Source organism: Rattus norvegicus, chromosome 9, assembly GCF_021556685.1.
Source record: "Rattus norvegicus strain SHRSP/BbbUtx chromosome 9, alternate assembly SHRSP_T2T, whole genome shotgun sequence".
Lineage (NCBI taxonomy): Eukaryota > Metazoa > Chordata > Mammalia > Rodentia > Muridae > Rattus > Rattus norvegicus.
The window spans coordinates 32,686,144-32,758,232 of record NC_141542.1 but is presented as its reverse complement, the minus strand read 5'-3'; the positions used below and the strand labels follow the sequence as shown (position 1 = coordinate 32,758,232).

Below are 72,089 nucleotides of genomic sequence, written 5' to 3'. Positions count from 1 at the left end.
GATTCTGTTAACCTCCCAGCTGCCTTTGAAGGCTTAGAATAACATCCTCTCCTCTGAAGTCTTTCTCGGTCATTGAATTTTCTTTGATAGGGCCTATCAGTGACACATTCTATGCTCTGTCTTTTTCTACATGCATCTCACTTTGCATGGTTTACTGGACTCTCCACTGGGTGAAAAGGCCAGACCTCTAAGGACGAAGTACATTCAACAGGAAGAGGAAGGGGAGATACAAGTGTGAACACAGGTATCCAGGGCTGGGGCTGCAGGATGTGTTGAAGGCCACACACGGGGTTCAGGCTTTGAGAAAATGAAGAATCAAATTCAGAGGAGAATAGTATGTTAGAAGATATTGTGTGAGAAATGCCACTGTCATCTGAATTAGGTTTCTTTCATCTGGTAATTAAAGAATTTAAAGACAGACGGACACACATACACGCACACACACACACACACACACACACACACACACACACACACTCAGTAAGGCCAATCTAGAGAAAGGAGGGTCTCAGGAGCCTAAAACCAGGTGATCTCTCCTCATTGGCTGGAGTCTAAGGGTCTTTGAGGGGTTTTCCTTCCCCAGTTTGAATAAAGACAGTTTTAGGTTTCAACTGTGGGACCTGTGTTTCAGCACCAAGATAATAGCTTTTCTCGGCTGACCTGATAAGCAGATTCAAGCCAAATTAAAAGTCTAAAGGTAGATTTATTTGGGAACAGCTCCCAGGTGGGTTCCCCTGTCTCAGGAGACAAGGATAGAGAAATTGACACACAGACAGGGAGGCAGAGAGAAAAAGCAGAGGAGAGTTAGAGGGAGGGAAGGAAGGAGAGAGGGTGGAGGGGTTGGAGGAAGGGAGGGAGAGAAAGAGGTCAACTGTGTGCAGAGAGCAGAGAGGAGGAAGAGAGAGGAGGGGACAAGGGACAGAAGGACAGATAGACAGAGGGACAGAGGGAGAGATCTGGAGTGGTGCTAGGTCCTTTTAACCATAGCACACATCTGGCTGAGGCACATGATGACACAAGCAGTTGCTAGGTCCCTGAGATCAGGCTGGTGAAATTGCCTATAAACTATCAGAGTTAGGGTTATAGGTCCTGTGTTTGAAACTAACAGGCAGGGAGGCTGATAGGCCTACAATATTGGTGTGAACGTGTCCTGCTTGATCCAGCCCTAACTTGTTGGGCTGGTTCACTGATGGGGGTGGGCAAGGCGATGTACGAGTGAGAGGAAAAAGCACCCTAAGTCTTTGTTTCGAGATACCAGACTTATGTCTCATGTCAGGAGGGCGAGGAACAAGCTGGAAGTTTGCTATCTTCATTATCTCTTCTTGGGCCCTCTCCCTATCTGTCTGCTTATCAGCAATCTGTCTAACCTCTGGTCCTTCCACGACACACACCATGCTAAGAGCATTTGACTTTACTCGGTACCCATAGCAAGAATTTAAAGGTGAAAGGAAATTAGATGATCAGAGCTGAAGTTTAGAAACCTAAACTTTCACTGGACATCATGATTGACTACTTGTCCTTGAAGCTCAGGAGGAAGAAGCAGGAAAATCACAAATTGAAGGCCAGCTTGGATTACACCGCGAATTCAAAACAAGCTTGCGCTATAGAGTAAGACCCTCTCTCAAAACCCAAACCAAGTCAGCTCCAAAAAGAAAATGATACTCCCAGGTAGCATAATGAGTAAGTTGAAGAAAGAATTAATTCAGAATTGAAGTTCCAAAGTTCCCACACAGTAGGGTCTGAGGAGGGGTTAGGGGTCAAGTAGAGGTGGTAGGGGGTGACCTTCCATTTTGGAGACAGCCATGCCTCAGGAGTGTAACTCAAAGAGGGTTTTCACAAGTGAGTGGGAGTACAATGTGAGGAAGTTTGGGTAATTAAAGTGGCCTTTAAGCGTTTTAATTTGGGTTCCAGCCAATAACACTGACAGGAAACACTGGATGTGCAAATTCTGTCTGGGGAAAAATAAAGAAGTCGCACGTGTTGAGTTTGAGGTGCCGGAGATGTCAAATCAAACGCTTGGGAATTTGCCTCAAAAGTTTCCAGCCAGGTCATTCCTCTTAGGGCAGTGAGGGAAGTCATCCAACCCTAGTTCATAGCAGGAGCCTCGTGATGTTGCCAAGGGAGTGAAGAAAAGAGGAGCAATAGTGGGCGAGGGTGGGGTGAACCTGTTTAGTCAGGGATAACACCAGGAGCAACATAGGCATTTAAAAAGGATGCTCAGGAGAGGGCCTTCGAAAGGAAGCCCAGGAGGATGAAGACAGGAAAGAAGGAAGGACCAGAGGGAGGCTTATGCAATTACAGTTGAAAGAAAATGGCTGGCAGTAGAGACAAAATAAAGAGAAGCCCAAGTTGTAGGAAAAAAGAGAAGGTTCCTGTTGGCCTTAAGGAAACATTTTTGACAACATAGAGGGTGACAAGGTCAGTTTTAAAGATTTGATGAAAAGGGGGAGTGGGAAACCACAGGTATCGAATGCAGATGCATCATGAGATGGGGCAGGGCTAGAGCGGTTTTTCATAGGAACAGACTAAGATTTGACCGGTATAGAAGGGCAACATTCTACCCCTCTACAGTCAGTCAGCCTTGTAGGATCCTTAGTACAGATGTGGCTTTCTCATGAAATCTAGATTTAGGAAAGGATGAACAAAGGGCAGGCTTTAAAGAGAAGTGATTTTTGTCAAAGTGAAAGAGTAGCAATGAGTGGAGTGGCTTGAATAGACACTTGGGGAAGAAAGCTGGTTGGGCTAGCTACTTTTCTGTGGTTGTGATCAAATACCCTGGCAAAAGGACAAGCTAGAGAACCAGGGTTTATTTTGACTTATAGTTCCAAAACAGACATAGTTCACCACGAGGGAGAAGGCCTCGCAGTCAACAAGTAGAGTGATAACATTTTATCCACACACAGAAATCAGAGAGAACAGGAAGTGGACCAGGCTCTAAAACTGTAAAGCCCACCCACAGTGATGTACTTCCTTCAGCAAATTCCCACCCCCTAAAGGTTCTGTTACCTTCCCAAAGAGCAACGTGAACTGGGGAGGAAGTGTTGAAACACGTGAGCCTATGAGGGGTATTCCTCATTCAAACCACAACATTGGCCATATGTCAATCAAAATAATAAAGGCACCTGCCTTCGAGTCACTATCGCTGTGGTAAAACACCATGACCAAAAGCAACCTGAGGAGGAAAGGGCTATTTCACTCAAGTTCCATATAATATCATCATCAAAACATAACAACAGTTCACCATCAAAAGTAGTGAGAGCAGGAACTCATGTAGGCCCTGGGACCTGGAGGCAGTAGCTGATGCAGAGGCCATGGGTTGTGCTGCTTACTGGCTTGCTCCTCATGACTTGCTCAGCCTGCTTTCTGAAGAACATAGGACTACCAGCCCAGGGGTGGCACCACCCACAATGGGATGGGTGCTCCCCCATTGATCACTAATTAAGAACATGCTTTACAACTGGGTCTTATGTTGGTATTTTCTCAATTGAGGTTCCGTTCTCTCTGATGACTCTACCTTGTGTCCAGTTGTGATAAAAACAAGCCAGTAAAGCATTATTGATCAGCTAAAGTTGAAAGAATGCATTTATTTCGACCCTAATCCACCAGCCTATTCTGCGTCTTTCACTTTGGGCTGGTGTAAGTGTTGGTAGAGGGTCTGACAACCGCAGTAGCAGGTAAAGTTGGGCGAAGAAGAAAATGGAGACCAGAGTAGGAGAAAAAAATCACACACAGGGTTATGTGAGAACCCTAGGTAAAGATGGTTTGGAGGATGGGTTGTTTCTGGGACTGGAAACATTGATCTGGGAAATGTAAAGGTGTCAGCAACTAAAAAAGCATGAAGCTGAAGTTTCCACTGAAAAGCTTGCTACTAATTCAGAGTCAGGCAGTCATGTTTTTGAGGTTTTTGTCTTTTGCTATGTGTTATAATGCTAAATACTGACCCCCAAGATCCAGTAGCCCCCAGGGATGAAGAATTGACATGTAGACCCAAGTGACCTCCTCCCGCCCAAGTTATCCCTGGTTGGTTAGCTGGGCAGAAGAGAGATAGACAGAGAGGGGAGAACTTGGTTCCTGGGCTTGGGGTCAGAGGCAAGAGACCACAAGGAAGAAGGAGCAGAAGGAAAGAGAAAGATGCCACGGGGTAAGAGGTCATAAGAACTGTCCAATGTGGAGTGGCCAATTGGAGTAAGAGTTGCCAACTCAAAACATGGCGTCCTGACTGCAGGGTATGTTAGTGGAATGGTGGCATGAAACTTGTGGGAATAACCAACCAATATCTGACTAGACTGAAGTCCCTCTTTGTGAGATGAGACACATTCCTGATGCTACTTGGGTGACCTGATGCTACTCCAGGGACTTAGAGAAAAACCAAATACAGTTCTACTAAAAGAACATAGCAATAAAGCTGACTCTTAATGACATTCTATTATATCCATAACTCCCAAGTCATAATTCTGTATTAATGATAAGGAGGTAAAAGCTAATAGCTAAGAGGGTATTTGCCCGGTTCTAGTGCTGATTAAAGCTCATTATAAGTATAAAAGTTATGTGTCTTTTATCTGGGAACTGAATGATCAAAGGTGGGGTAGAAACCCCTGTTTGACATTAAACATTCACTACAACACACGATGCGGAAAATTTGTTTATATCATTGCAGGGACCCCAGAAACAGACCTAGAGTCTAGCTGCAGCACTTATACACTCAAGGCAGATGGAACCCAGTGTCCCAGTGGTTCTTCTGGAACAACAGTCATCTACACATGTGAGTTCGTCAGCGTCTACGGAGCCAAAGGCAGTAAGAACATAGCCGTGACCTTCACCTCTGTAGGTAAGAACTCTGGCTGTAGACTCTTTAGACAAATGCATGTTACACTTGCCAACTGGCTGGGATCATCGCATCAGTGGGCAGAGTAAAGCCGAGCTTTCCCTGGGAGTGGGATGGTGGTCAGATGTCCCGCTATGCCATTTCAATGCAGATGGAATCACCTTAAATTGGTTTGGGTCAGAAAGACTGGAGAGAAACTAATCATGTTGTTCAGATAAAGGAAGCTGTTGGGCTAAGAAAGTGGTATCATGACCAGGCTGTTGTCATTGAATTCATATGATTGCTAAACCCCCCTTTCACCATAATTTGGTTTCCCTTAAATTCCAACAGTCTCAGTTACTTCCCCACTTGTTTCTTCTCTCTCAATCTCTCCATTCTAGAAATAATCCCACATAAAGCTAGAATTACCTGATCGCTTGGTATTGTCTTATGGTTCATTTGAGTCTTTCAGTTTCTGAAAGGAACATTTTTTTATTTTATCTACACACAGGAAGGAGAGAGAGAGAGAGAGAGAGAGAGAGAGAGAGAGAGAGAGAGAGAGAGAGAGAGAGGAATGAGAACAGGAAGTGTGGCCAGCTTGTAAAACCAACTAGGAACTAAGTGTTTAAACACATAAGCCTGGAGGGGCAACACTGGCCCTATGCTGACTAAAATAATAAAGGCATCATTAATCAACTGGCATTCTAGAGTCACCACAGCTACAGACATTTCTTTCCATCTCTGAAAATGAACCATTTACAGTCTTTTTGAGAAATGTCATGAGAAGCAGGATTCTAGCAATACCTGTTTGCCTTCTGCACGTGTTCTGCTATTGGGACTTAGTTCTGAATATTCAACAGACATAGCTCTGATAGGAACATGTTATAGAGGCATGGTTAGTGCTTGGTGAAAGTTCCTGGTCTGACCATGTGGCCTATCCTGGAAATGAGAGGAACAGACTTCTGGGTCCATGATGCTTTGCTTTCTGCTCAGAAATGGCTAACCTCCTCAGGGAGCCGTTTCCAGGTCCCTTCCTCCAGTCAGGCAGGGCACACTGTGAGGGACACACTGTGTCTTGTGTATGTTTTGGCGCTGGGCCTCAGCATGTGGACCCTGACTCAGACACTGTGGAAAGCACTCACTCCTGATGATCACTAAGAACAAGGTTGATAAATGACTGGAGAAAAGGGCCTGTGGTAATAGGCTCAGGTAATGAGGCAGTTCGCCTCCATAGACGACTAAAGCAAGTACCATCTTAAGATGTCAATCACGGGAAAGATCTGCTCCCAGAGTAAAGGAAAGATGGGACAAGAGAAAAATAAGTAATGGGTTTTCATCTCAGTATCCGTATCACGATAATCTCAACGCTGTCAACAATGTCTTACAGGATCTGTTATAGAATTCTAAAAATAGCAGTAAACATGAGATCAACTATACTACTAACCTCAGTTTATAGCATTGTATATAGTTAAAATGAAATAGCCATAAATAACATAGAGGTGCTCATACATCCAATCTTCCTGAGATGACCTAAGCATGATTATTTGGAGAGTGAACTTTATGATCCCTCTGCTGATAAAGTAGATCAAGAATCCACTCATTGGTTTATGAAGCACCACCTGTATACTAGACCATCAGTAAATGCTAAAGAACTATGAACAGAGGCAAAAGGCTGCCTTCTTATGGGGACAGATATAGGAAGGAGCAAGGCTACATCACAGTGGTCTGACATTGGTGATCCAGTGGAGAGCACAGCGGCCTTCCAAGATACAACACTGTACTGTGGGGAAAGTGCTTAAAGAGTCAATATGAAGTTGTTGCAAGAACCCTGTCCTCTATTTTTCCATTGAGGGGGTCACAGAGGAGGTTGGAGGGGAGCCCGGATTAAGCCAACATCCCTAAGTTTGCAACCTTTTACCCTGCTAATCATCAGGAGATAATTCCAGCTACAAAGGGGAAGTGCCCGAGGCCCCAAGGCATGTGATGGAAGTGAGTACAGTTCAGAGCACCACCGGGAACAGACTAGAAACAAGTAAAACCCAGGAGCAGCAAGGTACCAATCCCGCGTGGACACGGGTAGAGTCAGGACGGTCTGTGTTGCTGTCTTTGTCTTAAATGTCACTCCCATGTTGATGTCATCCGAAAAACTAGACATTGGATCTGTTGTCAGTTTTTGTCTTGTCTGTTCTGTTTGCACTCTTTCAGCCAACCTAACAATAACCCCGGACCCAATTTCTGTTTCTGAGGGACAAAGCTTTTCTATAACTTGCCTCAGCGATGTGAGTAGCTTTGATGAGGTGTACTGGAACACTTCCGCTGGTATTAAAATCCATCCAAGGTTTTATACCATGAGGAGGTATCGGGATGGAGCAGAGTCGGTGCTGACGGTGAAGACCTCCACCAGAGAGTGGAACGGTGAGTTAAGTGGTCAGACCCTGCAGCAGGCTGTCTAGACCTCTGGAAATACACAGTGGTAGGCAGGTGCCTATGAAGGATCAGTCTTAGGACATGTCTATAATGATTACTTTAATTAGTCTTTGTGGATGACAGGACAGTGGTGGGGGACAGATTAGCATTATCCTATTTATTTATTTATTTATTTATTTATTTATTTATTTATTTATCTATCTTCAAGACAGTCTTTCTCTGTGTAGCCTTTGCTGTCCTTGAACTCTGTAGACCAGCTTGGCCTCAAACTCACAAAGACCCACCTGCCTATGCCTCCCAAGTGCTGGGTTAAAGGCATGTACCACCACTGCCTGGCCCACACTATCCCATCTTATGGATGTGGGAAATGATGCTCACAAGTAATAATAAGTGTGGTAGTACACGTTAAGTTGTGCAGCCTGGATCTAACTCCACAGCCAGCACTCCCGTCGTCATGACAATAGGAGTTTTTTTTTTTTTTTCAAAATAGCTTTAGTAGGGCCTGAGAAGTGACTCAGTCAGTAAAGCACTTACCTTGCAAGCACGAGAACCAGTGTTTGATCTACAGAAACCACATAAAAAGCCCTGCAACCTGAGCAGTGGTGGTAGGGGCAGCTGGAGACAGGTAGATTCCTGGAGACTTGCTAGCCAGCTAGTCAAGCCTGCATGGCAAAGCTCTAGGTAAGTGAGAGACTCTGTCTCAGAAAATGGAGGGTATCTAGGAAACAACACTGGAGGTTGTTCTCTGGTCTTCACACATGTGTGTATACATATGTATATCCATGCCTGTACATACATGCATCTGTATATACTTGTGTGCACAAAATGATGATGATGATAAAATAGATTTACTACAATGGGCACTAGGCTACCCAGCTGCACCATGAAAACTCTAGTGTTTATATATTTAGTTTTAAATAAAGGAGCGTTTTTTTTTCTGTTTATATCTCTACATTGTTCATGTTGCCAGGAGACACAAGTCACTGAAGGAATAAAGATTCAGTAGAACTGTGTGGTAACAGCTGGCATCCACAGAGCCTTTATGATAGAGCAGGTCACTGGGCTAAGTACTTAAACATCCAGGGCAGCTGCTTAAACGGTGTTTTGACCTCTAGTGCCATAGTGTCCTACGGTCAAAGGGACCACTCATTTAGAGACAAACAAGTGGCTGGCATAACACCAAAGTGCTCTATGATGTCCCAGCTCTTCAAAAGCTTTCTCTTTTCTGCACACCACCAACTCCCCATTCTTCCCTCGGTTGTGGGAGAAGCTAGGAGTAGAGAGTTTGGAGCCCAGTTTCATTCTTGACCTTGGATAAAGCCACGTAATTTGATTGGAGTGAGTGCATACCTGAAGGGTTAGTGGCTAGTTCTTCAGACCTGTCAGGTATGTAGGAGGGAAGTCAGTCCAGCTCTCCACTGTCCAGGAAGGTGGAACAGGTCCATACACAACTTTGGGGAGAAAAACTTAGTCTCTTCTTGCCACTGATCTATTTAGGAGCAATGACGTCATCGCAATGATGCCTTTTAAGAGCAATGATTTCACTCTGTGTCACTGTTGCTCCTTCTTCCTCAGGAACCTACCACTGCATATTTAGATATAAGAATTCATACAGCATAGCCACCAAAGATGTCACTGTTCACCCTCTGCCTCTGGAGTCAGACATCATGATGGATCCTTTGGAAGCCAGTGGTCTGTGCACCAGTTCCCATCAGTTCAAGTGCTGCATAGAAGAGAACGATGGGGAAGAGTACATTGTGACTTTCCACGTGGATTCCTCATCCTTTCCTGCTGGTAAGAGGCAGACCATGCCATCGCTAGGTCACATTAGCTCACAGGTGTGGATTTTTAATCTTCACAGTACATGTTAATAAAGTCACAGGGACAGAGGAGCCACACTTGTAGGTACAGGGATGTATGTAATCGTAGTTACTCGGGAAGCTGACAGGTGGACCCATGTGCTAGGCCTGCCTAAGCTATCACAGAGAATTCAAGGGCAAGCGTGGCAAATGGTGAAACCCTGTCTCAAAATAAAAAATGAAAAGAGGTTAAGGATGTAGTTGTGTTGCAGAACACTGGGCAGACCCATGGGAGGCTCATGGGATACATCCTCAGTACCGGGAGAGGAGGCTAGACTTCTAACCATGACTGATGGGGTTTGTTTCCCAGGCTTCTACTGAGCATGTCACCCTTTGAAGATCCTGTCATTGTGTGATTGGTGAATGTAGTAGGGATTGGCTCAGGGACCACTGAAAGCACAAAAGCTGGGGCTGGAGAGGTGGCTTGGTGGTTAAGAGCACTAACTGCTCTGAGATTAAAAAAAAAAATCCAGGGTAGTGTATCAGGGAGAACTCTGCCCGTCTTTTTTATCTTGTTTTGGTATATGGCTGATGACTCACTGGTTTGAACCAGAAGTCTTGGGTGGAGCCCGCAAGTTTCCCTTTATCTCCACACTCTCAGAGCGTCCAACCAGACACTCTGATGGGGCATCCTTCTTTTTCATAACTTGATAGAGAATGACCCAATCACCCTTACATGAATGATTGCAGCCAGCAAGATGATAAGAGAGGAAGAACCAAGCAGCACAGAGGGAAAGTAGCAAGGATGATGCTTCCTGAAGGCATTTGCCGTTATCAGCATCCCAGAACCTCTGGTTGATGGCTCCAGGGTCAGGAAGACCTTGTTCTTTTAAAGTTTTTCATTCGGTTTATTTTATTTTATGTATCTAAGTATTTTGCCTGCGTGTCTGTGTGTGTTTCACATTCACACACAGAGCCTGTGGAAGTCAGAAGACTATGTTGAGCACCCTGGAACTGGAGGTATAAAAGAATATGAGCCACCATGTGGGTTCTGATAACCAAACCAAAGTTGTCTACAAGAGTAGCCAATGCTCTTAACCACTGAGCCATCTCTTCAGCCCCAGTCTTTGTATTTTAAATGGTACCCTAGCCATTCCCCACCATATCCCACCCTTGGCACAATGACAGGATCTTCAAAGGGTGACATGTTCGGTAGAAGGCTAGGTCAGAAAAACAATAATTCTTCAGTCATGGTTGGAAAGAAAATAGGCATGGAATGGAGAGATAGCTTAGAAGTTGAATGTGGGGGGTGTCCACAACCAGCATGGCCAACAGAGTAATGGGTCAACGGAGGAAAGAAGCCAGCTCGGGTTAACATGTCTAAACAGCTAGTGTTGGTTCAAACTTCACAAACCTGACCATAAGTAATTTATTTTAGGCCTAGTTAAGCAGAGCGAAGTTCAATGAAAGTTTTCTTGGTAATAATTGACTCAACCCAGTACGCACATTAAAGCAAATACACATAAATCCCCTTGAGGAACAAAGTAAGCTATCTAAAGATCAAATGTGACTGCATCTTCATTAAGTACACATGGCACCTTCCACAACTATAGCCTCTATAGAATGACTGAGAAAAACAAGCTCATGATAAGGGTTTGGGGAAGGATCCTGTGTAGTCTTGGTCACACAGATAGAGCAAAGGTCACCAGGCCATGAACCTTGGCTCCCAGTCTTCTGGGCAGATAACAGGTTATGCATCCCATCCTTTGAAGGGACATCTATGTTGCCACTAGTGCTTTTCTGTGAGCACCAGGACCTCCAAGTCTCCTACAGTTGAACGCACTTGGAGAGGCTCTTGCAGAGGACCTGGGTTTGGCTTTAAGCATCCTCACTGGATACCTTACAGCCACCTATAACTCCAATTATAGTGTATCCCACACACTCTTCTAGCATCTGTGAGATCCTGCAACACACGTACATACTGTCAGACAAACACAAATTAGAAGTAAATTAATAATAATCATAAATCATTTAGGCATGCATTTTATCGTCTATAACGATCTATGCTTATCAAAAGCAATGTGTCTAACAGTAAATATCCTAAGAAGGGAGTAGCATATACTGAAAAAGCAGTGGAAGTTCAGAAATCAAGACTCCAGTTAGATGTATGGGTACATAACTTTTTAAAAAATTTTATATTAATCTTTAAAATATAGAACTGTCTATAAAGATATAAATCACTGTGAGGCAGGTTGCAGTCAAAGTTCAGAGCAGAATGTAGCCTCAGTCTTGAAACCATGAATGGTCAAGGTGACATTTTGGCTAGCACACATTCAAAGATGAATTTACCTACTCAGACAACCAGAGGTTATTTTCACATAAATATGTGAAACCACATTAAAACTAAATGTCACAAATTCCCAGGAGATTTTGGGACAAGCTTGTTCATATCAGAACGTCTTGACAACTTTATTTATGCCTTGTCTATCCATATTGTGAATTCATATTCTCAATAATGCTGTCTTTAGAAAGAGAAGTTATTGGCAAGCAGGCATGCTACACATACAGTCTCCCAGGAAAGTTACCATCACGGTGTCCCAAAGACATTGACGTGTTCTGCCACTTTACCAATGCAGCCAACAGCTCAGTCCGGAGCCCATCTATGAAGCTTACCCTTGTTCCAGGTGAGTGCATTTCAATGACTTTCGAGTCATATAATCATGAGCAGAGACTTATTTATTCATTGACGTCTTCATTTGCATACAATGGCTTTGGGTGAACCACCGGGAATTAAAAAAGAAACGGAGGCGATGTTCTCTGGCCTCTAGCCTAGGGGAGTGAGATGCAACGGAAGATGCTGTCACAGATGCTAGAGTGACCACAAAGATAGAACTATGGTGCGAGGCCAGAAAGGCTGCCTGGTTTAATTAACTCTACTGCTGATAGTGGGGAGGAAACCTGGCAAATGAAATCCCTCTTGGGCCAAGCTCTGACGGCAAGGGGGTGGCAAGGCAGACTGCCATGGGTGGTATTTGTGTCCTCCTGAGATTCTTTATAGAAATAACATCAAGAGAACGCGTCCTTAGCAGTGCTCTTCCTGAGTAGAACCATTTGAAAAGACATGGTGGGAAGATCAGGTGCTAGCCCTCCTATCCTCTGTCACCACTGAGCCAGTGTGGCCTGGCCTATTCTCAAGATGAGAAACCGTGATCTGTGTGACTGTTTCTATGAGAATTCATGTGGAAGAACCCTCCCCAGTCACCAGAAGACCAGGTGATATACATGGCTCCCTTGTCACTGGAGCCCCCAATACACAAAGGTTCCATAGTTGTTCTAACAAGTTAATTTGAATGCTGTGTGTACAGTCTTGTACATATTGGTAACTTGGGCCTGTCCATTAAGGTAGGAAGGTATTATCTCTGACCTTAAATCCTTGGTAAACAGGGTTATCTCCAGTTATACCCATTTCCCTACAGATGACACAACTTCATTCTTATTTATGGCTCAAAGAAATTCCTAATTGTCTCTTTTATTTCCATGTTTCTGACGCAGGGAAGAATATCACATGCCAGGATCCCATCATAGGTATTGGGGAACCTGGGAAAGTCATCCAGAAGCTGTGCCAGTTTGCAGGTGTTTCTAGAAGCCCTGGACAGACCATTGGTGGAACCGTCACTTATAAATGTGTAGGCTCCCAGTGGAAGGAGGAGACAAGGGCCTGCATATCAGCCCCAATCAATGGTTTGCTCCAGTTGGCCAAGGTAAATCTGAAACCCTGGACTGTAAATCCTTGGGGATGGGTATCTCCCTGGCTCAGTAGAATTCTCAGCACTTGGAAAAATTGGGCATGTATCACTCTGAAATGTATGGCCACATATTGTACTGGTTACTTTTCTAATTGCTGTGACAAAAATCTACAGCAAAAGAAACTTAGAGGAAGAAAGATTTTGTTCTAGCTCACAGTTAAAGAGTGAAGACCATCAAGGTGAAGAGGGAAGAGGGAGGAGCAGAAGGAGGCTGATCACATTGCATCTATAGTCAGGAAGCTGAGGGAGATGACGCTGATGCTCACATTGACTTCATCTTTTCAATCCCAGAACCCCAGTCTGTGGAATGACACCAGCCACATTTAGAGTAGGTCTCCCCACCTCAGTGAACTCAGCCTAGAAACTCTCTATTAGATATGCCCTAAGATTGTTTCAGTGATGACTCTAAATCCCAGCATGTTAACAATCAGGACTAATCATTTCAAAAATGAAACCTAGAATTGCTTTAAAAACACTTACATTTGACCATGAAGTCAACAACAGGTATGTCATTCTCTAGGCTCGCCTGGATGTCTAACCTAAAATACGCAGCACCTCACGTCTGAGACCTGCAAGTGCTGGTGTATTATACTTTTCTTACTAAGTTCTTTCAAGTGTTTCTGATGACAAATACCTGTAATATTTTCATAAAGAGATACTACAGAAACGAGATTCAGTAACAAATGATCAGGAAAGTATTGAAAGTGCCCTAGTATAAAGAATTTAAATAAAACAAATATCTGCATGTTCACAAGTGGGTACTCATCAAAGGTTTTCTATAGAAAAATTGTTTTTCAACTCACACTTCTTAAGGAGTTGAAAAGGTAGATAGAGTCAGATGGTTGTGATGCAAGCTTTTATTCCCAGCACTCAGGAGGCAGAGGCAGGCGGATCTCTGAGTTCATAGCCATCCTGGTCTACAGAGTGAGTACCAGGACAGCCAGGGCTATACAGAAAAATCCTGTCTTAAAAAAAAAAGATAGTTAGAAAGCTGATGTGTACAAATAGATGATATAGTTTGTCATCTGAATCAAGATACTCTGAGAATAAAAACGGGACAATTCTTTTTTATTTTATAATAATGTTTTTATTATTAAAATATAATCACTTAATGTTGCCCCATTCCATTTCTCTCTTCCAAATCTCCCCTTGTTTCTGTTTTTCTTTAGTTTATATATTTATTCACACACACACACACACACACACACACACACACACACACGTCTTCTCATTTAATGTTGCTTGTATGGAATATGATTTCAGGGTTGACCACTTGAGATTGGATAGCCAATTAGGAAATTCATCCCTGGATGAGGCTACTTCCTCTGCTCTCAGTGTCCCTTAGCTGCCTGTAGTTCTTCATCTAGGCATGGGACCCTGTGAAGTTTCCGCCTTACCTGTTAGCATGTCTGCTATTGTTGTCCCTGTGCAGGTCTTGTTGAGGCACCCATGTTACTGAGGCATCATGGATGAAGCCTTCTTGGTTATTTTTAGGCGACACAATCTCACAGATGATTTCCAAGTCCTCTGGCTCTTACAATCTTTCCATCGCTCCTTCCTCAGTTCTTCTCTGAGCCTTGGATACATATGTTGGGTTATAGATTCAGCCACTGGACTGGACACCCCACGAGTAGTCATTTTCTGCATTTTGGCTAATAATGGGCTTCTGTAATGGTTTCTGTCTATTGAAAAGAGATTTGTTCATGAGGGTCGGATGCCTCATTTATCTGTGTGAATATGTGTAAGTATTTAAGATGCAGCTAGGAATTACATTTCAGTGAAGTGGTGATATGAGGTCGTCCTCTAAGATGCATGACCTTGTTAGCCCCGAGTTGTTGGCTAGATTTCTAGGAGTCACATGATTTCCCTGCTGTTGAATGGACCTTAAATCCAATTAGACAGCAGTTGGTTACTACCAAGATATGAGTGCCACTGATGCACTCATCTACGTATCTAGGGATACCTTACCATATTGGCCGCTTTACAGATTCATAGGCTTCACAGCTTTGTAGAACTACAGTTCACTTCACTCCCTTGGCAGCTTGCATAGCACTTTTGGGAACTATGAAAGTAAAGGAGGACACTCTTAATAATTATACTGATATAGCAGATATAGAATGATAAAATATGGATGGACAATCATACTCATAATCAGAAGTATAAGTAGTGTAAGAAAATAAGAGTGTGAGATGTGTACAAGTGACTAGTTTATTTTACTTTAACTCTCTAGCAACATACCTCCCATTCCTTTCTTTCTAGTTAGTTTCCAGGTTGGACTATGTTTAACTCTGCTTTCTGCATGAGGTCTTAAGCTTTCTCCATTCTGAGGGCTATGCACAGAGTTTAAGGGGAGAAGGCTTTAATTTACAGTATATACTATTGAAATGGGTACCGAGAAAAAAAGGAAACCACAGCTTCCAGATTATTGGATCAAAATAATTTCATTTGCTTTTTTTTAAAAACTAGGCTTTGATCAAGAGCCCCTCCCAGGATCAGAAGCTCCCTAAATACCTGCGGGACCTTTCTGTTAGCACTGGGAAGGAAGAACAGGATATACGCTCGTCGCCCGGGAGCCTGGGAGCCATCATCAGCATCCTTGATTTGCTTTCAACAGTTCCCACTCAAGTGAATTCAGAAATGATGAGGGTAAGTGTACTTAAGGCTTGTGGAAGTTGGGGGTCTTGCCTTCTGGCACCTCTGGATTTGTGTGCAGAAAGCATCACCCCTTCCCACACAGCCTCTCTCAGAGCGCTGACTTGGATACAAGAATAGAACAGTGTGCTCTGTAGGCTATGGCTTCCAGGAGAGCAGAGGGCTTTAGGATATCTTTAAAGAATCCCTGCTTTCATTTATTTGTTCAGACCGAATGAATTCCTGCTAGTTTTCTCAAAAACTGGTAATTTAGAGGTTACAAGATATGTGCAAAGTGGGTATGATGGTGTCACTTTGGCACCTAGGAGTCAAGCCTCTTGGTACACTTGTAAAATACTGGCTTGATTAAAGTCAGATTCTGAGAAGGTCTGTCAAAGACTGTCTTTGTTGAATTAATTGATTTAGGAAGACCTATCTGAATTGTGGGTGGCACCATTCCCTAGGCTGGGAATCCTGAATTGGGTACGAGTATAGGACATGAGCTGAGCACTTGCATGCATGCCTTTATTTGCTGCTCTCTGCTCTTGACTGTGGCTGTAATATGACCAGATCTCTTGAGACCCTGCCACTGTCAGCTGCCCTGTCATGACAGGCTGTGATCTGAAAATTACAGGCCCTTAAATTGTTTTTTGTCATGGTATTTTGCTAACAGTGTTAGAAAGGAAGCCAAGACAAGAGTCTCAAAGGTCTTACATTGATTGTAAACTGTGAGGTACTTGTTTGGGGGAGAAAAGAGAGGTCATAATTGTTCAAATGTAGAAACTTTAATGAAGGGAAACATACAGAGGTAAGTCAGGATAAAACACATAAGGGGTGGGGATGGGACACTCAGAGGCCACAGTCTTTATAAGCCATTACCACACTATAGACAAAAGATCGGATTTCACACAACTCCAGTGATAGTGGAAATTTTAGGGGAGATCACCCTTCTCAGAAGCTATAGATTTTGAAGGCCAGTATAGTTTTTAGCAGAGACAAGCTTGGGATGAAGAAAACAGAGTAAGGGGTTGGGGATTTAGCTCAGTGGTAGAGCGCTTGCCTAGGAAGCGCAAGGCCCTGGGTTCGGTCCCCAGCTCCGAAAAAAAAAAGAACCAAAAAAAAAGTGGCTTGAAGAAAACAGAGTAAGAGGACAGCACGGATGATTTATGTCAACTCTTCCCATCCCATTTTTCCATTGCCTGACTCCTAGTGGCTAAACCCAACAAGCGGCCAACAAGCATGGAGCCTAGTACCAATGTGCAAAACTTTACATGTGTGGGTGAGGCCAGTCCTAGCATGGGATGGGTAGTTTGGGCAGAATACATTGTGTCACTGTACTAAAGGCGATTCATGGCTGCGAAGCCATGCTCCCAGAGATAGTGCTAGAGAAGAACCTTTCTTCCCTTCTTCTAGCTTCTGGGGATACCAGGTATACTTTGGTTCCTGCTGTACTTGTCCTGAATCTCTCTGTCCAAGTCTTTTTCTCATCTGGATTTTGTAAAGATATATCAGAGTTGGGATAAACTCGGATAATTCAGAATAAATCTTGCCTTAGGTTCATTTTCTTGCTGTGAGAAACACCATGACCAAAAGCATTTTGGGGGAGGAAAGGTTACAGGCTGCAGCCCATCACTGAGCAAAGTCAAGGCAGAAGCCATAGAGGAATGCTGATGATGGCTCATGATCTCATGCTTTGCTTGCTTTCCTAGATAGCATAGGACCACCTGCACAGGGAATGGTGCTGCCCACAATGAACTGTATCAATTATGGCAATCAAGACAAATTTTCACAAACACACCCACCTGCCAGTTTGCTCTAGGCAACCCCTCTATCATGACTTTTTCTTGGGCTACACTTGTGACTCTATGTTGTGTCAAGTCGATAGTGAAAGCTGGCTGGAATGGATCCTTAAAATAATAATTACATATATAAAAGCTATCTATCAGTATAAGGTCACATTCTCAAGGTTTGGGTATCAGCATATGTCCTGTAAGAGTGGTAACTCAACCTATTCCATAGGCTTATTCTTCTCTAAGTCAGAGAAAGCAAAAATAGGAGAAAAGATATTTTCAAGAGAAGGGAGTAAATGAAAAGCATTGGCTCAAAGCTTATGAGAAAGAGAAATTATTTATCAGACAATAAAACTGCCGTTGGAAACAGTTTCATAGCTTATTTGATGCTCAGGGCTAGCGTGGATCTTCTGAGACTTTTTCTTGCTGGTGACCTGCCACCTACCAAAATCCTTCACAGGCTTGAGATTTAAAGCAAAGTCAATCACTGGCCTGGGGGAATGTCTGGGGATGTCTCCAGTATGCATGTAGATGAAATGGGTGCTGGGCCTGGATCCCAGTGTTGGGAGAGCAGATAGGAGGACACTCCCTGGAGTATCCCAGCCAGCCAATCATGTAGCATCCATGAGCTCCTGATTCAGTGACAGACCCTGTGGACAGCTACTGTGAAAGAGACCCAATGTTAACCTCTGGCCTCTGCACCTACACACATACACACACACACACACACACACACACACACATTGACACATATGCACGTGAATGTGTATATGTTTACAAAAATAATTAAGAGCCAAAAAATAGTTAATAAGATCTCTCCCAGCCAGCTAAATAGGTCTCAATAGTGTGGGAGTGATTCTCACAGTCACTGTTACTGAATACTCAGCAAAATCCTACAGCCTTGTGGCCTCTGCCTCTGTTGAGCTCTGTTGAGAGGAGAGGAGAGATTTTTTTTTCCCCGCTGCTTGGGCACCAACCAGGATTCAGAGTAAGTCTGCTTTGTCTTTTTTGTCTTGAAAAATTATTTCATTCCCCACCCTCTACTCCTGTCGCCTGCAGGATATACTTGCTACCATTAATGTCATCTTAGACAAGTCCACCTTGAACTCCTGGGAGAAGTTACTACAGCAACAGAGCAACCAGAGCTCTCAGTTCCTGCAGTCAGTGGAGAGGTTTTCCAAAGCGCTCGAGCTGGGAGACAGCACCCCTCCCTTCCTCTTCCACCCTAATGTTCAGATGAAGAGCATGGTGATAAAACGTGGCCACGCCCAAATGTACCAACAGAAATTTGTCTTCACAGACTCTGACCTATGGGGTGATGTAGCCATTGATGAGTGTCAGCTGGGAAGCTTGCAGCCTGATTCATCGATCGTTACTGTGGCTTTCCCAACTCTCAAAGCCATCCTGGCCCAGGATGGACAGAGAAAGACACCCTCCAACAGCCTAGTAATGACCACCACTGTCAGCCATAATATCGTCAAGCCTTTTAGGATTTCTATGACATTCAAGAACAACCATCGTTCGGGTGGCAAGCCACAGTGTGTCTTCTGGAACTTCAGCCTTGCCAATAATACAGGGGGCTGGGATAGCAGTGGGTGCACTGTGGAAGATGATGGTAGGGACAATAGGGACAGAGTCTTCTGCAAGTGTAACCACCTGACGTCATTCTCCATTCTCATGTCCCCAGACTCCCCAGACCCAGGATCTCTTTTAAAAATACTTCTGGATATCATTTCTTACATCGGGTTGGGCTTTTCCATAGTCAGCTTAGCTGCCTGTCTAGTTGTGGAAGCCATGGTGTGGAAATCAGTGACCAAGAACCGAACTTCCTATATGCGCCACATCTGCATCGTCAACATTGCCCTTTGCCTTCTGATTGCTGACATCTGGTTCATTGTGGCTGGTGCTATCCACGATGGGCATTACCCACTCAACGAAACAGCCTGTGTGGCCGCCACATTCTTCATTCACTTCTTCTACCTCAGTGTCTTCTTCTGGATGCTAACTCTGGGCCTCATGCTCTTCTACCGGCTGATTTTCATTCTACATGACGCGAGCAAGTCCACGCAGAAAGCCATTGCCTTTTCTCTAGGCTATGGCTGTCCACTCATTATCTCATCCATCACAGTGGGGGTTACACAGCCACAGGAAGTTTACATGAGGAAGAATGCATGTTGGCTCAACTGGGAGGACACCAGAGCACTGCTGGCTTTTGCCATCCCAGCGTTGATTATTGTGGTGGTGAACGTGAGCATCACAGTTGTGGTCATCACCAAGATCCTAAGGCCCTCCGTCGGAGACAAGCCAGGCAAGCAGGAGAAGAGCAGCCTATTCCAGATCAGCAAGAGCATTGGAGTCCTCACGCCACTCTTGGGGCTCACTTGGGGTTTTGGTCTGGCCACAGTGATCCAGGGGAGCAATGCTGTGTTCCACATCATATTTACTCTCCTCAATGCCTTTCAGGTAAGCTCAGGGTACCAGGCTCTCAGGAAGGGCCCATTCTTGTGGGATAAATTAATGATAGAAACACAAACAAGAGGAGGAATGGGGAAAGGTTTTCATGCACAGAAGACCTAAGCTTTAGAGAACAGTAATTACAAGCACTCAAAGAGACAAGGCGACAGAGTCCTATGCTTCTATGGAACCTTGAACCTTTTATCACCTACATTATAACTTGGTTCCAAATGTCCCTGTAATACAAGTAGGAGGAGAGTCACTATCCTAAACTAGATGAGGCTGTTTACTCAAGATAATCTTGCCTTAGTCTTATCTCTTTAATATAGCACTGCCACTAAGTCAAGTCAGGGTTCCATTTAGTCTATGTGAGCATCAACAAGCTTTGTGAAAACAGGTTCCTGTTAGTCAGTGTATCTCCCTCTAGTGTCTAATAAATACCTTGGTCCAAGGAATGTTTTCAAAGGACAATTGAAGGAAATAGATGCTGGGTACCACATGGTTTCTCTGGAAAGATACGTTGAAAAATGAACTCCCTGTATGTGCCAATCTATTTGGTGATGTTCAGACATTTTTTTCCTAGAGTATGTAGTCATTTACGGTGGGTGCCAATTTGTTAGATGAGCTATAAGAGAAAGATGGACAACAAGGAAGCATCTTGTTCCTGAATGCTTGTGACAAAAAATGGGTGAATCCCAACTCCTACCACAGTGTGTTATAAGCTACAAGATTCTTAGCTTTCAAGATATGCTCCTATGGACAGAAATTATTGATTGTCTTCACAACATAGAGGGAAAAATGAAGAATGATATGGATTAGAAACATGTACTTAGTAGCATAACCTGCATGGAAATACTGTTCATGACTGGAGGAAAATAGAAATGATTCCCTTAGCATCGATCATTTAAGGCTCCTCAGTGCATAACTATTGTTTCTTGCAATTTTATCATGTTCTGGACTTATCACATCCACTCAGATTTGGGAAAGAGGTGGGACAGACTCAACACCTGCTTACTAAAGCTTTCTTTGGAACTGAATCTTAAAACACAGCTCTTAATCCTTTCCACAGGGGCTCTTCATTTTGCTCTTTGGCTGCCTCTGGGATCAGAAGGTAAGAACAATGATAGTTCTTGTGCTTCTGGAAATGTCTAAAGATGCCCAAAGTCTATTGTATTGACCCTGGCTTCTTTTAAATAATACAGGTACAGGAAGCTTTGCTGCATAAGTTTTCATTGTCAAGGTGGTCTTCTCAACACTCAAAGGTAAGCCTGCCATGAAGACATTTCTTGGCTCATATTCTTGTGAAGTCCATTGATATGATATAGGAAGTAGACTATCTCTTACCTTGGGGTTATAACCAGGGTTCCTTAGCAAAGAAAGAAAGATAAAATGGTGAGAGAAAAGGGAAGGAGGGGGAAGGAGGGAGAGGAGGGGAAGGGGAGGAAAAAGAAAGGGAGGTGAGGAACGGGCAAAGAGAAAGAGGGAGGGAAGGGAAAAGGAAAAGAGGGCAGGAAAGAAAGAGAGAGGTAGAGAGGTAAAGGGGAGGGGGATCACACCTCATATATATTTACAAGCTATTTTTCCAATCCAGAACATCCCATACACTGGCCTTCACTTGACAAAAATAACATTTAAAATACAAGAAAGAGGCCACTAGACAGCAGCAAGCCAAACCCTCCAAGAGATCAAAACAGCCTTGATCTCCCAGACTTGCTTTGTGATTGTCTTTTCTCCCTCTCTCTTCTAGTCAACATCCTTAGGTTCATCAACACCTGTGTTTTCGATGAGTTCTCCGATATCCCGAAGATTTAATAATCTTTTTGGTAAAACAGGTATGTAGTGACTACTAGGTACTCCCAGGTGGACCAGATCATACTGGCCCTGACCTACTCCTGCCTCCATCCCCTGCTTCTTGTCAGGAACCTAAACTACTGTGTTTAGGGTAGATGTTGAATGCTGGAACTTGTTTACATGCTCACAAGCAACCAGGAGGTGGTTAAAGAGAGGCAGTTACTCTAAATGTAAAAGGGTAACTAATGTAAAGTCACAAAGATGTTAGGAATCTTGTCATGCCCTGGGGATCTGTCTATCAAATAGAAACAGAACCTGCAAGTTTCTGGGCTTGTCCAACACAGAATTCTTTTCTGTGTCACACAAAGAATTAATATGGAGATTTTGGTTATAGAATTCAAGTCAAGGTTGTTCTTTGCCTTTATGAGCTTGTTTTGCATTGACATTTATAAACTGGGTATACATACATGAGGTATCATGCAGCCTAGACATTCCATTGGACACTTCTAAGTTCAACCTGGGAAATAGGAACTAGATAGCATTAATGACTTCAGAACTGATCTTAGCTAATCAAAATGTAAATCCCAGTCCCAACCACTGCCTCCTACAGGACAGTTCCAGAACACTACCCCTGACAGGACAGTCCCAGCATACCACCCGATAGAGCAGACCTGTAACACTGCCCCTCCACAGGGAATGCTGACCACACTCCCCGTCCCACAAGGAAATAACTGTCCAAACTCCGTCCTTTTCATTTCTTTTTCAGTGTTCAGGATCAAAGCCAGGTTCTCATGCATTCTAAGCAAGCCGTCTATTCCTGAGCCACCTCCCAGACGCCCCTCCATCTCTTTATAGCCAGATAGACCTCACAAATGCAAACTTAGACTGTGTGTACTTCCAGACCCTGGCTACCATACATTTGATATCAAATATATCGGAGTCTGAATATTCTGAGAAGTCTGTGGAGACCAAACCTCCACTGGATGTATGGTTCCTGCTTCCATTTGGGGGATCACTCAAGAGACTGGGAGATTGTCCCTTTTACTTTATTAGTCACTAATTTGACCTAAATATGAAATGACCGAGTCTTTAGAACATCAAAACTATTGCACAGCATAGGTATTTAGCATTTCCAACGAAGTGAGCAGAAGTTACAACATAACACACAGAATCTAAACTTTGCAAATACCAGGCCACTAGAATACGCTTGTTTTTTTTGAATGATCCAGGTCTAAGTTGGGGTGTGGGCCTTCTTCCTGGTGTATCACGGTCTGAGATTCCTGGTCACTGCTGCTGGATAGTTTTATGTAGGTCATTGGTACTGCCTTGCTCTGGATAATTTGGGGGAGGGGCGGGAAGCTAATTACTGTAACTTTGGTTTATGTTGTCAGCAGCCCCAAAGGTCCCCCAAGGCAATGATGGACACCTTGTTATCAGTGGCAGTTCATCCTCCTGATGGTAGGGTAGTAGTCATTTCAACTCTTCCCTTGCGCGGTGTATGCTGTTTATCTACCCCAAGCACAGTGCACAGTGCCTGCTGTCTGCCCACGTAAGGCTGAGCAGTCATGCCAACTGCCCTCCCTGCTGTCCTGGTCCATGGTACTTCTGTCAGTATCTGTCCCTCTTTGCATCCTGCCTCTTCTTCCCTTATGGTTAATCTTCTCTTTCCCTTTCTTCCCTTTGTGAATCTTCGGCTCAATGGTTTATTCCTTCCTAAGGATGTCCCCAAGTCAAGATAAGCAAGGGGACCAGAAAGCTTTCCTTGTGTAGAAGCCCCCAGGTCCATGCATGTGGGGTCTTACGGAGAGACTTCCTACATTGAGATCTTCCCGGTCCATGTGAAAATCTGACTGCTGGTGTGTGGTATAGTTAGCGCGCTTGGTGGCTGCTGCGCATGCTCGAGGACAGCACTTCCGGGCAGCACTTCCGTTGTTTGTTCTCTGGCATGTTGGGTTAGGGAGGAGGGCAGGCATGGGTTTGTTTCTAGGCATGGCTGCTGCACCAGAGCTCATCTTGGTTCCTTAGAAGAGATATGCCCCACAAAGTGCCTGAACTTTTGTCTTTGAGGCTGATATGCTGTTTTGTTTTGGTTTTTTTTTTGCAGGAACATATAACGTTTCCACCCCAGAGACAACCAGCTCATCCGTGGAAAATTCCTCTAGTGCTTACTCATTGCTCAACTAGGACCAGATAATGCCAAATTCACAGGAGCTCTCAGAAATAGGGCCCCTGCCAAGAAAAGGGACCCATATCCAAATCTATGGGTAAAGTGTTCTCTCTGCAGACTTCTGGGAGCAGATGCTGAAGAGACTCTTTGAATAGAGAAGATGCTTTCTTTTGTAAAGACAGACTAAATGCAATGGCCATGTTTAATTTTGCTCCCACCCCTATCCCTTGTGTAATGCCAAATATGTATAGTATTTAAAAGAACCCTCCCACAAGGCTCAACCTTTCTCTGTGTATTGTAAAATAGAAAATTGAGAGTTTTACACACACACACACACACACACACACACACACACACACACACACACCCCATTGGCTACAAAGATAAAAGCTGATTGAAACAGTAAGTAAAAAGTGAGTATCCAGAATTTCAGTGAATTCAAGAAAGGAAGGAGTGGGGAGGGGAGAGAAAGGATGATATAATGGAAGGTAGGAATGAAGGGAAGGAGGGAGGGGTGAGATAGGAAGGAAGGAAGGATGATGTAGAAAACGTTAGGGAGCACATCAATTTCCACAATTGTGATCTAATATGGCTACTCATCTACCACAGCCCTGGGAATGAAATATATGGCTTAAAAAAGGAAAATGAGATGAAACCATGGGGAATGTAGGTAAGTTTCTGATCTTTCCCTGGCTAAAAGGATAAAAGACAGAGGAGGGAAAGTAGAAAAGAAAGTAGGAGGGAAAGATCACCATGAGGATGCTTGTGGCTGGATGATAATATTTGCAAGCAGTGCACCCAAGGAGACACGGTTCTCCTCATGAGAAGGACATGTATGAATCTTTGTATGTCAAGGGTTGAGCAAAGCAGGGTGAACATGCAGAGCATGTATGACAGCCACTCTGTAAGATTCAAGAAAGGTTTGTTTCTCATGATCTGTCAGAAAAGTATTGCATGCTAGTTCGTTCAGCATTTTGGAAGCAATGCATGCATATGCATATATTTTCTCCAGTAATTGACAAACTTGATCTACTGCACTGAGATCAGAGTCCCACATCTTCCTTACATGTAACAGCTTTAACCAGGTACTCGCTGTGCATTGTAGAATAGATTTAATAATTGTGTAGCGTGTACATTTTTATTTTGCCTTTGTGACTTCATTGCAACCATGGCAACGATAGCCCTTGGTGTGCCATCCGTATTGCTATGCACTATCCTTTCCCAGCCATCTAAGTTCCCAGGCCAATATACATTGAGAGTTTCTATGGCCTGATTTGTGTTTCTTGCAGCCACTTGGAAGGCTTCTGGAGAAAAAGTAGCTGGCTCTTCTGTGCTCCCAGCCATGTTTTACTTTGATAAGGAAACGGCAGATCCCCTACCCCCACCACCAAGAGTTAGATTGTGAATTTATACCTATGTGGTTTTTGTATGTGTGTCTCGCAAAAATACAGATATTTATTAAAACTGCATCATCCATGTTAGAACTCCCATGCTCTGTACCCAAGAGCAAGCATGCATTCCATATCCAAGTGTGGTTTTAAAGGAACAGTGTCAGTAAGGACGATGTCTTAAGTTAATTTCTCACTGCTGTAGTAAGGCATGCTGATGAAAACCTACAGGAAAAAAGGTTTGTTTTGGCTTACCCTTTGGATTACAGCCCATCATGACTGGGAAAGCACGGCTGTAGGAGCATGAAGCCACCCCATCACACAGCCTCAGCAGTCTGGAAATAAAGAACAGGAAGTGGGGTCAGACTGTGCAAACTCTAAGCCCTCCCACCCGGTGACATCTTTCCTCTAGCCAGGCTCCACCTCATAAAAGTTCTATAATCTTCCCAAACAGCACCATTAATTGCGGGCAGAGGGTTCTGATACATGGGCCTATGGGGGACATTTTACATTCAAACAACAACATACAGCAGACTCTTTAGGATGGATATGCAGTGTTGGAGGTTTATGGAATGAGAGATTATGTGGGGTCCTTCCTTGGGAAGACAGGAGAAGAGCCTGAGGTCTGATATTCAAAGTTTTAAGTACTTTCGGTCTCTTAGTTCTAAGCTTAAATTCTACTTCCACTTCTCTGTTCTTCATAGAGGAAGGAAGAGCAGGGTGGGGCATACAAAGTCCCATCCCTTGAGTTCTGTTTCTACTCAAGTGCCATTCGCATCTTCCCACACTTTCGTGAGAACCACCACACACCCGTGCCAATTTAAAGGCTCATTATTTAAACTTCTTACAGGAAAGGAATCCACAGGAAATGTGGGTGCATTCTTCAGAGAGTCTCCAAAGCAGAGCAGAGTTCAGTAGAGGGAAGACAGAGAGGAATCTAGGATGGGGCATCCTTTGGTTTAGAATCAGGTATTAGAAAGAATTGACCTGGACGGTTCAGCCCCTTGGGTTACATTAAGGAGCACTGAGCCAGAGGTGATTGCGTAGTATAACAAAACAACATTTGCATCCTAGAAGCTCAGCACCAGGAGAGGCTGGGGCTTTTGTGCTCAAGAATGCAAAGGTCCAAAGAACACTGAACTTTGGCCCACTTCATTGGTGCCCCTTGGGAGCCATTGGGCTTGACCTTGTAAGGAGATCCTTCACAGCAGCATAATAGTAGGAACTCTGAGCTGGAATTCTATAGGATGCAGATCTGGCCCTCTGCCTGCTTTCATTCAGAAAGACACGTCCCCCTGTCACCAACTAGCATGCCTACAAATTCTAATGCACACATGAATTCATACACAGACCCACAAATTGACAATGACACATAGGAAAATGTTGGGGCACGCGCACACACACACAGACACAGAAGCACATATGAACACACATTAACACCCAAATGCACAGGCACACATGTACAAATGTCTTCATGAGAACTGCCACATCTCTGTTCCAACTGAATGGCTTTGTGTTTAAAATCCCTATGGGAAGTTTGTTGGTTTGTAAATGCAGAATCTAGGAAGGGGCAGACATATACACATCCACTCCAACACGCTCATACACAATGTACCCAGCACTGGATTCCAGAAAAGGAGGCTGGAGATGTGGCTCAGTGGTTAAGAATGTATACTGCTCTTACAGAGGAATCCCAAGTTCAGTTCCCACCATCCACGTTGGGCAACTCACTATCTCCTGCAGCTCTACCTGAAAGGAATCCATTTCTCTCTTCTTGACTTTGAGGGTACGTACATGGATGTGATTAAGGTTTTAAAAATAAATTCCAGAAAATCTCGGTAACAAAACATGGAAGGAGCACTTTGGGGTACAGCACCACTGTACATGGAACCCCACATTAACATTTCTAAATGATACCATAAAGTAAATGCAGTAGCCAAAGTTTTAAAAGATAGAAGTACACAGGGTCTCTGCATGGTGTGAAAACGAGAGCCTGAACCTGTTCTTCAGCAGCATCGGGCACTAATTGTGACAGAGAAGGCATGGCCTCTGATCTTGGTGCCAAGTGAGTCATGTTCACTTTGCTAGGAGAGCGCCCCCTGCTGCCCAAATTCCCACATGTCTTTAAAGTAGATTCCAAGGGCCATCAACTTTCCACTGTCCGTTAAGGTGGTTTCTTGCAAAAAGATCTATCTAGTGTTTCAGGGGTTGTGAAGTTGGAGAATCCAAAAATACACAATCAATACGCAGCAGTGTGCTCAGGGAATACTGTATGAATCACCCAGGGAGGAAATGGAGAAACGCCATGGGAAGTCAGGACCTTTTGTGATTTGTGTAGGGCCCTTCTGAGAGGTCTGTGTTGGAAGATGAGAAAGAGTACAGCAGCCGGTCAGTGTGGAGAGAGACCTAAGGGAGAGTTATGTGCAGGTGAGTGGAGGAGTAACCCACAGCCAGTTACAAAGACAGGAAAAAAAACTATATGGGCTGTTTATTTGGGGAAAACGTGTTTTATCTGCAACAGGTAGAAGTGCTGTCTATGGACTTTTGAACTCCAAAGAGGAAGCCAATGACCCAGGTCAACAGAAGCCTGGCTCCTTGAGAATTCACAAGGAAGGAGCTTAGAACAGACATCTATTTCTTACTGATTGTTAAAGACAACAGAAATAGCATTTCTATTGCAACCAGATGTCTCGGAGTTTAAAATCATATCCTACTAAAATCTCAGTGTATAGTGATGCTTTTTTTCCTAATAATAAAATACCTAATGATTTACCCAGCTTCCTTTGCATATGTTGTCCATTTGTTGGTCAAGTGCTTCTCTGTCTTATGATTCCATATTTCAGCCAGAACCGGATCCTATTCTCCAAAGCCCCAGTGAGGCCTTCAGATTTCCAGACACAGAAGATGCCAGAGGCTCATGACTGAGCTCTGGCAGGTCCCTCAGCTTTGGTCACACAGTCCAGACTCCCAGAAATGTTATGATGATCCAGTGTCGTGCAGGTGCTTTAAACAGGGTCCTTGAAGCAAAGTGAACGGGACCTCAATATCTAGGAAATAAATCAACTCACGTCTGCTCCAACATGTGTGGTTTGGTTGACTGAAGTACAATCCCCCGTGTCCTATACACATAAATATTTTCTAGCACATTCATCTAAGCTGAGGTTGGCAAGGCTCCTGCACCTGTGCTTCTGGAGTGGGAAAGTCTACACGAAGAGGGCAGGTAGCTACAATGGCTGAAGTCCACTCTGAGTAAGACACCTACAATTTATTTCCAAAGACCATTTCACAGACTGGAGAGTCACAAAAGACCTCAGTTGTGGGGTTCTTTCCTCATCACCAAAATCTTATTGGTGGAACCCATGACAAAGCTAAAACAGAAGTCACACGCTCAACCCCTTCCACACAGGCTGTTGGGTGATAAAGTGAGAATGAAGAGTGTCCAGGACACACTTTTCACAAATGGGACCTGGGCAGAGATTCACAAATGTTCCCCTCTCAGGGATTTTATTCTCTAATCTGGAGCTCAGTTAACTGTGATGGCAACTATTACAGAATAAAAATGGACTATCCCAAGGAATGCAGCAGGGGTGGGGTGGGGGCCATAAAAGGCAACAGGAACCCATAGGGCAAGGCCTGGGAAGACTGCTGTCACACCCCAGTTCTGGCAGCACTGGACAATAGAATTCAAGAATGTCTTCATACTTGCCCTCTTTGGGAGCGATTTTGATCAGTGTCATCTTCTGTCCCATCCTGCCATTCAGTACCTCCCTCTCCCACCACTCTGCCCTTAGTTGTAGAAAGAGGTGTTTGATTTGGATTAACTGAAGAAAAGTATTACATCCATTTGCTGGCATTTCTGGAACCATGAGACTTTCCCCATGCCGCAGAAGCCTTTTCACAGCTGTCTGAATCAGCATCCTCTCTCACATCTCCAGCAGGGCTAGTAAGCGGCAGCTGGCTTCAGTGGTGTGGCCTGTGGTCCACCCTGTTTGGTTCTCCTGAAGCTTGGTCACCACCTGGTGGACATTAGAGGATGTGTCTCTTTTGTGGAGCCTGAGGCTGAGGGTCTCTGGTGGACAACACACAGCGATGTAACTTTGGTCAGCTAAACAGAATGAAGTCCAGAATGAAGTCCAGCACTGCACGACAGGTGTGGGGAATGAAGAAATCACTCCCCACCCCTCACCCCTGCCTGTAAATGTTACAGCTCTAAAAGGAACAGTTTTCCCAATGTACCTGATACAACTTTGAGGGGAAAGATATCCTGGCAGTTGGGAACTAAAGAATAGCAGATGCACACACAACAGACCTCACACAGATTTACTGGAAAAGACATAAGAGAGTGGCTGCTTCTGCTCAATCGAGAAACAGCAAAGAACTGAATAGGAATTGGGCTTTACATAGAGTTTCTTGGGAATGGCGTTTTCCAGGGTGGAAATATCCAGGGCGGGGATTGGTGGGATTTCAAGTCCTAAGCTTGGGTCGAGCTCAGGGATTAGTAGGTTTTCAAGCTCAGGGATTGGTGGGTTTTCAAAACTCAGCCATGAGCTCAGACTTTTTACCTTTTTACCTGGACCACCTCCTTCCACTGTGACATTGTGATCTTTACAGGGACTAGTTAGGAAACACAGAGAGGTGTGCACACATACAGTTGAACCATACATAGGGCATTTGTAGGCATTTGTGTGTAATATATACATATATATGTTAATATATTAACATATATTATAATACATATATAACTCTCCATTGCCCTACCAAAAGCTTATTTATGCGATCAATCAAATCTAGAGATGCTCCCAGAAATGGTGCCACACTCCACCCTGCCCCCACTTGTGTGCACATAAGCCATCACCACTATCCCACATTTTCAAACAGAATTCTGGAAGACATTTAAGGAAGAAGCTTGGGTTGAGGCCTTCCATGTTTCCTGAGAACAAACACTTTCTCCATGAGTGAAGCTGTAAAAGAAAAATTTGAATTCCCCTATTCCATTTTCTACCTCGGCCATCAAAGAGTTTTATTCAGTCACAGAGAAAAGTATAATTATGTCATTTGGAGAAAATTGGATGTGATTGGGGATGGTTCTGTTATGAAATGTAAGCCTGATCCAGGAAGACAAACATCTCCTAGATTCAACACACACACACACACACACACCACATAAATAGAATGGAGACTATTTGGGAAGAGGAAGGGAGAAGCAGAAAGCAGACGTAGGGAGGAGGGAGAAAGGAGGGTAATGGGGTAAATATGGTTGCAGTGCAGATTGTACTTAACTCAGATGTCATTCTGTAGACTAGAAGACGGTTCACCAGACATCTTCCAGAGGACTCAAGTTCAGTTCCCAGTACTCATGTCAAGCGCCTCACAACCTCTGTAACACTAGCTCTAGGGGGCACACTGCCATCTTCTGGCCAACCTCTGTAATACCAGCTCCAGGGGACACACTGCCATCTTCTGGCCTTGTGGTTACCGGCAGCCATTTGCACATACACACATATGCCTGAGTTTTAAAAATAAAACATTTTATATGTCACTATGAAACTTACCACTCCGTACAATGAATTTACATCAATTGTTTAAAATTAGGCTATTGTTACTATTTTTTTAAAACTGGGACAGGCTTTCAATTTTCAACCCACACGGAATCTTCAGCTGTCTAGGGTTGTCTTTAGTCTAGCCAGCAGCTGATGCCATATGGTAAGCTTCTCATCTGCCCTCTAGGCACACATTGCCAAAGCGGGAGCCAGGAAGAGAAGTGGGAAGGCTGACACTTGGAGCAGAGGGACAAACTGAATTGGCTTTACGGAATGAAACAGATAACTTCCTAATGTGTGAGGGCAGATCTCCTGTGTCTTGGGAGGTTGGCTCTATCCCCAAAGAGTAGATCTTACACCTTTCCTCTTATGTTGGATATTTGTTTACCACAGAACACAATCTCAGTAAGAGGCAAACTTCATACGCAATCCCTGTTGAAGAGGCACGGGGTTCTAGCAATCCAAAACTGAGTTGTTACAACAGACCTGACTGACCATGTTGTTCAGGGGGTTGTGGGAGTGTTTGAGATTTTCAGCTGAGATGCCATTGGGTACTTAAGGGGTGCTTGTTCTGTGGGAACTTGGAAGGTAATGCTGAGAGCTGTGCAGATGATGGAGGCCTGGATTGTGAAGTTTCAAAATGAAGCAAAGACTTTAATTAGGCCCTATGCCGGTTGATTTTGTCAGCCTGAAGCAAGCTAGAGGCATCTTGGAAGAGAGACTCTGAATTGAGACCAAAAGATCTGGTTGTAGGCAAGGGAGGGGAAAATCCATTGTTAGTGGCGCCACTGGTGGGCTGGTGGTCCTGGGGACAAGATGAAATCAGGCTAAACCAATGAGGAGCAAGCCAGTAAGCAGCACTCCTCCATCGCCTCTGCAGTAGCTCCTGCTTTCAGGTTCCTACCCCAACTTAGCATAGCAACAGAGTGTGACCTTAGAGCTGTAAATGAAAAACACTCTCCTCCCCAAGTTGTTTATGGCCATGGTGTTTTATCCCAGCAGCAGAAACCCTAAGACAGGGCCATTTGTATGGTATATTTGGATTAAAAATCTGTGGTTTCTCGTCAGCTGTGGCTATACAGTCAGCTATGATTAGCAAGCCACCAGGATCACTGAAGCCTTACTGGGGTCCGCTGAGGCTACAAGATCAGTTGTTATTAGGAAAAGAACAACATCACTGTGGTGGAATCTTCTCTGAATATTTTCTTGGGGTCAGCATACAGAGCTGTGATCTAGACAGGGGGCAGGACATGTTATCGTGATCTGGCAATAAACTTGATAATACGTAAGTCTCCCTAGGTTGTATGGGTTTGAGTTCAATAAGAAACTTCAAGAGTGTAGGAGTCATGCGATGTGTCTGGGACTTGGCACTGTGTGGTAGGATTTGAGTCCCTACAGAGAGTCCATAAGAAGCCACTGGGGAAGGTGTAGCATTATTTGCAGTGAAAACCCCAGGACTGAAGAGACCAGGGAGAGAGGCGAGGCTTGGTACCATGAGGCAAGACGGTTGTTCCTGAAAAGAGAAGAGACCAGTGGTAAAGGAGCAGCCCCGGTTGCAGAGATAACTCCAGCAGATTGGAGATACCAAGACTGGAGGATGGTCACCTGTAGAGGGCCGCAATAACATTCACCACCACTAGATGGCGCTGGCTTCCACTGCGCCCCACGTGGAAGGCCAGGATAGCCTCCGCCATTACAAGATGGTGCCAGCCTTCGCCGCGCCAGCCGGCCCCCTTTCAGGAAGTTAACTGTGCGCATGTGCAAGAGTGCCTTCGTACCAGGTCTTTGCCCACTCCGGGGCGTGCCTTATGAGATCATGGGTAAACAACCAATCAGGTGTGGATGCGCCATGCTAGGGTGTATATAAGCGTGCCATGTTGGCGCGGCGAGGCTTCTCTTTAAGATTAAAATAAAAGTTTGGTCACGGCAAGGATTTCTATGTACCCGCGTGTTTCTTGCCGGCGAGAGGTTGCGCGTGGGACAGTCACCAAGGACATGGTGTGGAATGGCTCTGAGTCTGTAAGACAAACTGTGTGTGTTTCATATGGCAGAGATGGAGTAATTGGAACCTGAGGATTGTGGGTACTGGGTGTTGTATATTGAACTACAGGATTTGATCAATACTGCTGGATATTGGTTTTGCTTTGCTTTTATTGTAATTGTGCCCTGGTTCTTCCCTCTTGGAATAGAAGATATTTATCTTGTTTCTGGTTTTACAGGAGCCCATAGTTGAGAGAGTTTAGACTTTCAAAGAGGCATCACATTGAATTAATTTATTCATTTTTTTGAGAAAGGGTTTCTTTTTGTAGTCCTGGCTGTCCTGGAACTGGCTCTGTGGCCACCAGGTTGGCATTGAATTCAGGGGTCCACCTGTATCTGCCTCCCAAGTGCTAGAATTAAAGGCTTGTGCCACGTGGCTGAGCCATTCGATTTTGAAAGAGAACTTGGACTTTATTACACTGTTGAGAAACTTTAAGACAAGGGGACTTTTAAGAATTAGTTTTGTATTGTGAGATTAATATGAGATCCTGTGGATAAACAAATGAAAGGTAATGGTTTGATTAGGATTTGTTTGTGTGACAACTTTACAAGGGGACAATTGTGCTGGTTAGTTTTGGTCAACTCAGTATAAGCTGGGATCCTCTGAGAAGAGGGAACCTAAATTAAGAAAATGCTTTCTCCGGATTGGCACGTTGGCAAGTCCATGAGGCATTTTCTTGATTGTTTATTACTGAGGGTTAGCTCATCCTACTATGGGCAGTGCCATGCTATCCCTGTGGCCCTAGGATAGAGCTGAGGGGCTGGAGAGATGGCCCAATGGTTAAAAGCATTGGCTGCTCTTCCAGAGGACCTGAGTTCAATTCCCAGCAACCATATGGTGGCTCACAACCATCTGTAGTGGGATCTGATGCTCTCTTCTGGTGTGTCTGAAGACAGCTACAGTGTACTCATATAAGTAAAAGTAAACAAACAAACAACAAGCTGAACAAGAGCCTGGGGTGAGGGTCAGTAAGTAGCACCTCTCCGAGGTCTCTCTTAGTTCCTGCCTCCACGTACCTGCCTTGGCTTCCCCCAGTGATGAACTGTGATCAGGACTTAGAAGCTTCTGGCCAGGTCTTAACCACAGCAATAGAAAGTGAACCAAGGCATAAGTAAATATTCTTTTTCTCCTCACTTTCCAGACTGAATAAAGTAAACACAGAGACATTAGCCACTTGCGGAACGTTCCCACAGCCATGCATCTCTAGAGTTGAGAGGTAAATGCAGTGTCTCACAGCAAACATGAGAACCTCACTGTATTCCAACCTATTGTCATTGCTTCAGTGCAAACAGGTTTGCATAGGAGGATGAGTTGTTAGGCCACAGAATGTGTGTGTGTGTGTGTGTGTGTGTGTGAGAGAGAGAGAGAGAGAGAGAGAGAGAGAGAGAGAGAGAGAAAGAGAGAGAGAGGGAGAGGGAGGGAGAATGAGTTGTAAAGGGAAAAAGGTAGAGAAGCTGTCTTATTTGTATTTATTTTTTAAAAAGTGTGTGTGTGTGTGTGTGTGTGTGTGTGTGTGTGTTGTCTGCATGCATGTCTGTACACCACATATATATGCCTGGTATCCACACGTTCCAGAAAATGGCATGGATCCTCTGGAACTGGAGCTACAGGCAATTATGAACAGGTTAGATTTGACTGTTGGCAATCAAACCCAGGTCCTCTGAGGAGCAGCCAGTACTCTTAACAGCTGAGCCATCTTTCCAGTCCCAAGTTAAATCTAACTCAAGCTTAATGTCATTTTATGATTTTACTCAGGGGCAGGCGACAAATGTTTTGGACAAATTCGGCTTCCTTTGTCAGTCTGAAAGAATGGCATCAATGGTAGACTTCCGATTAGCCACCGAGTGCACTTCCTGAACAAAGCAGCATGGCCACCCCTAAACATTTGTTGTCATTCAAGTGAACTTCCTATGTGTCTTTGATGCTGAAGATTTCTTTTTTTAATTCTTGGCACAGATCTGTCAAGCAATCTCAGGTGGTTGGCTACCACAGAGAAGGAAAATGTGATTTCCCAGAAATCACTTCATTTCCAATGAAGTGTGAGTTTTTCGAGGCTGCATTTAAACAGAGAATGGGGAGGACTGAGACACTGTAATAACAGAGTTGGCTCCTACATCTTTTTCCAGACTGAAGCAGGGTCGTCTGGGTCATTTGACTCTTGCTTCACTTGCATGGGCAGTCAGATGACAGTGACATAGCTGCTGCTGATCCCTGATTGAAAGCCTGGTAGTTTGTGTGTGTCTTTCTACCTTGCATGGCCTACTGAAACTGATGACTTTTTAAAATGTGTGTGTATGTGTGTGTGTGTGTGTGTGTGTGTGTGTGTGTGTGTGTGTGTGTGTGCGCGCGCACGCGTTGGAAAAGTCATCCTTGTGACTCAGTTTCCACAAATAATGGTGGCAATGATGGTGCTGGCACTGGGACAATCTCTACCAAGAGCTGAGGGGTTCTTACAGAGCTAACAAACAGATCAGACCTAGAACCCAGACATGACCGAGTAAGTCAGCTGTTGTCATGTTGAGACATTCCCTGTGGATATTCTGAGGCTCAGGTAGAATCTCCACAAATAATAAAAGAAATAAAAAACATACACCTTCTACACTTCATATTTAATTTATGGTTAGGAGGCTTTGAAAAGACTCCCGGGAGCTGGGAAGATGTCTCAGTCAGTAAAATGCTTCTTCTGCAAGCTTGAGGACCTGAGAAGTAGAGACAGTTGGGAAGCAATATCCAACATAGATCTTTTGCTTCTACACACCTATATGAGCATGTACACACACACACACACACACACACACACACACACATCACACACACACACATCACACACATCACACACATGAAAGAAACAGAAGAATCACAAAGACACAATATATCTTTTTATTGAGAATGTCATACAATGTATTTTGATCACATTTGAGGGTCATTTGGTCACATCCCCAACTTCTCTCTATTACTCTCCCCAGATTCACTCCTTCCCCAGTAGAACACCTCAATTCATGTCTTCCTCGATGTTTTGCTGGCTTGTTTCAAGAGCCCTGACTCTAGTTGATATGCCCATAAACTTCTGAGTGTGTGGCTATCCATGGAAATACTTTGTAGGTTGACCTACAAAGAGTGATTCTGTGAAAGAAAACCGACATGGCCTCCCCTAGAGGCCACCAAGCTAGGCATGGAGGCAAGTGAACCTTTTCTGCTGCAAGTACCCCATGCTAACTTGACTAAGGTTTGAGTTTCAAACCAAGCCCATGCATTCTAACCGGAATGGAAGACAAATTCATAAAACACTTTGAGAGTCTGGTGAGCTTCAGAGACTTTACATATCACTCAACTCGTTTAATCCTTTTATCAATTCTATTATTTTCTATCTTTACTTTTGACAGTTATGCCACATTCATAGCATCAATCAAGGATCTCATTGACAAGTAAGGGCAGAATCACAGATGAAACTAGTTTAAGCAGAAATAGGGACTTGTGAGCTCCCATCCACTTGGGGAATTATAGGTTCACACACAGAGAGTTCAGGCTCAGGCACTGTTCTCAGAGTTCTCAGGTCTCCTTTGGTGACTCTGTCTCCCTCCACATGTTTTTTTCATTCGACAAACCTGGGAGAAAAGACTTCTCTGAGGCTAACCCAGATGCAATTGGAGGCATCGTGACTGGCTTAGCCTCAGCTGTCGGCTGCTCTGGCAGAATTGCGGTTTTTCCTCAGTTAAGTTTTACTTCACACAAAGAAGCTCTTTAGTAAGCTGCTTAACAGACCACATCGGCTCCAAGCCTTCTCAGGAATTTTGAAATTCCTCTTCCTTTGATCCCCCCCCTCACCTCCTCCTTACCCTCACCTCCTCCCCACCCTCACCTCCTCCCCGTCCTCAGGGCAGCTTCCCTTCTGGCCTTCAGCTTTTATCAGTCCTTGGGATGAAGGAAGTGCTAAGGATGTGTGAGCCAAGACTAAAGTAAGGCCAAGAGATGCTGACAGGCAACATTAATACTTCTGTTCTGTTGGGCAAGCTTAGATGTGCACCTCACCTCCTGTAGGGGAAGAGGGAGAGATTGAGGGGGGAGCAAGACCAGGAGGAGGGAGCTTATGGAAGCTGCTCTCAGTGGCCACGTGGAGAGCTAGGGTTTACGGGTGTCTATTCCTGAGAAAATAGTTGATGGTCGTTTTGCCTATGCTAAGAACCTGCCCCTGCTTTCAGAACTCTCTTCATGTCTTCCTCCCAATGTCTTTAGACTCTGTTTTGTTAATTGTTTGTCTTTTGGTTTTGGAGACAGGGTTACACATAGTTTGTGCTGACCCCAAACTCAGCATGTAACTGAACTCCTGGAAGCCTTGACCCTCCAGCCTTCTGTCTTTTAAGTCCTGAGAGTCTCCACATGCACTGCCACTCCTGGCCAGGCTCCTCCCTTTCTTTTTTTCTTTCTTTTTTTTTTTTTTTTGGATTCTTTTTTTCGGAGCTGGGGACCGAACCCAGGGCCTTGCGCTTCCTAGGCAAGTGCTCTACCACTGAACTAAATCCCCAACCCCAGCTCCTCCCTTTCTTAATTCTCTTGCTGAGAGAAATCTTAAGGCATTACTACTTTCCATGGAGCTAGTGGGTCACACATGGGTCCAATTGTCCTAAATTTGTCTAGCCCCTGAGGGAAGCTTCGACCCAAATGAGTTTATGTCTCAGATCACTCTGAGATTCAGGACTGACCCTGGGTAACACTGAAGAAGGCCTGTCTCTAGACCTGAGGATCACTGTGAGCTCCATCTCTTACAAACACATCCATGTGCTCCCTCACATGCAAACACACACCCTGTACTGCTGTCCTTCTATGTCAAACCCCTCACATCAGTACTTACACATACACACAGGCAGGCACATGCCCTGTTGGGCTGTCTTCTGCTGTCAACTCTTTCCTGTCATTTTCTTTTACATCAGTATTTATCAGAGGTTGGTCATGAGCATCGTATTCACTATCTCTAATATACACTTGTGTTTTCAACAGTCTGGCAAATAGTACTTACCATAGGATAAACACCATGCATCTTACAACAGACAGACAGACAAACAAACAAACTTATATTTGTTTCTGTGTGTGAAAATGTGCAAGGGTACACAGGAGTCTCTGAGGCCAGAAGAGAGCTGTTGTTGGGTCCGGTGGAGTTATAGTTACAGTGTTGCGCCATTTTAGCTGTCTTCATGAACATGTAGCAGTAGAAATAGAGGAGTAGTTAGACAAAAGACAGTATCCAGTATAAAGAAAAATAAGCAAAAAAGATTGTAGATAGTGTCAGATAGAGATTAGCTCATATTTCAAAGCTTCTTTGCAAATGCCTGTCTTCTGATAATCTTCTGAAATCCACTGGGAGTGAGAGGTTCAGTCCTTAAGTGACTCACCTGCTGCACCTATTCTTTCTCACTGTCCCCAGTGTACTCCAGGCAGGTACTGGATGTGGTGTTCCTGAGATTCTGTCAAGTCATAAGGTGGCCAATGTAATCCAGAAGAAAGGAGGGACTTGCACACAAGGAGTTAGGCTATGATTTGCTTATAAATGGGCTCAAGGCAATTTTCTGCCAGGATACGTCATCACTAAAATCAGTGCTCCCCAGACGAGGTGGAAGAGTGCCTTCCCAGGGTGCTGCTAGAAGAAACAGTCACTCTGATTCTTATTACTTATCATCTGAAGATCTTTATCAGCAGTCTCCAAAAGTCAGGCAAATTCTAGTGTGGAAGGAGAGGGGCTCACAAAGTCCCACTCCTAAACGGCATATTGGCAATTAATGGCTGCTAGCAGAGGGAGTCAGTTTTCTTCAGGGTTATGCCCCTGATAGGCCCGGCCACTCTTTAGTGGACAGTTCTACTCCCACACAGGTACTACTGGCATAAAGTGGATTCCCTAGAGTGTGGGGGGTTAACGAGAAGGGACTGAGAATGGGTTCAATCAGAACATGCTACTTGCATGTTCTGAAATTCTCAATCAATTTTAAAATGCAACTGCATTAGGTTAAAGCCCATGAGATATCATAACATCTCAAGACAACAATAGTTTAAGAAACATGAAGGCAAGCAAGGTGGTCCTCACTTGTGATCCAAACACTCGAGAAGCTTGCAATGAATTTGAGGCTAGTCTGGGCTACGTAGTAAGCTCTTGTTTTAATAAAGAAAGAAAAAGAGGGGGAGGAAAGGAGAAAGAAAATAACTTAAAACAAATAGCATGGGGGTGGTGCTTATTACTTGTGTGAAGAATATTAGACATGCTCTTTGTATTGGTGAGGCTGTTGTAGGGTTTGACTGCTGTGAACAGACACCATGACCAAGGAAACCCTTATAAGGACAACATTTAATTGGGGCTGTCTTACAGGTTCAGAGGTTCAGTCCATTATCATCAAGGTGGGAACATAGCAACATCCAGGCAGGCATGGTGTGAGAGAAGTTGAGAGTTCTTCATCTTCATCAGAAGGCTGCTAGCAGGCTACTGGCTTCCAGGCAACTAGGATGAGGGTCTTAAAGCCCACACCCACATGGCACATCTACTCCAAGGACACCCCTACTCCAACAGGGCCATACCTTCCAATATTGCCACCGCCTGGGCCGAGCATATACAAACCATCAAAGAGGCTGAATTACCCGAACAGAGAAACCAACTTAAACTAGGACCCTATTTGGTCCCTGATCTCCCTCACTAGGTAGAGGATTCCATTGGTGATTAAGCCAGACCACGGGTTCTGAACTGTGGATGGATTTTTCTGAATGCTACATAAACCTTGAGATGGTAAAGCTGAGTATCCGGATGGAATCAAATCATTAAAGCCTAAGAACTGCTTTAAAAAACATGCAGGGCTGCCTGGATACTTGGTTCAAGTCTACATCCAGGATGCTTGATTTGCTGACTGTTTCCTATTCACTAGAACATCAATTATCTCTTAAGGTTCATGGAGAAGACCAGCAGCACCAGCAGCACCTGGTAACCTTTTAGAAACGCAAATCACCAGACCACTGCAGACATACTAAATTGGAAACCCTGACACGGGGCTCTGCCATGGATAGCAACTGCTTCTGAGGGGTGGGTGTGCTCCCAGGCATGGTTTGCTGTCTCTAGTTGGAGAGTGTCTGCTGTGTATAGCTTTTGCTACTCCACCAGAGCTCTGGAAATGGACAGCACTACCAGCCCTGATCCAGATAATATTGGATCCATGGATGAAACACACACAAACACACACACACACACACACACACACACACACAGAGAGTTGCTCAATTTCATTTTGCCTTATTGGCTCAACTGCTGGGCACCTCCAATCTACCTCGACTAACATGCTCTTCTCAGAGCTCTCAGCTCAACACCCTGAATCTGCACTCTACTTCAGTTGCTCAGGCACCTTCAGTTCCAGCTTAACATCCCCAATCTCCCACCTGTAGAAGCACCTGTGGTTCCCCCATATCTCACATGGCCGGTTCACATTTCTCCTCTTAAGCATAGCAAATCTATTCTCTTCCCTCTTCATTTGCCATTTGCCTGTAGGGACCTGAAAGTCCTCCCTATTCCTTCTGCCCAACAATTGTCCCATGGCTTCTTTACCAATAGATCAAGAACCAATTGGGGAATAGGACCTTAGCATCAGCTTATGCAGGATAGAAAGAGCTACACACAAGTGGCTGTGCTCTGTGTCCTTTTGTGGCTCCCCACAAGGTACTCTCTTATCTTTGCATGGAAGGAACTCTTCCTTTACCCTCACATTTGTTCCAAGGCATGCTAACTCTGTGGAAAAGCAGTGAAGTCTGAGCCTAAGAAGTCCGGCCACCTAAATCCTGGACCACTCAGGTTGTTGGGGATCTTTTCTGTCATTAAACATCAAGCACCAACTCTTTGCTGGCTGATGAGGGAAATTGAAAACATTCCTGTTTATTGGGTCCATCTTGGAACTTTCCTATTTGAGCTGCATTTTATCAGCTTGGAACTACAGAGAGACAAAGTATCTAAAGATACTCCTTAAATCATTCTAACACTCAAGAGATATGAGGCCCTTGGGAGAAGGGAGGCCTGGTGGAAAGGAGGAACAGCAACCTATCCTCTTGGTGACAGGGGAGAGGAGAAATGGGATGAGGAACTGTGGGAGGGGGGCAAAAACTGGACTATAAAAAATAAAAGTAATAAAAAGGATTTAAAGATAAGATTTTAAAAAATGATAAAGTTCTACCTGATGCCTTTGGTCTGTCAATGTAATATAATAATGTAATACAGTTATACATGGATACCATAGAAAATAAACTTTCATCATCATGCAGGGTCTCATGTAGCTCTTATTGAAGCTTGTACTTGAGGTTGACCTTGAACTCTTGATCTGCCTGCCTCTGCCCAGAATGGTGGATTACAGGTGAGGGCTAACAAGCTGTAAAGAGCTGGGAAGCAACCCTGGGTTTTATGCTTGTTAAGCAAACATGCTACAAGCTCAAGTACATCTCCAGTCCCCAAATAAACTTTAAAATTTTAGAATAGGAAAAAGAGGTCTTTGGGCATCTACCTACCTACCTACCTACCTACCTACACACACACACACACACACACACACACACACACACACACACACACACACACTGGGGACATAGAGTACACGTGTTGCATATTTAATGGTTTTATTAAGCCTTTTCCTTAAAATCAGAACAAGAAAAAAGTACATGCCATGGAAACTCAGCTGACCAGAGGAATCTGTGAAATCATTTCACAAGAAACTACATGAGCAATAAGACAGTAGTTTTCCCATCTAGTGTAAACTGGGTATTTGGTTCTGATACACCTGCAAATAGACTTAATCATATGTTTTACAATATGAGGAAGAAAAAAAGACTTATTATACCACAGCTATTCACTCGCTTATTGGTTCATTCATTTAATGCTTACTGAGTACCCACAATACACCAGTAAGGTATGCTTCTAGCACTGGGGTCAATGTGGTAGCAGAGGATAACATGCTCCTACCCAACTAGACTTGGTGATTTAAGGGGAGAAGGTCAAGCAAGCAAAGTGTTTATAGTAAAATGCAATGACTGTTATCTTAGGACATAATGGATTCACCAGAAACTCATAGAAGGATAGCAGAACTGTACAGAAATGGAGTGGCAAGAGCCCCACATGAGGTTTGGGGCTTTGGTTTTGGAGGCTCTTTCAAACATGTTTGATGAAGAATATCCCCAAATTATACTGACTACTGGAAGGAAAGTCTAGGTGAAGGAGGCCCTTCTGCAGTCTAGTGGACATCAGCTCACTGCCTCAGCTTTTGGTAAGTGTTGGAGAATGTGATGAAGGTCAAGAAGATCAAAGCAGTGATGCAGCCAATGAGCAGGCCCAGCAAGCTTCCATGCACATGCATAGCCTGACAGCGCTCCCCTGTGTAGAAAAAGGCATGCCCAGAGACGCACCTGTGGAACAGGAACACAGAGAGTGGAAACCGCCTGAACCTCAGATGCTTCATAGCAACAACCCCACCAATAATAGCAATAACAGTAGCCAGTAATTACAGACTATTTCCAGCCCATTCACGGGCTTTATACATATCGATTCATTTAGTCACACCATGACTTTTTGTGGTAGGGGACGACAATCTAGCCATTCTCGCTGTCCGTTATTTAAGATGAAGAAGCATAAGTAACTGTCAGAGTCACGTGGTTGGTATTTCACCCCTGAAGCTGAGTCTCAAGAGAGAGACCTTGGCCACTTGCATCCAGGAGGAAGGTTTGGACCACTTACAGAGTACTTTACCTGACCCTAGCTCAGAGACACTGCAATGGAAGCTCCCCAGAGAGAACCTGAGTTAGTATATCACTGAAATGCTAAACCTCACAGACTATACCAAGAGACTGTGAGTTGCCACAGTGTCAATGGTCTCTCAAGGTTTCTGGGAGAATGAAGGTTCTGTGCCAATTAAGATTATTGAAACATAGTAGTGCATATTAGCTAAACTCTGGAATGTTTTTAAATAATGTTATTTGGCAGTGAGCATTAGTGGTGCACAACTTTGGCCCCAGCACTCGGGAGGCAGAGGCAAGTGGATCTCTGAGTCCAAGACCAGCCTGATAAACAGAGCAACGTTCAGGAGAGCTTGGGCTACAAAGAGAAACTTTGTCTTGAAAGAAAATGTCATTTTACATAAAGATCATTAAGGGAAGGGCTCCATGCCTTCCATAATGACCATCTCTCCCTTTGTTTTGAACATGTCAACTACAGAGAACTCGATGGAGCAGGCTAGGATGTTCATGAGTCAGGGGTCCTAATATTATCCCTGGAATTCTTTTACTCTTTTAGTCCTTGGGTAAGGGTTGAGACAGGGTTTGAAGACTAGCCTGGAGCTCATTGGGTAGTTCCTGTTGGCCTCAATCAACAATTCTCCTGCATCAGCCTCTCAAGGGGTAGCATTATAAAAGTAAGCTACCACACCTGGCTTTCTTTTACCTTTAAAGGATTCCTCTCTAGCCTGGGAATTTCCTTCTTAAAAATCAATAATAGCAATCAGACAAAATTTCTTCTGATTGACCCCACCAGCTTGAGTTACTTTCAGCAAGCCTATCCCACAAGGCCCTGCTTCAGGGCTGTGCCCTTTGATACATGGATGGCAATTCCTGGCTTTCCATCTGGGACAAGTATGGCTAGTAGGAGTCCCTACTTGGATGTGGTATCTGAAATCCTAGCAGACCTATGTCTTAGATCTGTTATTGGTGCCCAATCTGGGATGAGTCAATGTTTGTGAAAGTGTCCCAGGAACAGTTAATATAAGGAATGCAAAGTACTCTTTGCCTCTGGTACCTAAACATAAGGTCCATCTAAGCAAGAAAAAAAATTCTAGAGTCAACACAGCAATAACAAGGAAAATGTTATGAAGTAAATATCATCACTCTTCAAAAATGTCAAAGTGACAAATGACAAGGATTGTTTCAAGTTGAGAGAGTCTAAGGAGACAAGGAACTAGATGCATTGTGATGTCCTGGAGTAGAAAGGGGACATTGAGGAAAACCTGGTAAAATCTAAATGAAGTCTGTTGTCTGGCCCATAGCATTGCATTGATGATGTTCAAGTCTTGCCTTTGCTAGATTTAACATGGTTGTGTAAAATAGTAACGTGAGAAGATTATTAACAAGAAGAAGAGAATATTAACAAGAGAAGAAGAAGGACACAGGGAAATTAGTAGTATTTGTGCAGTGTCAACATACCTACAAGCCTAAAGTTATTTCCATGTAAAAATTCAAGAGAAAAGAAACAAAGTAGAGATGAGAAGAACTCACAGGACACATGTCTGTATGGAATACCTCCTACATCTGCTTTCATCCCGCCTACAGCAGTGATGGTTCTTTCACTACACAGGCTTGTTTATGATGTGTTCTTAAGGCTGTTATGCAAAAGTGAGAGAAAAAAATACCAGGTACAGAAAATTGCACAGGCAAGTCCCAGCTCTGCCATTTATTATCTGGGTAATTTGGGACAAATTACCCTTTGTACATTCATCTTCCCTGATATACTAGATGAAGGTAAGAAGAACTGGGACACAAGATAAGATCAGATCTTGTTGTATAACACTGAGAGGGACACATGATACCCAGATAATGATAATCAGGTGTTCCCATTACAGTTATTGAAAACGTAATGATGGGACAGAACTGATGAATTCTAAAACTATTATTGCTAATACTAAGAGATAATAAGATATCTGCCATCCATGAAGATTCAAGTTTGATCTTGATTCTCTGTAGCAGGTCACAGAGCAGAAAGCCCCTAGGTCACCATTTGTGAGGCCTGGTGCCATAGTCAAGGCAAACAACATCTTATATAATGTGCTCATTGCCATGTTCTATATGTATATATGTGATGTGCATGTGTCGTCGAGCACACACATGTGCATGTGGGTATGTATGTATGTGTGGTATGTGTTCATGAACATGTTGCCAGACATAGACATTGGGTAGTATCTTCTTCAGTTGGCTCTTCACCTTATTCTTTGAGACAGGATCTCTCGCTGAACCAGAAGCTGGCTGATTTAGATAGGTTGGCAAACGAATGAGTTGCATGGATGTTTCTGTCTCCACCTTCCTAGTACTGAAGTCACAGATATGTGTCGCTATGTTCTGATGTTGTATGTGGGTGCTGGGGACCCAAAATGCAAGTCCTCAAATTGCACAGGTAACACCTCCTCCTCAACCCCGCCCCCTCTGTGATGTTTTGAACAGCAAATTTGACTCAGATATGGTAGCCCATCCTCCACTTGCCACCCTTGACCTTGGCACCTACCTGCAGCTGGCCATTCCCTTTACGTTCACACAGGTGCCTTCATTCTGGCAAGGGTTTGGGTCACATGGGTCTCTGAAGTACTGTGGCCAGTTGTGGTCCTCCATGGGACCAGTATTTTCCACTGAGCGCTTTGGTCTGCTGGGCTGTCTCTGGTCCAGCCTTCTTGGCAGGGATTCCTCCATCATGGCTATTCTGGAGTCTCCCAAGGCAAGAGGCTCCTGGCCTTGCAGAAGGAGTCCTCGGGGTATCACGCTTCTGCTGGAAATGGGGACTTCAGTCTGCCTCAAGTGGGTAAGGTCTTCAGGATCCAGACCATGGCAGTGAGAGAATTCAAGATTAGTGACTGACTGTGATGGGTGTCTGCTTCTGGAAGTTCTCTGGGCCTCTTCTTTCTTTCATATTTAACAAATGTGTTTCTCTACCACATTACAAAGAAAAGTGGCTTTGTCTCAGGATACCAGCTCTCTTACTGTAAAAGGATCCTGTCACACTCTTCCTTACTGGATTTGCAAAAAGGAAGCATATGCTAACCAAGGGAGATGGATAGAGGCTAAACTGAAGCCAGCATATGGTCATAGCTGATAACTTATCACAAAGAAAACACTTCAAAAAGATGAAATTTTGGTTTCTCCTAGGGACAGCTAAAGATTATAGCTTTTGCTACAAAGAAACCATAGGTGTTTGAAGAGTTAGATACACTTGCCCTGGGTTTCTGGTCATATAATGGACAGATGTGTCAATGTATCACATGATATACTCTGCATGACTATGTGTAATTTTTTAAGTTTTTTTCCAGAGCTGAGGACCGAACCCAGGGCCTTGCGCTTGCTAGACAAGCACTCTACCACTGAGCTAAACCCTGAACTCCCTGTGTGTAATTTTTAATGTGTCAATCAAACAACATATTCAAAACATTGTACAAAAATATGAATCTTTGACCAACAAGCCAAATGTGGCTATTATAACACAGTCTTTTTCTTTTTAAAAAAACCTTGTCCTAAAAAATAAAAAAATATAAAAAGATTTTTAGTTCCCTGACTTGTCATAAAATCGATGTAAATCAATAGACCAGGCAGAGCCTAGGGTTATTGACCCAGGAAGTCTAACAAAGTACCTTTAAAGTCCACGAAGATGATGAGGGTGTCATCTTTAAGGAAATTTCTTCTCATCAGCATCTGGTGGGAAATGGCCTGACCCCAACCCCAGTCAATGCTTCTAAAACAATCACAGTCCTTATCATAGACTCCAACCTTGGTTGGCCTGTCCCAGATGACAGAGCCATTTATAGCTGCAGATGAAGGACATACAGTCTCGTTAGCATTTATGCTGTACCTTCCAACTTGTCTTTGATAAGCATGAAGGGCTTTGTTAAAACTCTCCCCTCCCCCCCAAAACAACCTATAATTCTACACTCACATCAATATGTCATTGCTATGCACAAGGGGAGAGTAAGAAGAATGATATTATCTTTTAAACCTCTGCTGGCTGTCCTAGACTCAGGGGCAATTCTTCTTGTGTGCAAACACCTACCTGAAGATGTTTGGTACTTGGAGGTAGTGAACATCAAACTCAAGGACATCCTGTTCCTGGCATCAGGTTCCTGGTCCAGGATGGTCATTATGGCCTGTCTGTTCTCCACTGGCCACTCCAGAATCACATCGTTATCCCCACTGTACAAGTGGAAAGCGAGTCCCAGGTAGCCAGAGTTACTGGTGATTCTACCATTGGGGTACAAGGTCACCCCAAAACCATAACCCTCGGAATTGTAGAACCTAGGGCTCACGAGCCTGTCCCCTTTCACTGTGTTCTCAAGGACCTGGGAGATATTCCGGATGGTCCAAACCCCTGTAGGGCAGGGGGTTTCTGTCAGAGTGATGTCATCAAGGTAAATACCGCCATCTGAGTTACCAGGGTCACCTTTGGTACCCTGGAAAACATAGCGAAATTTCTTCTCTTCGTTGAGTGTCACGTGAGCAATTTTCCAGTTGTGATCAGAATCTCCTAAGGAAAAAAGAAAGTTGGTGACCATTGGTGCCAAGAGTTGATGGGCCAGGGATGTATACATACCAGTTCCCTCCTTCATTCTTCCTAGAGGCTCCTAACAGAGGCATTATTGCAGACATACTAAGCAGCTTTGCCCAGTCACTTGTTGTGATATTTAAAGTTAGCATTTGCAGCGATAGACTTCACAGACATGTCACTGAGCTCACTCTTAATTCCCCCCCTTCTCCATTCTCCCCTCCCCAACCTAGGCCTTATTTATAATTGATATTCAAATCTTAGTCAGTTTTGATTTCCAACATTTTTAAAGTTGCTCTTCCCTGTTGCCACAGACTGCTATCCGCTCTTGATAACACTAAAATGCCCATGCGTTCAGTGGAACCCATAAAATAGACATTTTAGGAGTCAAAGATCAAACAACGGGCACCTTTCATGGTTCGTCCTTTCACCTGTTGCCCACAGTTTGTTTGTCTAGACTTTTCCTTGTACATTTGTTAATTCTAATATGGAAGGGACCCGAGGAATCCAGGGTCACCAGAAGCCGGTGACTGTTCTAAGAACAGACTAGCTCTCTTTGCTCCTTGGCTGAGGCTGAACTGGAACTGGGAGGTTTGAACAAAAACCCGAAGTAAGGGGATAAAAGGCCAGAGAGAGAAGCCAAGGGGCAATATGGAGAAACTATTGCTAAGGCAGAGTAACTCAGAATGCCCCAAACATAGGCAAACGAAGTCTGAAAGGAAGTAGAGAGGGGACCCTGGGGGTGTTCCCTTTCCTCCCTTGCATCTTCTAGGCAGGGCTAAGCTTTTCCCAGGACGAAGAGCCTGGGATTCCTCTTGTCCTCAGGTCCTTCTAAGGATGACCATGGAGACAGACTCCTGGCCACAGTTTGCTCAGACACATACGACAAGGTGCATGAACCACATCAGTAGCATGGGAATCTATGTAGCTGTCACCTCTCGCATGAGGACACGTGAACTGAAAATACAATGGGTGACTTAAAGTCTGAGATGGGAACAAAAACTCAGGTGGGAACTAAGTACTCAGCAGATTCCACATCATGGGGATTCCAACAAGAGGATGAAAATTCACTTCTTGCTTCTGAGTAACTGCTCTGATTTTATGTTTTGAGGTTGGAATGTGGGGCAGGGTAGTAGTAGACAGACTCTAGACACTGTGCCACATGGACACAGACTTCTTAAATGAAAATTCCAAGTTTTTACCTAAGTGGGAGGCTTCCCTGAGTCAGTCATGTGGTAGTGATAACTCGATTGTTCGAGCCAAACTTTGTCTGTGGTAGTTCAGAATTGTCATCTATTAGAGGTCCTGGCCTCACTATAGCTATAAGCTGTGTATGTGTATGTGTGTGTGAATATTCATACTCATGTTTTGTGTAAATGTGTTGTAATTAAGCTTATATATAAAAATCCTATAGACTTGTAGTTTGCATATTGATAAGCACATTAATAGACACATTTTATGTAAGCATAAAATTTGGGTTAGAACAAATTAAAATGGGCCATTTCACAAAAGTTACAAGCTACTCCAAGATGATGGTAACTAACTTGTGTTGAGTACCCTATCTTTGCCAAGTTGTACTCAACTTTTAGAGGAGTGTCACAGACAGGACAACCATAGAATTGACTGATTTCAAAATCCATTTATGCACTATGTCTAAGGAACTTACAAAGATGCCCTATGGGAGGCTGGAGAGATGGCTCAGTGGTTAAGAGCACTGACTGTTCTTGTCAAGGTCCTGAGTTCAATTCCCTGCAACCACATGGTGGCTCACAACCATCTGTCATGGGATCTGATGCCTGCTTCTGGTGGGTCTGAAAACAGTGACAGTATACTCACATAATACAAGAAATCAATAAAATCTTTAAAAAGTCTATTAAAAAAGATGCCCTATGAGAAGTCAAATGATTTGAGTAACTAAATTCCACCTGGGATGGTTTCATGCATCCTAGTAATCGTTTTCATGGGGGCGGGTAATCAATCAATCAATATCATTGTATTTACAACACATTTTCATTTTAAATATTCTCTACTTTTAAAAGGGTTTCTTTAATAAATGCGTGAATAAAAATGCTATGCGGGTCTGGCTAATCTCTTTTTATGTGCAAGTTCTTTACGATAAGCTTTTAATTATTAAAGGAAAAGGAAAAGGCATCTTGCTGACATCCTTCTGCCAAATTAGCTTTGTCTAATTGCAGTCTGGAACAGCCAGCCATCCCCTCAAAGCAAAAGACCTCTCAGACAGCTGATGTTGGAGTGGGTAGAGGTGACTGGACACATATGTTTCCAAGGACATCTCAGTAAGTTTCCTCCTTTCAAGAGTAGCAGCCTGTTTTATATAGTGTAAACAGTATTTACTTTCTAGGACTCACTTTGAGAAATCCTTTGTTGGGTAGGGAAAATGTCAAAGCCTGTCTCCCTTGTTCAGAAAGACTCACTGCCACAACAACAACAACAACAGTGACAACAACAACAACAACAACAACAAGAAATATTTAGCTCTAAGAAACTGGGTTTGATGACCTTCACATTCAATTGTCTGCCTTAGCAGCCAAGGATTTTCTTTCTGAGCCCCAGAGACACAGAACAACAGAGCAAGTAAATGGCCCTGGTGGTGGAGTGAATTCATTCAGTGATTTCAGTCCCATCACTATTTTAAATACTGGAGTAACCAGAGCCCACGTGTGAGGTCTTAAGGCACTTCAGTATTTCACATAACGATGTCATTGCTTTCCTGAAACAGAAACAAAAGCAGTTACTTAATTGCTTGGCATCTTATCTCCTCCTCTGAATCTGCCTGCTTTCCTCAACAACCTCTTCCAAAAGTATCTTTGAGCCTCACCTAAATGCTTAACTTTCCAGGGCATAAAACCTTCTGATAAAACAAATCAGCAGAGTCTGGGGGAGACAGAGGAAGCTGAGAAGGAGGAGAGAACCAGAGGAGGGCAGAATGCATGAAAGGAGAGAGGGACAGAAGGAAGAAGACCCTGGTCCCAGGGTTTCAGAAGCCAGTCCTTCTGTGATCGCTCTAGGTACCTTGAAAAGTCTGGATCTTGGCCAGCTGGCGCACGTTGCCCGTGTTGTCGTCCCTTCTCACCCAGATGAGGAGTCTGTCTGCAGGGCTTCCTGTCATCTTATAAAAAAACTGCAAACACTGCTGCTTCCTCTTGGGGTAAAGGATCCGAGACTCCAGAAGGGCTACCTCTCCGGTCACCCCCGAGCTGGTATTGAAGTACATGAAGTAGCCAGCAGCTGTGGAGAGAGCAGCCCAAGGTCCCATCTCTGCCTTCTCATGACCTACGCAGAGTACCTTCTACCCAGACAAACTGAAGTAGGAAAAACTAGCTGTATCCGGGCACCCAAAGCTAGAACTTCTACAAGGAACCAAAAAGATGTCTAGAAACATCTTCTCTCAGTGAGGGCCGTTAGTATCTAGCTAACACCATCATTCTGCACACCTATTTTATTTATTTATATTTATTGACTTTTAGAGAGAAGATTCTCTACATAGCCCAGGCTGGTTTTGAACTCATGATCTTCCTGTCTCAACCCTCTGGCATGCTGAAATTACAGATGATCCCAACTTGTAGATTTCCTTTGATTGTCTTTTCCCAAAATTTGTGAAATGTACAGCACACAGGATTTAATTAAAGTTTGATGGGACTTGGTGTATGGGAGATAAATTCTATTTTCCTTGCCGATTTCCTAGTTTAAATTAGAGATTCGTTACAAAGTGAAAAGTTGATCTCCTTATTTGGTAAGAAACAGGTCAGGTTTATGATTTGGATTTCAAATGGTTATAGCAATACAGGTTGAAACTTCGGTTTCTGACCAAACAGATTGGATCTACTATCAATGGGAAAGAATTGTTTCTACTGATCCACAGAATGGCTCATACGAGATATACAAAGGACTGATTAAAAATTTCATCTGAATTTTTATTATAAAATATGCCTTTATATATTTTAATATTTTAAAAAATATTATATATATATGCACTTTCCCCATACATGTACATTTCTTCTGGGGTGTGGTCCTCTCCTACTAGGATCTAGAATATTCTCCTAGAAAGCTCTTCTTCTGTAATGATTTCTTCGTCTCTCTGGAAGTTGAATATTAGCCTGGTAGTGAACCCATAGGGGAGGGTCAACTAGAGGCACCAAAGGTAACTTATGACTTCAGGATTGATGACCTTTTGAATTCTATGTGACAGAGACTTTCATCTTCTGTCAGGCTCCGGGGAAGGGTGCAATGGTAGCAAATGACCTTTCACATTCTTCTTGGTGGCCTGGCATTTAGCTGACTCTTCTGAAAGGATATCTAATCAAGTCTCAGGCTGACATGGGCCCAGAGACTTAGCAATAAATAGCCTAGCCTTTAAAGGTCTATTGTAACCTATAACCCCACTTGCTTTCAAAGAGGTGTGACATGATTTTTTCCTTGGCAGGCACATGATAAACAGATGAAAAATAAAATCGGAAAGACCCTAGAGATGTAGCTTAACTGAAATCCCAGTTCATGCCTCAGTACCACATAAATTGTGGTGGTGGTGCATCCCATAATGCTAGCACTTGGGAAGTGGAGCAGGAGGACCAGATGTTCAAGGTCACTGCCCTCTGCATAGCAAGTTTGCAGCTAGCTTGAATCATGTAAGACTGTGTCAAATAAATAGACAGACAGACAGACAGACAGACAGGCAGGCAGGCAGGCAGACAGAATTTTCAAATCCTCCCAGAGAAAGGAAAGATGAAAAAATGAAAAGTGAAAGAGGGGAGCTATAGTCTCCAGCTAGAGACTTTGTAAGCCTTGGCTTCCTCCACCTCTCTGGAAAGATTTAGTATGTTTTTGTTTTATGAGCCTTATAAATACCAAGACATCTTAAGAAAAAGCACACAATAACCATTTCCTATCATCACCAATAGTCAGTTGGGGAACTGCATTTCAAACTGAGATCTGTCTGACCTTATGCATTTTCAATAAAGAAAGCAAATACACAATCTAGTCGTTCCTTTGCTGTGGACACACTGATTATCACATACTCGGGACCACTAAGGACGAGGTGAGAACAAACTGAGAAGTGCTATTAAGCTGGGTGTGGTGGCTCATGCTTTTGACTTGGGAGGCAGAGGCAGGCTGAACTCTGACTTCAAGACCAGCCTGGTCTACAAAATAAGTTCCAGGACAGCCAGGGCTACACAGAGAAATCCTAAAAAACAAAATAAAACCCAGAACAGAAACAGAAATTAACCCAACCAAACACAATTTACAAAGAGCAATAATGTAGATGTTTCCTACAAAAAAATTAAAGTTTCACATATAGTCATTTTCAGGTTGACTAAACATAATAATACTAATACCTTTGAATCAAAGTGATTTTTGCCTGCTTCCTTTTAGTCCTATATGAGGCTATTGTAGACTGTACATAATACATGTGGCTAGCATGGTATTTCCATTGGTGGGTACTGCTTGGAAATACTATCCTTCATTATAAAGTTATGTTATTAAGCAGGTATGCCCATACCAATATTATCATGGCAAACATATACCTTTCTTTTCATATATATTTAAAATATTTTAGAGTGTATTTCTAGGCAATTTTGCACATGTATACAATGCATTTTGATAATACACATTCTCTACTGCGCCAAGCCTACTCCTGTGGACTGTCCCAACACAGTCTCTTCCTATTTTCATGTAATTTATTTTGTGTCACCCAGAGAGTTTAATTAGGGTTTCCTACATGCAGGGGTGGAGGGTAATTTCAATGGTCTCCTGCCTCTCCACAGCCTGGATAGTTTTTACTGAGTTAAAGATTAAGGTATGAGAAATATTCTTTGTCCCTGTTCAGGTTTTCAGGTTTGATAATTAACACAATAACTTAAAGGCAGAATCCACTGCGGGCCATTCACCACCTCAGGGTGCCGACTTGGACTATCACCAACCTTTGCACCGTCCCACCAAGGTGTGATCCACTTGTCCAGGCTGACTGCTGTCCTCATGAACCCAGTCAGCATCATCTCTGGTCCCCTGGATCATTCCACAGATGTTGGTCTTCTCAAACGCACAGTGGTCCAGCAGGGTATGTGTTCTGGCTACATGTGATATTTTTCGTCATGTGGTTAAAATGTAAGATCTCTTATTCCAAACAGCTAATGTCTCAAGACACTTAACCACCACTGTTCAAACAAAACAATGTCATGAGCCTTTCATCTTCTTGACCTTTTCCCCATATGTGGCCCTTACTGTCGTGGGTTAGCTCTTAGAGCACAGACACAGAGCCATGTAACTCAGACAACCAGAAATTAACTCCAAAGAAACTGCAAGGAGTCCTTGCTAGCTAGGCCAGTGTGACTCCAGATCAAGGATGAGGCAGCTAACACACTGGGCTTTGTATTCACTTGGCCCCTGCATGCTTTGGAAAGTACCCCCAGCTCAAAGCTTTAGAACACTTTAAGATTAGCCCGAGGAAAGAGGTTTGCAGGGCGCAACACATTTTCCAGCCCATTGCCTGTCTTGACCTTTATATGATTACTCACCCTTTGAAAGGAAGCCAGAGGAAATAGACAATGACAGCTCCTTATATTTGTCCAATTGTTACCTTGCAATATACATGCACAAACACATATGCATAGACATATGCATCATATACATATATGCGTGCAACATAACTACCCTATGAGATGCCTTTTTCTAAAGAGAGCATGTTTAAGGTTATTTAGTCTGCCTGTTACCCAGAGCATTCAAGAAAAGTAGCAGAGGCTGAGGGCTTAGCCAGTCCTTAGGCCCAGAGTTACTCACTGCAGTTGTACATCCGATTCAGTCTCGTTAAATCAGTGGCACTGAAATCCAGGCGCTGTCCAATGATGGCGTTGAACTCAGGGATCTTGGTAGTGATGGTCGGGATGGTTTCATTCTTGTTAAATGAAAATGGCCCATAGTGCATCAAGGACTCATAATCATAGGGTGTGTTGAGGTCTGTGATGGTCTTGTCATCATACGTGTTGAAATTATGTTCATAATCTGTTGGGGAGAGAACCCTCAGGTACTGCTCAGCCACCCTATTCTCTCCAAACTTTCGTCTTTGTCTCAGATATCTCAAAAGATGGGAATATTGCATCATCAGTTTATATATATATATATATATATACACACACACATATGTATATATATATATACACACACACATATATCTAACGATTAGAATATATAAAGAATATACATTTTTGGATATTGGTACTAATCCATTAATTTTATAATATGTTTTGTAAAATAGTATGTATAAGACTGTTGGAGTGATCATAAAGAATCCATGTTCTATTAATACACATACTTATATATTATTATGCATTATGAATATTTCATATAATTGTATGAGAGAATGTGTATATGTGTGTGGCTTTTAAAAATAAAGTAAAATAGGGGCTGGGGATTTAGCTCAGTGGTAGAGCGCTTACCTAGGAAGCGCAAGGCCCTGGGTTCGGTCCCCAGCTCCGAAAAAAAAGAACCAAAAAAAAAAATAAAGTAAAATAGCACACCTAAAGCAAGAATTACAAACAGAAAGAGAAGAAGTTTTTGAATTAAGGAAAATATTCAGGATTATGTTACGATGCCTCTCCTAATGACCAAGTACACCCATCCCTAGTCCATCCAACTTTCTACCTGGCCAGCTGTTTATGTGTTGGGAAAATGAACTTCAAGGGTCAATAGGAAAGGTAATCAGCTGGCAAGAAAGACTTGTCTTGATCAAAGCGCATGCTCCCTGATCTAAGAAGAGCATGTAAGTAAAAACAAGATATGAAGAAAAAACTATTTTCTTGTTAAAGAAAATGTGTTGTGGTAAACATTAGTTGGAAGGAGATAAGACAAGTTGTGACATGAAGTGTGGAGGTACAAAGCCCAATTGATGTCCTGAAATTGAGCAGTCACCAATAACTTACTGTTTCAGCTACCCAGATAGGAAGAGTTGAGAGGTGTTTAATTGCCTTCTTGTACAGAGGCGAATGCCAGCAGCAAACCACTGAACTGAGAATAGGTCCCCCGTTGAAGGAATCAGAGAAAGAACTGGAAGAGCTTGAAGGTGCTCGAGACCCCAAAAGTACAACAATGTCAAGCAACCAGAGCTTCCAGGGACTAAGCCATTACCTAAAGACTATACATGGACTGACCCTGGACTCTGACCCCATAGGTAGCAATGAATATCCTAGTAAGAGCACCAGTGGAAGGGGAAGCCCTAGGTCCTGCTAAGACTGAACCCCCAGTGAACTAGACTATGGGGGGAGGGCGGCAATGGGGGGAGGGTTGGGAGGGGAACACCCATAAGGAAGGGGAGGGGGAGGGGGATGTTTGTCCGGAAACGGGAAAGGGAATAACACTTGAAATGTATATAAGAAATACTCAAGTTAATAATAATAAAAAAAAAGAGAAGAATTCTACATATCCAAGGCGTAAAGCAGTGGTTGTGGTTGTGGTTGTTTTCATTCTAAAAGCAGCTTCACGTCTCATGGAACTACACAGCTCGTCAACCTCTGCTCCACCTCAGAAGTTAAATCTGTTCCTTAGTGGAAAAGAAGAAACACAGTCCTCATCCACAGAATGGAGACAGAAACTGCACCACAGTGTGTCAATATATTGACGTGGCAATACACTCAGGGCTGGAGGTGACATACAATAAAATACACAGATGACTCTGGGAGTCACACTGCCCTTGTGTATCTCATCAGGCTTCTGGCTGCTTGGAGAACAGTAATTCAGTGATTGCAGGCAATCTAGATATACAGAATTGGATGCGATGAAAATAAAGAGGTAGATATATGCTAAGCAGCCCTGCCTCACTCAGCACTGAGCAAATATGCAGACTGTGCGAGCCAGTGTGGGCTCACTGATAAACAGATATCATTTGCCTTAAAACCGTCTTTAAAAGTCACGAAATATCACTTTCCTCAAGTCTTAGAAATAGGATTGTTTTTGCTAATGAAATCTTCAGCAAAGCCAGCTACATGTGTTGGAAGGTAAGAAACTCAGACCTGTAGGCAAATACAGGAAGAGTCTAAGAGAGCTCTAAGGGCCACAGTCAGGTGATGTAGTACTTTTGTCTGTGAGTCCATCCGTCCTTTCTTTACATACCCAGTTATGGCACAATCAACTCTGAGAGACAAACACATTGAGTCTTATCTGAAATAGCATCTCTGAGGACATAGATTCCCAAACTGACTTCAGGGAACCCCCACCTAAGACTACCTCACGATTCCAGTGCTTATGTGGTAAATGTGTGTGCACGTGTGTGTGTGTGTGTGTGTGTGTGTGTGTGTGTGTGTGTGTGTGATGCCAGTGACAAATAAAGCTTTTACAAATTACATGTTTCCTGTTATTTTTCTAACATTCCACATTCATGATATTATTGGAATACTATAGGGTGGGAGGGACACAGGTTGAGAATCCATATGGGGAAGTACGTTATGTTAGGGAGCTCTCTCCGCCCTCCTGTAAGGACCACTGACTACCAAGTGAGCTGTGCTGACAGGAGTTTTACAGGATTCAGATTTAATTTTAAAGGTGGAACAGTTCTCACAAGCACATAAAAGTCAGATGCCTACGTAAACATGGCCACGAATGGACCTATTCATGAAACTAGAATAGAAATAAAATAAAATTCTTGTGCAGGAAAATCATGTACTCAAGGCAGCATGTATGCTAAGAGTGAAGTTTTATTATTTCCTTATGACTTGAAAGAACACTTTTCCACATCCTGAACTAATTCCCACACTCAAAACATGTATCCATAGATACACATGTGCATACACACAGGCACACACACTTTTATACATATACACACAAATACATACACACGTATACACATATGCATACATATAGGCCCACACACTTTTATACATATACACACATGTACATACATGCATATACACATATGCATACATACAGGCACACACACATACACATACATATATACACACACATATATACTCATGTGCATACACACAGGTATACACCTTATATACATATATACATACATGTACATACACACATATATACACATATACATTAATGCACATATACACCTGTGCATATATATAAACACATACACATGTGCATACACATATACATATAACATACGCACACATTCACTCACACATTCATACACACATAAACATAAACATACTGATGTGATGAATGATTATGACCAAAACCATCTATCACTACGTGAAGTTGGGAAAGAGCCTGGAAACAGGAACAGAAGCAGAAGCTGTGGAGGAAGGGTGCTAACTGGATCACTCTCCAAGGCTTCTCAGCCTGGTTTCTTATACACACCAGGACTACCTGCCCAGATGTGATACTACTCATGAGAGGCTGGATCCTCCCTATCAATCATCACCATCGAGAAAATGCACCACAGACTTGTCTACAGGCCAATTCCATCCCAGCATTTTCTCCATTAGAGTTATTTGTTCCCAAGTGATCCTAAATTGACACTGGGGATTTGAACTCTGATCCTCATAGCCAGTGTTCCACTGAAAAATCTCCCAGTCTCCAATTAGAAAGAAAAAACCCATAACTTTCTTCTTTTTGTCCTGGAAATCTTATAAATTGTAGCCATATATATATGTGTGTGTGTGCATATTATATTATATTACATATAGTAGTAAAACATATGTAAATAATATCTATAAATATAATATATAATGTATATGTGTAATTCTCATATCAAGTTGACATAAAAACTTCCCAACACACACACACACACACACACACACACACACACAAAATGTATATGCCCACACATACAAATACACATGCATATAACACACATGTACACACACAATTGCACAAAACCCCATGGAGTGTGTCTGGTAGCCATCATCGTAACCGTAGCCTTCTGAAACAGCCTTAATGTCCTCTGAAATCCAATTCCCTTTACTCATCACAACAAGAAAAAGACTTTTAGATGGAGCTTTAACAAAATACTGATACAAAGCATACACTTCTGACTTACAAGTCACGGTGAGTCACCCATCCTCCCATTCAGGGACAGTGGTGACCCTGTCAGCATCAGAGACTCCCCTGTTCCACACTCAGCCTAGGCCTGACACAGATGTTCTCAGAAAACCATAGAGACCGTAAGAGCGTAAAGTAGCGGTCCCTCCCACTACGCCTGCTTCATACGCACCTGTCATAATTTCATTCCACCAGATGTTCACATAATCATCCCGGTCAGTCCTTGACTGCTCATGGAAGAATCCCAGAGCATGCAGGATCTCATGTTCAATGATGGCCTTATAGTCGCAGCCCTCACCAATGGAAATATTCTGTCCCACGTGTTGATCACCGACCATAGACCAGCACCTTTGAAAAGGGAGGAGAGGAAGAGGTTTTCATAGAGTCATAGTTTATGTATAGTGCATATATTTTAAATGGCTAAAACTTATAAGATTTCAGGACAAGAGGAAAAAAGTTGGGTTTGTTTTTGTTTTAATTGGAGGCTGGGAGATTACTTAGGGGAACACTTGCTATGCAAGAATGAGGACCAGAGTTCAAATCCCCAGTGCCAATTTAAAAGCCAGCGGTAGAGGACAGCCACCTGTAACCCTGTAACTTGGAAGGCAGAGACAGGCTCCCGGAGCAGCCTAGCTAGCCAGACTCTAGAATGTCCAGATACTGACTGGGGCTCAGACTCACTCAAAGCTCTCCCTTCTGTCTGTTTGGAATTTCCAAAACAGTATTGTTAGTTCTAGTTAGTTCACTATGCATCACAACATCAAAACTTATCCCTCTCCACCAGTCACAACTTTGTACCTAAGGATGGGTTCATTATCCTACGTCTGCATGTAGAAAGCAGTTCACAGTGCACAGTTGCTTGGATCAATTCAAAACAAAAAGTTTGAAAGGAGACTTTAAAACCAGAAAGAAAAGCATTTCCATATATTCACGGCTCGATGATGAGAAAAGAGTTAATTATGGGATGTTCTCAGCAAGCAACCTCTGTGTTCCCTTAGGTCAGTTTAGAGTGGTACTCCACCTTAAGAGCCACCCTTCCCTGCAGGCAAACTGATCATATATAACAAGGCATCAAGGAGAGAAAATTGGTATTCTCCTTCTCCTTTATAAACTCATAGGGCACGTTGAAGAACAACACTATTGCTTTCAGATTAAAATACTGTCTTTTCGACCACAAAAGGAAGAAGGAGAAGGATGACCAAAATGCAGATGCTCCCACTCCTTCTTAAAAGGGGACTCAAGGAACGGCCATTCAGAGCCTGCCCCACGTGTGGCCCATATATATATACAGCCACCAAAACTAGATAAGATTGGTGAAACTAAAAATGCATGCTGAAAGGGACCAGATATAGATCTCTCCTGAGAGACACATCCAGAGCATGTCCAATACAGAGGTCAATGCTAGCAACAAACCACTGAACTGATAACAGGACCCCCCCCTTTGGGGGGAATTAGAGGAGGTATTGAATAGTTGCTTACAACCCCATAAGAACAACAGTGCCAATCAACCAGAGCTTCCAGGGACTAAACCACTACCGAAAGACTATACATGGACTGACCCAGGGCTCCAACTGCATATGTAGCAGAGAATAGCCCCTTGTTGGGGCTCCAGTGGAAGGGGAAGTCCTTGGTCCTGCCAAGGTTGGGACCCCAGTTCGGGGGAATACAGGGGGGGGCAGTAAGGAGGATATATGGGGAATACCCATATGAGGGAGGGAAAGGGGGAGGGGATGGGGGCTTATCGACAGGAAACCGGGAAGGGAAATAACATTTGAAATATAAGTAAAGAAATATATCTAATAAAAAATTAAAATAAATAAATAAATAAAATACTGTCTTTTCAGGATGGCTGTGGCTGATTTAAATGCTACCTTTAGGGGATTTCCAAATACCCTATGAGGAGAGGTGAAGTTTATGATTATGAAGAGTACCCATGATACAATGAGTTAATGAACGCAGGAGTTCACATCTTTAGATATATTTTGACTATGTGGGGAAGACTGCCCACCTCATACTGAAGAATCCTAGGCAAGCCCAAAAGTTCCCTAAGAGACTAGTGGCCTAGGGAACTTCTGGTAGATTCCTAAATTCCTAAATTCCTGCTTTCTGTTGGTGGTTGATCATGAAATGTACCACTTAGGTCCTCCGTGCTTGTCCCTAGCTGTTTTGGATGCTATGAAACTTTAGGAGATAGAGCCTTACTGTAGAAGTGCTTCATTCACATTGAGAGTTTAGAGCCTAGCTTCCTGTCTACTTTTTACTTCCTGGCTGTTTTACAGCTCTAAGGGGATAGGCTTTCCCAATGGAGGTGTTGCAGCTCTGAGTGGGGAGGTTTCACCAGTGCAAGCATTACAACTCTGAGGAGAAAGGCATCCTGGCAGTCAGGAGACAGGGAATACCACTAAATCATGTGACACAATAAACCTCACATGAGAGGTTTACTGGGAAACATGAAAGATGGTGGCTGCTTCTACTTGAGCAAGAAGAAGCAGGGAATTGAGTGGGAGACAGGTTTATATAGTGTTTTGTGGGATGATGTCACAGGTGAGGCAGGTACAAGGTAGAATGAGGCCTCTCACTGGACGAGAAGGAAGGATGGGTGGGAGAAAAGTCTGAGGGAAGGGGAGGAGACTGGGACGGAAAGGGCAGACAGAAGGTGACAGCAGAGTAATCGCAGGACAACATGGAGGCTGATGTTAAGACTCCACGCTGTGCCTTTACAGGTTGTTATTAATGTTCTTAAGGGATGGATGTGTATGTTTAGGTGGGCAATTATATCTTATCAATCGGATCAGAGGTTACTGTGTTGTGTGTGCAGATTTAAGTGTAAGAGGGTGTGCGGCAGATAGTCTGGGCTGCCACAGAGTTGGGATGTGTGCTTCTGGCATGGAAACCTGCGTTGGGAACTGGAGGTGTAGAGAGATTGTTGCCAGGCACAGAGAGAGGCCTTCAGCAGTGTGATACAGGATAGAGCAGAGTGAGTGAGACGCTTCGCTGACTGAGATTAAGATGTCTACCAGATATCTTGGGACACTGTGGTGACGGACCTAGTAGGGGTAAAAGACAGCCTTTTATTTTTTATATTTTTCAACAACAGGGTTTCTTGGGTGCAGAGTGGATATTGGTGAGATTTCAAGCCAAGCCCAGGGATTGATGGGATTTCCTGCTCAGGAATTGGTGGGTCTTTTTGCTCAGGGTTTGGTGGGTTTTTAAGCTCAGGAATTGGTGGGTTTGGATAGGTTTTCAAACTCAGAAGTGGACTTGGACATTTCTCCCTCCACTAAGAAAGCAATGTCCCAGCCACCTTACCTGCCTTTTTCACCACTATGAACTGCTGGGGGTTGGTCTGGTGTTGTGTATACAATGCTAAATGCTGGTCCCCAAGATCTGGTTGCCCCGAGACCAGGCAAGTGGATTCCTATGGTACATCAGTCTTTGTTGAGTAAACCTCACTTCCAAATTTAAAGGTATTGGTTAAATAAAAGTGGCTACAGCCAGTTATTGGGGAAAATAGAGGTAGGCGGAGCTTCAGTTACTGGGCTGGGTGGGGGAGGTAGGGACCACAAGGAGAATTAGAGGAGGAGGCCATAATGAGGCTAGATGGATCATATGCACATGGCCAGGAGACGAGGGCTCTTGAGCACAGACTGATGGAGCAGAAATAACTGTAGTGAAACTCAAACAGCAAGTAACAAGGGACACAGGTCTGGGATATAAGCTACAATAGCTTACGACATGCCCAATCTAGACTTACAGATTGTAAATAAAATATCAGGACTTGGTGTCTTTTATACTGGCTAGCTAGAATAAATAATTCGCTTACATTAAACTATATTCCTTCCCATAGTGTAAGCCAGAATAAATCTTTCCTCCTTTAAATTGCTCATATTAGGAACTTGCTCATGGCATTAAGTGTCACTGATCTACTGCCTAGCTTCCTTCTGATGAGTCTTCGGCAAGGACCCCAAACTTCCCTCAGTTACTGGGAAGGGATTAGGGAATCTTAAAAGACTCCCGAAGTTTATCACAGAATATCCTTCACCCTCTTTTTCCTAAAATCATTGTTTTCCTTCTCCTAAATTCAGTTTCCTTCTCATGTTAACAAACTAGGATTTCCCACAGAGGCTCTCCTCTTGGCTTTATACTGTGAAATATGGACCAGTAGGAAGGGCTTTGATGGCAGTTTTCAGTGCAGTGTTGCCAGGGATTGGAGATCACTTGGCAACAGTCACATTGTCTTACCTGCCTATTTTCCTAACTTGTTAGCATCCTGTATCTCTGGATGCTGATTCAAATGCTACTTATCCAAAAATAACATAGATACATAAATAAAAATTAAAATAAATAAAAAGGTCAAGGCTGCAAAGATAGCTCAAAAGCTAAGAAAGATTTGATTTTATCTTTTTTTTCTTATTGTATTGTTTAGCTTTCAAAATAGACGAGTGACATTTTAGAAGCTTAAGGATATGTGCTTTTCATGCTTTGTAATATTTCATACTAACCCAGAAAACTGCTGGAAGATGATGTACGAGCTCTCCCCCTCATAGGGCTTGAAGTCCACACAAGACTTGAGGCGGAACATCTCAAAGGCATTGAGGATGGCTCCTTTGGCGTTCAGATCTGGAAAACGTTGACAGGCATTATTCAGATTTTGGATAACAGACATAGCTTACAGCATACAGAAGACTGTATCACTGATACAAAACACGCAAAGGTTCCATGTTGGTTTTATTTTATTCCTGGGCTGGGGGTAGCTCAATTCGTTGGTTACTAGGTTTGAAGTTAGCCACATACACAGTGCTGGTTTCATAATTCAGAAAAAAAGCAAACTGAGTGAGCCATGGGAGCAAGCCAGCGAGCAGAGCTCTTCCATGGTCTCTGCCGTACTTCCTGCCTCCAGGTCATGCTCAGAGGTGAACTGTGGCCTCAGGGTTGTAAGAGGAAATAAGAGCTCTCAGCCTCCATTTTGCCTTTTAAAGCAACAGAGAAACAAACTAAGACAAGGAGTTTAAGCCCTATGAAACTGGAAGGGCTGGGAAAATCCTTGGGCATTCCACTAAAACCCCAGAGAGACCCAAGAGGCCTAGGAGTCAAGACTATGTCCCAGCATTCTGGGATTTGCTTTAATATAAGACCAAAACCAAACCCAAGCCTCCAAAACGCCAGCCAAATAGTTGGCCCAGGAATCCAAAAATTAACAGCATTCTGAGGAACACAGCAGTATAGAGCCTCTCTGGAGGGTAATATCCACAGCACTCCAATACAGAGCCAAAAATCATCAGTATGTGACAAAACAGGAAACATGATCCGCAGAGCACAGGATGATCCAAATGTTAACAGAGTTAACAGTTTAAAGTACGATTGTATATTTGTTCAAGGATTTAAGGAAAAAGAGGAAAGACTCTCAGCAGAGATATACAATTTACATGAAAGAATCAAATGAAAATTCAGTCGAGATTTGTAGCAGTCATTCCTCATCATTAATTTGGTAGAATCACCATGAAAGCAAGGCTTGGGATGGGTTTATGAAGGTATTTCAAGTAATTTAACTCAAGGGGAAAGACCCACTCTGAGCATGGTACCACCCCACAGGCTGGGATTCTGGGAAATAAAACAGACGAAGTGAGCTGAGCTGAGCACCATTCATTTCTCTCTGCTTCCTGACTGTGTGTGCGATGTGATTGGTGACCTCACACGGCTGCCACCATGCCTTCCCCTGTGTGGCAGAGCTTCCAAACATACAGATCCCTGCCCCTTCGGTTAATTTGTTAGGTATTTGGTCATGACAAAAGAGCAAAGTAGATGAATACAGGATTATATTCAAAATTCACTGAATGATTTGAAGAGAAAACTGCAGACAGTAAACATCACAGAGACAATATTAGAAAAAAAAAAAAAAAAAGAACAGAGCCTCAATAACTAGTGGGAAAATACCATTTGCAATTAGTTCCCAAAGCAAGGAAGAGGTGAGAAGGATATTTGAGAAAACAATGAGCTAAGATTTCCTATGTTTGGTTGGTTCAACATTATCTTGCAGATCTGAGAAGCTTGAATAACAGTTAAATTCAATGAAATTTTCTTGACCTTGAACTTCAGATTTCCATCTACCAAGTGCTATTGGGGTGAAAGACCCCAGCTTAGCAGCAGTAACGCCATTTTGCAAGGCTGTACTTAAGATGACTGGTTCAGGGAAAGGTTAGAACACTGAGTACACAGCGGCTGCCAAACAAGATGTGTTTGGTTGAAGGCCTGGCAACAGGACGACTTCGGTTGAGCACCTGACAATGAGAAAAGCCCCGGGAGAGGTCCCACACCCTGGTGGGGGGCCGAGTCAGCCGTTATGTTCCAAGAAGGTAGCTAAGAAACTTGCCCCCAGGCTGAACCCTTGGGGGGCCGAGTCAGTCCTTATGTTTCAGGAAGGTAGCTAGGAAACTTGCCCCCGGGCTAAACCCTTGCCACATTAGAATCCACCAATTATATCCCTGTAACCATGCATCTGCTTCTGTATGCTTGCTTCTGCTCCCCAAAATCCTATAAAAGCCCATCCTTGGTTCCATGGGGCGCGCCAGTCCCCCGAGTGACTGAAGCGCCCGCAGGTGCCTGTGCCTGTGTATCCCGACTATAAACCAAATCCTCTTGCTGATTACATCCTGTGGTGTCTCGGTCTGGTCTTTGGAGTTGGAGGGTCTCCATCCCGAGGGAAAGTTCTCCCTGAGAGCTTTTCAGGGGTTATAGGTATTCCCCACCATGCTGCCTCATGGGCTTCTAAGGAGGGTCCAGAACTTCATGAAGGCTAGGAAGCACATATAACTCAGCAAGAACCAACTAAGCTCGGCTTTCAGTACACAGAGGAGGCTTGTGCATGGCGCAAAACGCCATGTCTGGTTCACTGAGATAAAGCTCCAGAAACATCCGGTAGAGGGACAATACTTGGCACATGAGGGGGCAGTGCACATGAATGAACCAGGAAGAAAAACAGTAAATGAAAACAAACAAACAAACAAACAAACAACAACAACAATAACAATAACAACAAAACCCTCTCCTTCCACGGGGGTTCCTTGAATCAAGCTCCAGGGAGTACAGGCACTCTGTAAATTTAAAAAGCGTGCTGGCCAAACACGTGGGGATACAACTTCACTTCCCAATAACCAGCTGAGAACATGGTGGGGTTTTGTCTGTTTAATGGATGGAAAATGCTGCGGATTTGGTTTAAGGTTTGCATCATGGATTCCCAAACTACACGAGAATCCCGCAGGTGAGATGCTGAGGGTCCCCGCCCTTCGCTGGTTCTAAATGGTAAATGAAATTACTGGTGGCCAATGGCTGAGCAGGGAGACCAAGGCGGGGCTTTCGCATTCCTGGGTAAGGGATGGGACTACCATCGCCAGGAAAGGAATGAGATCAGGATTGAAAGCTGTAGAAGAGAGAGCATACAATCATGTAAAAGCAGGGGAAGAGTGGCCCCATGCCCCCACTTCCCCATTTGGGTCTGGAGTAGCAAAGATGGAATACAGATTTTAGTAAGTAATAACTCAGGAGTATTGGAGGGGAGGCGTTAGGAACGTGGAAGTTTGGGAGTGACTCAGTCATTGCCCTGTTTAAAGCATTTTAAAATGTGTGTGTGTGTGTGTGTGTGTGTGTGTGTGTGTGTGTGTGTCATTCGACAATCCAGAGCATTTGGGCATTGTGCAGGTGCTGCTGGGAAGATCGGAGCAGATTAATAAACTACTGCTACAGGAAAAAGTTTTAGAAACAAGACAGATAAATGGTGACTCGAGAAAAACAAAGCACTCTCTACATATGTTAGGAGAAAGGAGAGCCCGGATATCCAGCAAGATGGTGTAGCCTTGTCCTGGCTTTCCCTCTCAACGTCTCTAGCATCCCATCAAGAATAGGTTTTGCAAACAGGGAGTCATTGAGTAGTCATTAGTTGGTTACTTGAGGATCAACCAAGCACCTCTTTGTGACATCTTCTAGTCATTTACTTTCCACCAGTTAATATTTCTATTAGGTACTAAAATGCAATGCATGTAGCTATTATTCTTAAGAGAAAGGGAAAAGTCAAAGATATTAATGTTGAGAAAACAGAACCTGAACATGGGTAATCTATGCTTTTCTATGTTCCTCTGGTAACAAAAAAAAAAAAAAAAAAAAAAAAAAAAAAAAAAAAAAAAGATGTTGCTATGCTCCAAATTGCATTCTTATCCTATACTCAGCTCAATCTTTGTAATGCTGAAATATAAAATTTTACCATTATGATAGCAAATTTTCCCTCACAAATTTGTTCTTTGTCTTGTTCCTGATTTTGCTAACATTTTTGGCAACTTCTAACTGTGCAGTAACTTCGAACTTTGTCAGCGCATGCATGAGTGCATGCGGGCATGTGTGCGTGCATGGGTGTGTGCATACTTGTGTTGAGGTGGGTACACATGTGCAAGTGTGAGTGGGGGGATCAGAAGTCAATTTGGGAAGCTGCTACTCAAGTGTAATTCACTTTCTCTTAAGGCAGGGTCTCCCACTGTCTTGGAGTTCACCAAGTGGGCTGGGCTGGCTAGTTCAGGCCCCCAAGGACCCATGTGTCTCTTTACCTTCCAAACACTGGGATTACAAACATGAGTCAGCCTGACAGACTTTTTTACGTGTGTATTGGGGATTGAACTTGAATCTTTATGCTTGAGAAGCACACACATTCATGACTGAGTCATCTGCCCAAACCTTGACTTGTTCTTTGACACTCTCGCAGACTAGATAAAGAAAAAAATGTCACAACTTCCTTCCCATGAGACAAAAACAATCTTCAGGGCTCTTTATACATTGTTCTGAATCCAATGGCCAAGAGAAGCAGGAGAGAAGAGTTTACCCATGTCTAGTCAAGAACAATCCCCGTTACCCAGATTGTCAGCCAGAATGTATGGAATGGGGGGCTTCCATCTGCTTGACGGATCTCTCAGGGCATTTCTGGTTCTCTGTGAAAGACAAAAGCAAACATATTGTCCAATTCCATCTATTTCCCCTCAACAGTTCCATTTCTATTTACAGCTGGATAAAATCGCATTGTATGAATGATCACAAGTACAGGTAGGTCCTGGTTTCTAGTTCTCAACATCTATATTTGACACTTAAGGGGAAGTAGGGATGAACAGGGGTCAGGGAACTGGGAAGGGATTCATGACAGACAATACAAAAGGAGGCCTAAAGGGATTAGGGTGGGTGGGGTGAGAGAACCCCAGGGGTTTAAGTGGAACCGGGAATACAGGGATTGGAAAGGTTTCAGCATGGATGGGGATTGAGGAGATGAGAATGGACAAGGGATGAGGAGGAGAACCAACCAAAACTAAGCGCAAGTGAAAGATGCCTTAAGGGAACCAGCTACTTTGTAGATTAGGTGATAATATCAAAATGGAAACAAACAAACAAACAAAACAACAATAACAACAAAAACTGACCTGAAGAACTAAAAACAAAGACAACCAAGAAGCCCAGAGCCCAAGGTCACCTTCATAACTCATACCAAAGGAACCCAACTAATTTAGAGAATTTATCTTCTCAATATAAAAACAATGGGAGCTCCTTAGAAATAATCTTTGGGGATTCAGAGGCATTGATACGAGTAAAACGAAGGGGCCAGCTAACTGTTAACTCTGGGACAGCACCTGAAAACACACCAGAATACTCCCTTTCTATTCTTTGCCTACTGGGAAAAATTGGACAAATAAGCTATTTGATAATCGTATACATTTTTGTGCTTTTGGTTGTTTTTTTTTTATTACTAACAACTACAGAGATGTTCTTATAAGATGTAGATTATACAAAAATCTTTGCTTCCCCTCCATAGTGTTCAACATGGAACCATCCCCTGAGCCCAGGTTGAGCCTCCAGAGGGACCACAATTCCCAAGGCACAGAATATATGTCACTGTCAGCACTCACGGGCAGAAGGATGTCCCCTTGAAAAAGGTTCAGGCCTGCAGCTGGGGTAGATTTAAAAACAAAAGGATATTTGCAATCAACATTAACAAAAGACAGTTTATGGTACAATTAACCTTTGCCATTATATGCCTTTCATTCCATGTAGTCATCTATCTCTTTTTAAAATCGCAAATCTTTCCCTCTACCTAAGAAGGTATGAATAGCCAGTAAGTATTGCATATTGATATGCCCTCTCTTTTCAATTTTGGAATAAAAATCCTTCTTCAAGAACCTTAGAACTGGCCTTGAGAGATGGCTCAGTGGTTAAGAACACTGGTTATTCTTATAGTCAACCTGATTTCAGTTCCCAGCACCTCCATGGCAGCTCAAAACCATCTGTAACAGCATTCCAGGGGAACCAATGCCCTTTTCTGATCTTTACGGGTACCAGACATGCATGTGGTGCATGGACATGCACGTAGTCAAAACATCTATACATAGAGAATAATGATATTTTTCAAATAACCTTATAATTAAGATGAATTAGAAGGGATTGTGCTGTTCATGAACTCTAATGCTTTCCTTCTTTAAAGCAAAACGAAATGGAGCCCAGAGAGGTCATGATCGAGGAAGTCATTGTCCAAGTGAGCTTTACAGCTGGTGTCCCAGCCCAGCCCTTTCATGGCCCCTCCCTTTCACTTAGGTAAAAACACTGAGTGGACTTCCTCCCAAGAGGAAGAAGGCAGCCTCCTAATGTAAGCCAGGAAAAATACCCTTTCAATGACAAACACCTGGAGACTATGTGCAGATCCATTCAAGGCTATGTGCATCTCTGAGACCTTGCTTTTCAGATGTCAACCTCACAGAATGGACCCACACACACAGCTTGACTTCCTTTTCTGTGACCTCAAAGGACTTCTAAAACTAAAATTCTTATAGGGAAAAATCACGGGAAAACTTCCCAACCATTGGAAGAGCTACATTTACCTTTCAAAATAGCATTAAATTAATTCTTAATTTTTAACTTTATCCTAATTAAAAATGCACAAAATAGGCCTGCCTAGGTTCAAGTCTTGGCCTTGATTAATGATTACCATGTTGTTTCCTTAACTACATGAGTATCCATGATACTTCAAAAACAATACTATCTATAACGTTGTTTTAGAACGTGCTCCAAATAGAAATACCTAATCATCGTTCAGGCATGGTGGCATCCACCTTTGATCCCAGCACTCTGGAGGTAGAGGAAGGCAGATCTCTGAGCTCGAGCTCAACCTGGTCTACAAAGCAAGTTTCAGACCAGCCAAGGATACAGAGAAAACCTGTCTCAAAACAACAGGGGCAGCAGCAGCAATAACAACAAAATCCCCACCACTACCACCACCACCACCACCATCATCATCATCATCGTCATCATCCAAAGAAATGCTGAATGATCGAATAATCGCTAAATGTTAACACTGATCCCACTATATCACACTCTTCCCCATAAGTAACTAGAGTACCAGCATTTCATCTAGTCTGTTTCTTTTTAAACATGATCTCATGTAGTTCAGGTTGATTGTGAACTACGTAGCCAAGGATGGCCTTGAACTCAGAGTTGCCTGCCTCTCTCTACTTCCCCAGTGCTGGGGTTACAGGTGTTAGCCACCACACCCTTTTCAGTTCTGCCATCTTCAAACAGCACTCAGCTGCCGTGATTTAGCTCTAAAGACCTGGAGGGGCTTCACTGCTGCAGCCTGCAATCCTGAGTGAGTCTCTAACCACAGGAGGTTTCCTGTGTCTTCCTGCATAAGGAAACTAGCATTTCCTCCATTACAAGATGCAGGTGACACTAGATATGGATGTCTTTGCAAACTCTAAGGTGGTTGTGACCAAGTGTCCCTCCACTGACACCACTCCCATCCAAAGATGTCACTATGCAAAGGCTTTTCTGAAATCCCAGAAGTAGAACACAGAGACAAGACAGGCAGCAAAAGGTCTGTGCTCTTGGTATTGGGTGACAATGTGGGTTCCTCAATAAATATGTTTCTGAACAAGCTATCCAAACAGCAACACATTTATCCATTCCTTTATAACTCATTAACTAGCTACCAGGACATATGATGGGCCTGCGCAGGCTTGAGATTTCTCCTACTAAATAAAATTACCTTTTTGTTCTTTATAGTTTATTTAGTGAGTAGAATAATTACCCACTTTTCCCCTTTACTTCAAACCAGAAACTATGAATTTTTCAATGAACAAAAAACTTGTCACATGATCTCAGATCCAGTGAGGACTCGTTAGCTCTCTTAGAAAAAGCTAACCTCTGGCCTGGGGTGGTGATTCAGTTGGTAAAAAATTGTTGGGCTTCTTGTTGGGCACCAACAGGAGGAGAAGCCCTTGGTCCTGCCAAGGCTTGATGCCCCAGTGTAGGGGAATGTCAGGGTGGGAGGTAGGCAGGGGTGGGTGGGTGGGTGGGGGAACACCCTCATAGAAGTAGGGGGAGGGGAGATGGGATAGCAGGTTTATGGACAGGAAACTGGGAAGGGGGATAACATTTGAAATGAAATAAGAATAAATCCATTTTTTAAAAAAAGAAAAAAAAAGTTGGGCCTCAGAACCCAAATAAAAACCCAGAAGTCCTTTGATCCCAAGGACAAAGAGGCAGAAGCATGTAGATCCCTGGGTCTCACTGACCAGTCAGTGTCACTTGCTTGACGAGACACTAGCCAAAGAGAGATCCTGTCTCAAAAATAAGGTGGACAGATCCTGAAGATACATAACTGAAACTGATTGCTGGCCTCCACACACTTACTTGCATCTACACACAATCTAATGTAAGCCTCTTTCTTTCAGCATCATCATTTTCTAGAAACTTCTAATGCCAGTAATCACCAATAGACTTGTCTCTTCAGAAGGGAATCCTATCAGGGCACTTTAAATCCTGTCAAGTTAGGCAGGGAGCTGCCCATCCGTAGTCCTGGAAATCTTGAGGTACAAGCAGAAGGGTGAATGCCAGCTTAAATCCACCCTGGCTTTCCTTTAGCAATTTCCAAGCCATTCAGAACTACGCAGAGAGACTGGGTCTCGTTGGTAAATCAATCAGTTGATTTAAATAATAAGCACCTGATTTTGAAGCCTCACTATTTCAGACACTGAACTCACCTGAGTTGATTTCTGAAATGTCCTTCTGTTGTTCACCAACGTCTACATCATCGTGGTCTGTCAAAAGAAAAGTAACGAGGAAAAACTGTTGTTGAAGAAAACTTGAGTCTTGTTGAAGACAACTCACAGAAACTGCCTAGGAAATGCCTCTTACCATGTCCAGTCGAAAGATGCTGAATCTGGAAGGAAACAAGTGTGCACAAAGTTGATAACAGGCTACAACAAATGCTCTTAAATACCTATGGGCAGTAGGTAGCAACTACTTACGGACACAGCTGCAATGTGGGCAGAAAAACTCAGTGAGAGAAGACACACAGGTAGCGTCCACAGCATTGTTGCAAGTGAACTGCGTTTGGCAGAACCTCCATGCCATAAAAACCTATTGGACCTTGCTCTCTCTGTCACGGTAGAAACTTTGACCCTCCCGTGAGTATTGTACTGCTTAGGAGATGAACACTACAAGAATGAATGACATTTTCATGGGCGTGTACAAAGAAACCTGCTCTAAAAGCTCATGACCCAGAGACTGGGAGAAAGTTTGAAAAATTCATAGTAGAATGGATATATGATAACAAGTTATACACCATGCCACTCAGGACAGGAATACGGAGAGTCATTAAGGGGTAATAATATTGTACTTTGCCGATCAAAGATGAACTAAAATTTTATGAATTGTTACAATTACAGTTATGGAAGGGCATCGATGCATGGCTCACATCCTTCCCCTCTGCCTGTGTTTTCTTTATTCTTCCACATCCTTTCACACACAAAAATAAGATGTTCATGACTGCTATGATATTAGTCGATACGTTCAATGCCATTTCAGTAAGATCCTACCAAGGTTTTCAGTGGACCTTTACAGACTGTTTTTAAATTTTACACACAAGGCATAAATTTCCAAGAATAAATAACGAAGAATCTTCTTAAAGTTATGGTAATTAGGAAATATCTCATGGCCAAAAGAAAGACGTCAGGGATTGGAATGGAATAGAATGTCAAAAGAAATTCGTGTCTATGTGGAGCTTTGTTACACAGGAGGGATCAAAAGTGCTATAGGGAAACTTTGCTCCCTTTAATAATGTTAAAACATGTTTTCAGAAAATAT

General features: G+C 43.3%; 2 protein-coding genes and 1 long non-coding RNA gene across 19 annotated transcripts in view; 2 read left to right on the top strand and 1 right to left on the bottom strand.

The window, feature by feature from the left end:
• Adgrf5 (adhesion G protein-coupled receptor F5) overlaps nucleotides 1–27,834 on the top strand; it is a 106,375-nt gene extending 78,541 nt beyond the window's left edge. For 2 of the 15 annotated variants that reach the window (XM_087564709.1, XM_087564707.1), the window contains exons 11-23: nucleotides 4,658–4,828; nucleotides 6,738–6,857; nucleotides 7,010–7,219; nucleotides 8,807–9,025; nucleotides 11,559–11,714; nucleotides 12,583–12,791; nucleotides 15,303–15,482; nucleotides 18,317–19,720; nucleotides 20,781–20,822; nucleotides 20,914–20,973; nucleotides 21,459–21,543; nucleotides 22,894–22,960; nucleotides 23,607–27,834. In XM_087564709.1, coding sequence (XP_087420835.1) covers nucleotides 4,658–4,828; nucleotides 6,738–6,857; nucleotides 7,010–7,219; nucleotides 8,807–9,025; nucleotides 11,559–11,714; nucleotides 12,583–12,791; nucleotides 15,303–15,482; nucleotides 18,317–19,720; nucleotides 20,781–20,822; nucleotides 20,914–20,973; nucleotides 21,459–21,543; nucleotides 22,894–22,958 — 2,921 coding nt within the window. In that variant the 3' untranslated portion in view covers nucleotides 22,959–22,960; nucleotides 23,607–27,834. 15 annotated transcript variants of the gene reach the window in all.
• A 7,662-nt stretch (nucleotides 27,835–35,496) lies between these two features.
• On the top strand, nucleotides 35,497–41,693 carry LOC148003638 (uncharacterized). The gene is made up of 2 exons (XR_015629033.1): nucleotides 35,497–36,888; nucleotides 40,928–41,693. It is a non-coding gene; the product is annotated as an uncharacterized LOC148003638 (long non-coding RNA).
• Nucleotides 41,247–71,360, bottom strand: Mep1a (meprin A subunit alpha). 3 transcript variants are annotated; one of them, XR_015628490.1, is made up of 15 exons: nucleotides 71,252–71,360; nucleotides 71,139–71,163; nucleotides 70,985–71,041; nucleotides 67,859–67,899; nucleotides 66,820–66,895; nucleotides 62,429–62,546; nucleotides 58,099–58,274; nucleotides 53,718–53,939; nucleotides 52,862–53,011; nucleotides 49,956–50,171; nucleotides 48,589–49,653; nucleotides 46,434–46,904; nucleotides 46,018–46,191; nucleotides 44,904–45,201; nucleotides 41,247–42,046 (listed from the first exon to the last, which is right to left on the bottom strand). XR_015628490.1 is itself a non-coding variant. In NM_013143.1 (14 exon segments), coding segments are annotated over 14 exon segments (2,247 nt in total). In that variant the 5' UTR covers nucleotides 71,318–71,349; the 3' UTR covers nucleotides 41,250–41,889.
• Nucleotides 71,361–72,089: the final 729 nt, after the last annotated feature.

Coding starts and splice junctions, on each gene's coding strand:
- Mep1a (XM_087564907.1), bottom strand. CDS start 62,508: ATGTTCCGCCTCAAGTCTTGTGTGGACTTCAAGCCCTATGAGGGGGAG. Junction 50,172..52,861: donor CTTGGTGGGACGGTGCAAAG/GTTGGTGATAGT, acceptor CTCTCTCCACAG/CTGCTGGCTACTTCATGTAC. Junction 42,047..44,903: donor AAGGGAATGGCCAGCTGCAG/GTAGGTGCCAAG, acceptor CCTGTTCCACAG/GTGCGTCTCTGGGCATGCCT.